Source organism: Equus przewalskii, chromosome 6, assembly GCF_037783145.1.
Source record: "Equus przewalskii isolate Varuska chromosome 6, EquPr2, whole genome shotgun sequence".
Classification (NCBI taxonomy): Eukaryota; Metazoa; Chordata; class Mammalia; order Perissodactyla; family Equidae; genus Equus; species Equus przewalskii.
Window position 1 is genome coordinate 43,260,880 of NC_091836.1, and position 68,796 is coordinate 43,329,675.

Consider the following 68,796-nt stretch of genomic DNA (forward strand, 5'->3'; position numbering starts at 1 on the left):
GGAAATTTTAGAGTTTTCCTTTTATCCTTGGTATTCTGGTATTTGACAATGATGTACTTTGGTGTCCCTTTCTTGGCACTTTTTTGGATCACTTGAACTGAAACAGGGTCATCAGTGGTGGGACACTCATCATGCATTTCTTTGATATGCTTTCCCTCTTCTCTCTGATCTTCTGGTCATTCCTGTTTCTCATGGATTGGACTCTGATACTGATTCTCTAAGTCGCTTATCTTTTTGATTTTTTCTCTTTATGCCCTTGAGTTCTACTTTCTGAGCAACTTCTTCAGCTTTTGTCTTCCGATCCTTCTGTTACCTCTTGGGTCATGTTTTCCTTGAATAATTTCTTTTCTCATAGGATGCTTTTTTAATGGATAATATGGTTCTTATCTCTCTCTGAGGATATTTTACTATTTTTTTTTAACTTTTACCTGTTCTGCTCATCCTTCCACCTGAGGGGCCTTTCTCAGTTGGTGGCTCTTGCATGGGCAGTTAAGGAAGAGGCACTCTGTGGCCCCTTGGGGACCCCGGGTGGAGGAGAGGCTGTTGGCAGGTGTGCTCCTTTGCAGGGTGGGTGGGCCCTATTGGGCTCTTTCAGTGAGGGAAGCCCGACTGTCAGTGCTGGAGTCCAGAGACGGCTCCTTTGGTCTATGGCTGCAGATGTTTGGGGCGCAGGCTGGGGGTGGGCAGGAGCCCCCTTGGTCAGATTGCCCTCTTTCCCCGCTTCACGTCTCAGCCACACTCTGCTGTGCCCCGTCCCTCCAAGCCTGGAGCCGCTGGGGCTCAGCTTTCCTGGAGAGTGTGGTCCCCTGAGGGGACAGCACCGCTGGGGAAGTGGCTTGAGGGGTGCACGAGGCAGGGGACAGGCGTTCCCCCTGCACGGTGCCTCGGACATGAGGGAGGCCTTGGGTTGCAGGTGGGCAGCCAGTCATAACTTCTTCCTTTCTCTCAGGCTGTTCCCTGCCCTTTTTCAGTCGCTTAAGGCTTTCTTGAAATCTCTTCACTGTTATGCCTCCTCTCTAGTTCTTGTTCCTTATGGCCTTCCACTTTTTCACGCCTTGTTTTTATTTGAGTGGAGTGTCAGGAAGCTAGGAGTAGATGCTGTTCAGTTAGCCATGCTAATCCTGTTGACCTCTGAGATTTCTGCCTGGTCAGTTTCTGACAGGCCTCCTGTCTTCAAGGGATTTCTGCTTTAGTTGAGGGGGGTCTGGATGTAGGGTTCCCCAGTGGGTTGCTGGAGGACAATGACATCACAGAACAAGGGTGGGTATGAGATGGGCCAGGGGCTGCAGTCCTGCTCTGCTGCTCACCAGCAATGTGGTGACCGTGAGGCTTGTTATTTAACCTCCTGGAGCCTCAGCTCTTGTCTGTTTTTAATCACTGGTGATCAGGGGCTTATGTCTGACAGGAGAGCATCAGGGTGGTCAGCTTGCCAGGCCGGCTCAGTCTCTGTCAGGCCTTCCCAGTCTGCTGGAACCCAGGCAGAGGCCGCTGAGTGTGAGCCCACTGCCCAGGCAGACAGGAGGCAGGCAAGGAGCTCCAGAACCAACTGCTGCAGTGGGCTGGCCAGGGGATCCACAGCCATAGGCAAATGTAGCACATCTTTCTCGGCATCCTTTCACTAATGGAAAGCCACTTAAAATATAATTTTAAATTAAAAAATGAACACCATGGGGTAGAAGAGAAAATTAGCCTCGTCAAAGAAATGAAAGTGGAGTCTTCATTTAGGTTGTTACCCCGTACTAGGTGCTTGAGGTGCAAGGAGAGCTCCGACTCTGGGCTCCTGCAGAAGAACAAGTGACAGAACCCACACTCTGGCTGTAAACCCATGTGAATCCAGAACAGATGCCTCGTGAGGGCCTCCCTGTGCACTCTGTGCCGAGGGTGGGATTTCCAAGATGAGCAAGATAAATCTCCTGACATCAGAGAAACCAAACTCTAATTGGAGGTGGGAAACAATGTCAAGCTTAGTTAATTTATTATGCTGGTGAACTGCGAAAGGTCTGGGGTAGTTCAGGAAATCTTCCTGGCTTTATGAGAATGTTCTGTTTCTTTTTTCTTCTTTCCATCCACAGTGCTGGCCACCATCAACTTACAGTCACAACACGACCTGCAGTTATTAAGCACCTTTCTCTTCACTGTCCAGGTGAGTCTGGCCCGGGCCCTGCTCCGTGTGAGTGTAGGAATCCTAGAGGGGAGTGGAGCCTCTGTGTCAGAAGCCTCTGGCGCTCTGGACACCTGCACTGTGCTCGGGGTGCCCCAGATGGGAGAGAAGCGCTGCAGAACCCAGCTCCTGCTGCCCCATTTTGCTGCGCCCGTGGCTGGGGAAGCCGTGTGGACATGCTCTGAGTTGTTGCTGTGTGAGGTGATGCATGAATATGGTTTCCTGCCTCTTGAGAAAGGGCCCTTTTCAAAGCTCTAGGCATGATGCCATCACAGAGGCCTCTTGACTAGAATTCTGTGACTCACGTAGCCCCAGACATGCTCATTTGGGCCCTAGGGATCAAGGGGAGAAACACTGCTGTGCCCTGTGCAGTATATGTCTAACCTCAACCTGTGAGGCCCCTGTGGGCCTAGAAAGATGATTGTCGTCAGTAGGACAGGCAGGCTGACCCATTCCAGGTCAGAGGGCGAGAGGAGTTTCTGGCTGTACCTCAACATCTATCAGGGTGATGGGAATTTACAGTTAAATCCTGTTCTGATCGATTTCTTGTCTCTCAAGTTCATGTGTCTCCCCTAAGGAGAGAGATATGGTCTGACCAAGGCAGCTGCAGCCCATTTGCAGAACTGAGAGACCCGTCTCTCACCCTGTCTTACTGAAGGGTGGGAATGCCCCAATCTGCCAGCATGGGCTGATGGTCATGTTGATCCCTGGTCTAGAGCGAGCTGTTGGAGCGTTCGTGTCACAGGTGGACAGATGCCTGTGGAGGTGCTGGGGTTGTTCTCCATCCCAGCTGTTCATTTGTTAGAGCAGAGGCAGTGTCCTAAGGCACATCCATATGAAGCCATCACAGCAGTGTGGAGCCACGAAGGATGAGGGCCACCTGTGTGTATGGCGTGGCTACTACTGAAGTTTAGAGGCACAAGCAGAACGGGCAGGGAGGTGCGCAGGAGGAGGTGGGACCAGGCGGACCTCACCCCACGCAGACTTTGTGGGGCAGATCTGGAGAGAGACAGCAGGTACAGGTGGGCCCAGATCCAGTCCCTTTCTCCTTTCCTTGCCTCCTCCCGTATTTACTGAGTGCCTGCTCTATGCGTGGGGTGGGGCTGGGCCCTGTTCCTCTGCAGTGACTAAGATGACAGGGTCTCTGCCCTCCCGTGGTTTGTTGCCTCCTTGGGGAGAGACGTGTTAACCAAACAGTTGCCCAGTAACTGATGGGATTGTACAGAGTGCTGCCTAGGAGAAGCACAGGATGCAGTGGCTGCCCTCCGCCCACTGGGGCTGGCCGCCCTGTGCTTCTCTCTCCTCTTCTGTGAGTGGGGGTGCCGATCGTAGCTAGTCAGAGGTTGTTTGAGGATTGAATGAGGTGATACTTGGAAGGCACCCAGCACAACAGTGCTTCACGTTGGCTCCTTCAGGGTCCTCCTTGGAGAAATGGCCACACCCGTGTGCACCAGGCCAGGTCATCCTTTGATCAAGTGGCACTGCTAAAGGCCTTTCTGTTCACAGCTCAGCGATGTTTGCTTTCCCCAAGGAAGGGGAGTTGAGTGCTTCTTTGTTTTGATCAAAGTTGCCTTTGAATGGGGACAACACAGGCCCAGCTCTCCTCCACTTTGGTGTGGCCAACAGCACCTCGCTGGTCCTCCCATCCATGTCAGTGATGGAGAGAACCCACGCGAATGTTTCCTGAGCACTTCCTAAGGACCAGGCCCTGGGTGCCAAGGGCTTTACGTGCATCGTGTCCTTTAGTTCTCCCAGTGACCATGTGTGCTCACTGCTGTTACTACCGTTTTACAGTCAAAGAGACATTTGTAGAAGGGATAAACACCCAGTAAGAGCATGTTAGGGAGGACAGCGGAGCCCCAGCTCCTCACTGTGTGGTGCAGTGACCTGGGCCAGTGGTGGACAACTCCCTGCGTTGGCCCTGGCACCCTCCAGTCATGACAGAGAGCCCCTCATGGCACTGCAGAATACTGACATGTGGCACTTAAGATTGATTCCTCCCTTTTTAGTGACTTAGATGTGGTCCTATATCCCCTTCTTTGGAGGTGGACAGCTGTAAAGAAAACCAAGCCACATATCTTGCTAAGAATTATTGTGACTCCTTTGGCCTTCCTCTGCTGTGGCTGGTCCCTTCCACTCAGTGGACTGTGAATCTTCACCCTGGGTCGGACTTTATTGCCCTGTGGGCACTTGCCTTCGAAATGTGAAGCCGTCACTGACAGAGACGGCCTGTGCGGAATGAAGAAGGCTCTCTGTGCGGAGCTTGAAATGCAGCCTCTCAGTCCTTCCACCTCCCCCAGGTGCTACGGTGCTTCCACACACAGGGCAGAGTAGAGCCTGGTCCCTGGAGTGATTTCTGCATCCTTGGGACAATCCTGTGCAAAGTCAGTGTTCTGAGGCAATAGTAAAGTCTTACTGAATGTCCCAGCCAAAGTATGAAGCCAGACATTGTGGCTGCAGAGCCTGCACTGTGAAGGGCTGGGCTGTGATGCCCTCACTTCTTGGCTCTTAAAGAGAGGCCCACTCAGCAGCTCTCTGACTCTTCCTTCTAAAGGAAGCAGCACCTGAGGGGCCTGTGTCCACGGTGTACCTCTCAGAAGTGGAGTTATCCTGACAGAACATTCTCCTTCCCTGGAAATTGATAGGGTTGGCTTGATTCAGAACAAACCCCATGTAGGAAGAGACTCTGAAAGCAGGTGCTGAGTTCTCACGAAGACTGACTTTGAACACAGCCCTGTGTTTTCGTGCTAGCGCTGTATGCAATGTTGAGCCACGTCAAGGCAGCAGGGCCACTGCAGCCACCTTGGTGGCCTGTTCCACCCCGTCCTGCAGGGTGGAGGCCGTACATGGAGGAGAAGCCGGTGCAGGTGTACTTGGTGCATGTCTGTGCTCTGCTTCCCATGGCCTCTAAGGCAAGGGGCTTGCAGCCGGGGAGGAGTTGGGGGACAGAGGTGCTGGCATCCCCTCCAGGAAGAGCTTTCCTCTGTCTCTCTTGACCAGCTAACTTCTCATTTTGTGGTGCCCAGGGGGCTCGGCCCAAGATGGTGATGGAGTACTGGACGGGGTGGTTTGACTCGTGGGGAGGCACACACAACATCCTGGATTCCTCTGGTGAGTGTTTTACAGTACCTGCCTCCAGCATGTGTGTTGACTGAAGAGGTAGGAAGAAGTTCCAAATACCCTGCTAACTGATGTAGACTAGCTGGTGGGTGCAAGCCTCCTGGGATTGTTTGCATGTAATAGCTCATATTTTCCAGAGCCATTTGTCTTGACATTTGAAGTGAACAGTAGGACTTTTGACATTGCTTTATTATGTTTTCGTAATTAGATAAGTAATGTGTGCCTATTGCAAACATCCAGCAAATACAGAAAATATATAAAGAAGAGATAAAAACCCCAGAGCCCAGGGAAGACCTGGGGTGTGCAGTGTAGGCCGCTCTCTGTCTGCAGCCCCACGTGCACATGGAGAGATGTGGACAAATGCAGGCACATCTGCTCCTCGTCACCTGCTTGTGCCAGTGAATGACATAAAAGACAGCTTTCTATACTGTTAGATATAGATTCCATCACTGTTTTTAAGAATGGAAAGAACTCCATGTATTGGTGACGAAAGCGCAATTCATTTACCCACTCTCTTACTGATGAACACTTAGGTTGTTTTCAGTGGTTCTTTTTAACTGAACGCCATGTCAGTGAGCATTCTTGAACATCCAGTTTTGCATACCTGGCATATTATTCCCGTATAAGTTCCTAGCAATAGAAGTACACATTAATGCAATTTTGATATATATTTACTAAACTGCCCTCCAGAATGATTGTAGCAATTTTTACTCACCATTATTCAATGAGAATACATTATTCAATGAGATTCATCAACAATGAGTATTAAGATAATTCTTAATATTTGCTAATCTGATAGGTCATTGTTTAGTTCACATTTCTTTGACCAATACTGAGGTTTTTAAGAAAACATATACATGGATATATTAATTAACCATTTATAGTTCTCCTTTGATACTATCTTCTTGTGTCATTGGTTCTGATAAAGCAGGGTTGAGGAGGTGGTCAGAACTGCATCTGTAATTCTGAGCGCTGTCTTTCTGTGTCTTACAAAGCGAGAGTAAAGTGGAGAGGTGTGCCAGATGGAGGCAAAGGCTGCTCTGCACAGCGGGTTGTCCGCGTTGTAGTTGATGGAGACCTTACTGACTGAGAAACAGCTGGCAGGCCGAAGCTCAGGGCCGCGGTTCTGGCCCGTCTCTGTTGCTCCTCCTCTGCTCTTCTGTGATGGGGGTTTAGTGGAAGCTGAAGGGCAGAGCGATGCAGTTGGATCTGAGGAGGGGCTGGGAAAGAGGAGACTTACAACTTGTCTCAAACTCGAGGTCACTCTGCATGTTCCCCCTTCTCCCCTTCTCCTGTAGAGGTTTTAAAAACCGTGTCTGCCATCATTGACGCTGGCTCCTCCATCAACCTCTACATGTTCCACGGAGGCACCAACTTTGGCTTCATAAATGGAGCCATGCATTATTATGACTATAAGTCTCATGTCACCAGCTATGGCAAGTATTCCCCATACCTCCCCTCCCCAGAACACCCCAGCATTTGTGTGTCTGGGACGATTTATGGAGAGTCCTTTAGGGACACCTTCTGAGCCTTTAATGCATTTGGCTGTAGAGTGCCTGGGGAAGGGGGAGGTTTGTGTGGATCATCAGTTTTCAACTTCCAGAGCAGGGGGGATGGCAGCCCATGGATGTGCCCGTGAGCCTTTTGGAATTGAGCTGGAGGGAGTGGGAGAGGTGCGGCGGGCAGGTCCTCACATGAGGGCAGCTGCTTCTGCCCACTCAGGCCCTTCCCGTGGCGTGACCCCCGCCCTCCCCTTGACAGTCCTGGAAGGCAGGAAAGATGCCTGGAAATTTAGGGTCATGCTGTGGTCACAGGCAGTTTGGGTGGCACTTTGTACTGGTTGGTATTTGTAGTATTTTGACTGCTGGCTCATACCGAAAGTGTTTGCCTCCCAAATCGCTGGGATAAAGATCCTGCTGCCCGCCCCCAGCTTCTCCCTTTTTGCTGCCACAGACACTGTCCTGGGACATGGGTGACCAGTGACAGCACCCTGGTGTCTTGCAGACTATGACGCGGTGCTGACAGAGGCGGGAGATTACACAGCCAAGTACCTCCAGCTCCGGGATTTCTTCGGCTCCATCTCAGGTACCTGGCCAGCAACAGGCTCCAGCACCACCATGGGCCCTTGCTTTTGCTCTGAAACTCCTGAAGAGTTCTTTCCTGACCACCCCACCTCAACCCCAATTGATCTGTGTGCAAGAATGTCCTGGACAAGGACAGGCGAGTTGAGAGATTAACTGTTTTCATCCTAGTTTGTGTCTTGCTAGCTTTGCCTTTTCATGGGTGCTAAGATTCCTGAGGATATGACAACGCCCTCATCCCCCATGGCATTGCCTTGCTAGCAGGGTCTGGGCCTGTCTGGGAATGGGCCTGTTTTCCTCTTGGCTCTAGGATAGAGGAGGATGTTGGGCCCTGGCTGGGAGCCATGGGTTGCAGAGGCTGGAGGGGCAGTGACTGGGGTCCTTTGGGATGGCCCTGTTGTCTGTCTATGTTGCAGGTACCCCTCTGCCTCCCCCACCTGACCCTCTTCCCAAGACTGCATACGAGTCCGTGACGCCAGCTTTCTACCTGTCACTGTGGGATGCCCTGAAGTACATGGAGGCGGTGAGTGCTGTGGGTAGGGTGGCGGGGCCAGGAACCCCTCCAGACAGCTGTCATGGAGGAAGAGAAAACCAACTCTTGATAGCTTTGAGGTCCACGCTCCAGCTTTAGAACTTGGAGTAAAGAGAATGAACCCAAGGTAGACTATGAAGTGGGAAGGAACTCTTTAGACCTTGAAGAAAAACTGGATCACACAGTAGGGATTCCCTTTCTCCAGCCTCAGTGGGCAGAGAGGATGATGAGGGGGCAGGAGAGTGGGCTTCACCCTCCTCTGAGAAGAGGGTGTACCTCCTGTAGCTGACTCAGAGGGGTGCTGTGATGCAAAAATGAGGGTGGCTTAAAAAGCTGAAAGTCCACGAGATGGCAGGTCTTCATTCTGTTGTTATTGCATATCCCTCTTCTCATCCCCCTAATCCTGTGACCTGGAGAGCCAGAGTTAGTGTGAGAAAGAGTCAAAATCAGGATTTTGGAGCTGAGAGCGCCAATCAGCTGGACTGGCTCCACATGTTTGTGAAATGAGACATCAAAATAGAAAAAATCTTAGAGGCCCCTGCCCCACCCCTGCCCCACAGTGTGCTAATTCCCAGGTGGGGATCTGTCTGCTGCCCCACACTCCCCAAGAAGGCTCAAGATGAGGTTGCTGCCTTTGTTCTCCTCTGCCTAGCCCCTGTGCCTCCCCTGTCTTTTTTCTGTACAGCCAATCAATTCTGAACAGCCAGTCAATATGGAGAACCTGCCAGTGAACAATGGCAACGGACAGTCCTTTGGGTACACACTGTATGAGACCACCATTGCCTCATCTGGTGTCCTTAGTGCTTTTGTGCGTGACCGGGGACAGGTAGGAGCATCTCCTCTTGATTCCTGTGGGCTTGTAGTCCTCAAGCCCGACAACAGATGTTTGACTCTCTTTCCTCTCACAAATCTGGCTGTTCCCAGTGTATGGAGATGGCCCACCACCGTCAGCTCTGTAGTCCTTTTCAGCTGTAATCATGGGCATTCATTTTTCCTCTGTGCCTGGCTAAATGCCCTCCTCAGCACACACAGTGTTATCTCTTTCTCTGCTAAGCAGAGATCCCTCTTACACCTCCCTCCTGTTGACCCATGGGTGCTTTCTGTCTGTTCATTTGGCAGGTATTTGTGAACACGGTATCTATAGGATTCTTGGACTATAAAAGGAAGGAGATCAATATCCCCTTGATCCAGGTTTGTTACCCTTGTGGAGCTGGGCAGTGGCTCACGCCAGCTGCTTCCTGAGTAGATTTGGCAGGAGTCAAAGAGGAAGATTGGCAGACTGGAGGCTTCTTAACCACAGAGCTGCACATGGAAAGAGGGGCAGAACATTGCATTCTGATCACCCTCAGAGCTTAGGGGAGAACTAGGGTTCCACAGAGAAACCCCCAGGTGCAGTTGTGATCTTATAGCTGAGTAATCAAGCATTCATCATCGACCACTATATTCCTGGCAGGGTTACACCACGCTGAGGATCTTGGTGGAGAATTGTGGGCGAGTCAACTATGGGGAGATTGATAATCAGCGCAAAGGTGGGTCACAGCACATGCCGAGGGAAGAACTGCCAATGCTCAGCATGTGCCCGGCTATGCCTCCTCTGTACTAGCACACCAGCAGGCCATGGAGGCAGATTGCAATGAGGTGGGGTTATGGTGGCCCACTGGAGGATGTGGAGTCATAGAGGCCCATTGGAGGGAGGTTGGCCATGGAGAACCCTAACAGTGAGGTAGCTCATAGAAGCCAATTGTAGTGAGGTGGGTCACTCACAGACAACCATTGCAGTGAGGTAGGGTCATGGAGGCCCATTGAAGGGAGGTGGGCTCATGAAGGCCCGTTAGAAGGAAGAGGGTCATGGAGGCCCACTGTAGTGAGGAAGGGTCATGGAGGCCCACTGGAAGAAGGTAGGATCATGGAGGCCCACTAGAGGAAAGTGGGTCATGGAGGCCCAATGGAGGGAAATATGGTCATGGAGGCCCACTGGAGGGAGGTGGGGTCATGGAGGCCCAATGGAGGGAAATATGGTCATGGAGGCCCACTGGAGGGAGGTGGGGTCATGGAGGCCCACTGGAGGGAGGTGGGGTCATGGAGGCCCACTGGAGAGAGGTGAAAGTCGGCCTGAGAGGACCAGCTGGGTTCTGACCTCTTCCTGGTTAACGCTCCCTGTGCATGTTGTCCTCATGGTGAGCACACAGCAAACACTGAGCCAGCCTCTCCACATCTCACTAGGCTGCAGTTGCTTTAGCAGGGGGCTGTCTGCTGGGGTGGTGAGCAGGGGTGGGTGAGGGGCAAGGAAAGGGATTCCCAGAAATCCAGATAAGGTATGTCCACAAATCCAAATCCAAGAACTCCTGTCTTCTGGGGTCTCCACACTGGATTTCTTTTCTTGATCCGCCTTGGAAATGCATTGATGCTCTCCTTTGTGGTGGGGAGGAGGCAGAAGACAAACAGTGAACAAAATGCTCTTGATGCAAGCCGCTCTTGGAAAAGTCTACCAACTCAATTCAGGTTTCTTGGCCTTCTAAATCTTCTTTGCTTAAATTTGTGTCTTCCTTCTTATCCATTTATCAGGATGTGGTTGGTTTCACGTAAGTTGTGAAATAAGAACTTAGAGTAAATGCTACTGTGGTGAGGAGGGCTGATGACCTCCCAGCTCTCCCATGGGTTTGCCTTTGTAATGAAGAAAGCTGCGCAGCCTGTCCTCGTCCTCACCTGCCAGGGAAGCACTGTGGCCCACGGGGGACTCCTGGATCCGGGGGTCAGCCCTCTCCAGTGGGCCTCAGGGTAGCTTCTGGCACTGTCCTGCTCACCGTCTCTTTTCCCTAAACAATCCCCTGCGCTCCTCTCTGGGTTTCAGCTTCTTCCCCCAGGGGCTCCCTCTCCAGGCCCATCCTCACTTCCTGTCTTCTCCTGGCATGGGAAGGGACTGCCTGCTTGAGCCTGTTCCCTGTCCTTGCCTCCCCAGGCCCCTGGCCAAGGTGTGCCCTGGACTCGCACTGTGGAGTTCCTGTCCTCTGGAAGCGTTCAGTGTTTATAAGGCACAGACTTTGTTTCCAGAAATGTGTGTCCCCTAACACACCTGTACCTGCAATTTAAGAGGGTCTGCAGGCCCCATGAAGCCTGTTCACATTCCCCAGCCTGTCCAAATTCCCCCTCTAGCCACTCCGCAGTTCCATGACCTAGAGGACCACGGGAGCTGCTCTGAGACCAACACAGCTGACCCCTCCCCAAGGCACCAATTAATCTCTACTCACGTGTGCACAGCTCCTCAGACTTGGATGCCCAAGTCATACTGCCATTGATTCACAATTTAAATATTTTAGAAAGAAATCTTTAATCCTAGGTCATGTAGAAGATTCCTGGCTGAGTTATTAAGTCTCTTTAGTCTGGGACCCACTGAAACTGACCTTGAAGCCAGTCTAGAACCACTGTGACCTCTTGGTCATCTGTCCTTTTGGCCTCATTTTATTGTGTTGGAATTCTCAGCCCCCAAAAGGGAGCCTCCCCCTCAGAGAGAGGCCAGAGACTGTTCTTGCCCTCTGACTCTCAGCTCTGTCCTCGCCCTCGCTTGGGTTCTTCCTGGCCACATCTAGGACTGGGCACACACTGGTATTACTCGTTCTCATCCTCTTTGGGATTTCTAGGGAAATGCCATGTGATGAGCCCCTTAGGGAGTGTATCCTTCACATCAACTTCCCACATGTGTCAGCCGCAGCCAGGTCTGCTGCCCCGCTGTGGCCATGCCCGTGTTTCCTTGCCTCCTTCTCACAGGTTTAATTGGAAATATCTATCTAAATGATTCTCCCCTGAGCAAATTCAGAATCTACAGCCTGGATATGAAAAAAAGCTTCTTTCAGAGGTAGGTCCCTGCCCCGTGCAGTGTGTGAACTCACAGACAAGGAGCAGGAGAGCCAGGAAGGCCCAGGGCTGCTCTCGCCTTGCCCCTCCTGCCACCCATGTGTAAACAGACCCAGAGCCCAGATGGTGGCAGTACCAGCGCTAGAGAGTAGGGGATCCCCCTGATGCCACCCCGCTGCCCTCCCTGTGCTCCAGTTAACAGGCGGGGACCGGGGCCGGGGGGGGGGGGTGGTCCTCTGGAATTCGATGCAGGACAGGACGCAGATGTGAGAAGGTGCCCCTCCCTCTCTTGTCTTCCTTTCTGGCTGTAGGTTCAGCTTTGACGAATGGAACAAGGTCCCTGAAGCACCTACATTCCCTGCTTTCTTCCTGGGGGCCTTGTCAGTTGCCCTTTCCCCCTCCGACACCTTTATGAAGCTGGAGGTTCGTAGTCCCTCCCTGCCCAGGCTCCCGTCTCCCCTCAGAAGGAGCCCTCTGGACCACCTGTGCCCAGAGCGTCTCTGTCCTTGCGTCCCCTCCTCCGAAGGGGTCACCAGGGCCTCCCTAGGCCAGGCAGAGTGGGCTCAGAGCAGGAGAACCACCTGGTGGTACTTCTCAAGGTCTAGGTTCCTACGTCCAGTCTGAGCCTGGTGCCCTGCCGGGGAAACACGGCGCTAGTGGGGATGGGAGCTGAACTCCCCACTTGTTAACCTCGTGGCTGTCAGCATCGGTTCATCCGGGCCTCCTGGGAGCCGAGAACACACAGCCCGTGTTTAACTGTGTCTCTGCCTTCCCATGTGACTTTATATTCCGTGGCTTTCATGGTCAACTAACCTCTTCCCTACTCTGCTTAAAGGGCTGGGAGAAGGGGGTTGTGTTCATCAATGGCCAAAACCTTGGACGCTACTGGAACATCGGACCCCAAGAGACCCTCTACCTCCCCGGTACCTGGTTGGACCAAGGCATCAACCAGGTGCGCGCACTTGCTGCCCTTCCTTTTCCCCAGGACCCCCTTCTCCTCCCTGCCCTGACTGGCATCACAGGGTTTCCCTGGTCCCAGTCTGTTAAGGCTGGGAGGGCAGGAGGGGGGCAGAGGTGGTGTCCGGCTCCTCTGTGCTCTTCCTTGTGCTGATGAGTGTGGGTCCCTATTCCTTCCAGCCTGGTTCCCAGCTCCCTCCTGAAGGCCCCCTCTTCTGACTCTCAGACAGACCTCCGCTGTTGTCATACCCTAACCCTTCTCTCCCCCAGGTCATTGTTTTCGAGGAGAAGATGGCAGGCTCTGTGATACAGTTCACTGAAACACCCCACCTAGGCAGGAGCCGGTACATCAACTGAGCAGCACCGCCCAGCACCTCCTGTGGTGGGAAGCAGGCGAGCGCCACCCTCCTCCTAGCTGACAGGAGGCCTGGTGGGCCCCTCACACCCTGCCATCAGGAGAGTGCCCTTAAGTAGCAACCTCAGGGAGCCAGGGGGCCCCAGCTCTGCCCATTGCTTCAGTTCAAGACCCTAGCCCTGGGGACCCAAAGAGGAGAGGTAGGATGGCCAGGGAAGGATCCCTTCTTGCCTGAAGTGGCTCTTGACCCGGCTCTGCCGCCCCACTTCCTGCTCTCCTGGGAGAGGACAGGGATGTCTCTCAGGGTGCCTGGGGCCCTCAGGAAAGGCCTGACTGGTTGGCCCGGACTCCTGGACGCTGGCTTGCTCCTTCGAGGTTCTCACCTGGCTCAGCTACCTCCCTTGTGGCCCCTTTTCATTTCTGAAGTAGCGACCTGTCACCACTTGTAGGGGATAGGAAGGGGGTGTATATCCTGATTGGCGTTGTTCTCTTCACACCCTCCTGAGCCTGCTCTGGGACTCTGGGAGGGGCTCCTGCTGAGGAGACTTTTCATTCTCCTTTTCATTCTCACTGATTGCGTCAGATAGGATGACAGCCTGAGCTTAAGAGAAGCAGAAACCCTCGGTTGCTTGTTTCCTGATTAGAGAGTCTGTCCAGGTTTACTGGGTGGGAAGCTCCAGCTGAGGAGCAGATGGAGACCCTCGCAGAAGCCGCACCCTCCCCGGGCCACAGGGGGGTGGTGGCAGGAGGCCTGCTCCAGTGCGCGCCGCCCCCCGGAAGGTTGGGGCCACTGGGCACCCAGCCTGGCGCAGGTGTGCTCCCCTCCCTCTGCTCCCCGTGGCCACGCGAGGGGGGAGGGGCAGCCTGGCCCCACAGTTGTCTGTCCGCTTTGAGGCGCTTGTTCTGGGGATCGAGTCCAGTGGTTTGGCTCAGGTTCACTGTTCTGAATTGCAATAAAGCAGTAGAATTGAATCAAATCTCTTTGGTGGTATTTCTCCAATTCTCTTTGTGCTATTAGCCAGAGATGCCCGCCATGTGGGGTCAGCCTCATATTTAGCCTGGCTGGCGCCTGTGTCCAGACGCTAACTTTACCTATGAGTGGATGACCTGGCCTCTGGCTCCTTCTCATGTCCTCCTGACCTGCGTTCCCCCTGAAGTGTCACCTGGATTGCAGGTGCCCCTGGAGAGGAGAAGTGCAATACAAATCCGTTCTGCTGCTGGTGGGCAGGCGGTAGACCTGCTGGACAGCCACGAGCTCTGCATGTGAGTGAGCTGCAGTGGTGTTTCCTTTAAAAATAGCATCTGGATTCTACTGCCACAAATGATTTATCTTCCATAATAATCAAAGTCAAATAGCAGACTCCTCCCCAGGGCGGTGCCTGCACCAGGAGCCCACAAAGACAGGGCAGGGAGAGGAGCAGGCCACGGGGCCCCCTGCGGCCCGCCGGCTTGCAGCCTGTGCTCGGCTGAGAAAGGGTTCTGCACAGGTGCAGCTATGATGTGCAGCTGCTGGGCCCCAGAGCTGAGCCGAGTCAGGACAGACAGTCACAGGGGGCTGGGCCCAGGGGTCCCACTGGGGGAAGAGAAATGGAGCTTATTAAAGTGAACGTCATGGACCATGACCAGGGGGCAAGAGGAGGGCAAAGTCCCCAGTTTTGCCGAGACTCAGCAGCTGTTCCTGAACTGCCTTGGAATGGAAAGCCCAGATCTCAGATGTGGGTGGGGCCGGGGCTGCTGGGCATGGCCAGCGCTGGGTCTCGCTGCACCCCAGAGTGTAAGTGGGCTTCTGTTGGAAAATGTGACAGGGAACTGATATTTAAGGGAATCTTACTGTGAATCCTTTGTGAAGCGAAGAATCCCCTCAGATTACTCTCACGTGAATCTGCGAAGATGCCCTGGCCCTTTCTTAGGGCAAGGTCCTCCTGCACCAACTTAATATTCTTGACCTTCTTATCTGCGAAATGACCCTGCAGCAACTCTCCAGAGCACCTGGAAGAGATCGTCCTCAGCTCATTCAAGGCTTGTCCAGACATTCCCACTGGACAGCCTCAGCTCAGTCTCTCTTGAAGACTACCCGTGGTAACCCCAACTTCTAAATGCTGCAGGTCTCCAGACCCATTCTTGGGCCTCTTCTTCCCTCTGTCCACACTGGCTGCAGAGGGCCTCATTGACCCGGGCTTGTCAATAGCCTTGACACTAGTCCTCTGCAGTGTTCGTGTTCATCTCCGTCCGAGCTCTGGGTATACTGGCCACTGTCCACTCACTTCCCTCCTGCACGTGTCTAATGGTCACGTCACACCAAACTCCCCTACTCCCATGTGTCCCTCCTGCACTACGCCATATCTGGAAAGGGCAGTTCTCTTCCGTGTCTCAGATGATTTTGGCTCCTCTCTTTCATATCCCATCCATCAGCAGATTGTGCCTCTTAAACACTTGGAGAACCCGATCACTTTTCTCTGCCCCAAAGCTTGCACCCTCATCTTGCTCGCTGTCATCTTGTGCTGGCATCATTGAGGGAGCTGCCTCCTTGTCCCCTGGCCTGCCCTTGTTCTCTCTGTGCATTGTCAGCACAGGAAGCGGAGTGATTCTTCCAGAAGGCCAGTTAGATCCTGTTGGTCCTCTGCTCCAATCCCTGGAGTGGTTTCCCTTTTCACTCACAGTAGAAGCCAGAAGCTTTCCTCTGGCTCCCAGGATCAATGCATTCTGTGCCTCCCTGCTCCCATGTCTATCCCATCTCCCACCACCAGCCCCCCCCCAACTCCCCAATCTGCTGCAGTCACACTGGCCTTTTTGCTGATCTTTAAACATGCTAAGCACTCTCCTGCTTGGGGGTGAGTTCCCTGTTCTGGAATGCTCTGACCCAGATAATGCATGTCTGTGTGCTGCTCTGACCAGATGTCACCTTTTCAGGGCGGCCTTTCTGACCACCCTACACAGTCAATCAGCTCCTCTCCACAGCTGCTCTGTCTCCCCCACTCAGCCTCATGCTTCTCCTGGCACAGACTGCATCTGGACCACTGGAGATGTCTGTTGTCCAGGCGTGCCTCTCCCTGGAAGGCAAGCTCTGTGCAGACAAGTGCTTTGGTTCCTCACTGCTCTGGGTCAGCTCCTAGAATAATGCCTGTTCTTAGACGGCACCCAACAAATAAATATTGGTTGGATAGTTAAAGCAATAAATGAGAATAAAATAAGGCAGGGCTAAGGAGAATTAGGACTGTTAAAAACCATATTTGACTTTTAATTTTGAAAATAATTAAATACAGTTAAATTAAAACAGACCAGATGGTGCAGCTCACCCCAGACTCTGTTCTCTGGACTCCTAGGCCCCAACCTCACTCTTTTGCAGTGGGGAGCAGGGAATGGACTGGGTTTGGAGAACAAATTGTGGCCATGGACCCAATTCTGATTTATCACAAACTCATTCCCAACAAGGATGAAAGCTGCAGTCCACCAAGGTTATAATTATAAATAAATACACATGCAGCTGAGAGGGGATATTAGGTGAAAACAACTGAACTAGCATCTGCCAGAAAAAAAAAAAAAGAATACCCCATTTTGTTGTTCATTATCAATTTCCTGAAAATGAGCCCTGGGTTTTGGCTGAGAAGGTGGCCTAAGACCAGCCGGGCTGACCTGAGCGTTCAAGGCTGGTTTCAGTGGGTGAGGCAGTGGAGTGCCTGGGCATACACTCACCCATTTGATGGGTGCCCTGGGCCCACCTCCTCCCTCCTGTCCCGTGCCACCCCACCTGATTCCGAGGGGTTGATTTCCAAAGTAACCATCCAAAGACTGAGGTTGGGAAACGTCCTGCAAGGCAGCTCAGGTCCTCAGGGATACCATCCCATCTGATGGTTTCATGACTACTGTGGGAAGTTAAATCCATCTCAAAATAGGCAGCCAATGCTATTTTCTGAATGTTAGGTCTCCCGACTGAGTCCCACCCGCTACACACCAGGAGAGGGTTCTCAGTGGTCCTCAGACAGGTACGGTGAGTTTAAACGGAGTGGGGGCTGTTAGCGGTTAAAATATAAACACCTCTTCAGTAGGCGCGGGCCTTTTCCTCCACTCGGGAGGAAAATTGTGCTTCCAACTTTCAGAGCATGAGTGGGATAACCACCAGGGGGCCACTGCAGTGGCCTGGAACCAGGGAAATGCCTTCTGTCCTGGCGGAGGGGCAGCACGTGCACACCGCTCTCTCCAGGGGAGAGGGGGCGGCGCGCGCACAGGGCTCTCTCTGGGGGAGAGGGGGCGGCTGGACAGGAGGCGGGCGTGCTCTGCATGCTCCCAACTGAGGGACAAGAGAGCTTTTCTTTCCCGTTTTGTGTTTAAAATAGAGTGATTTCCAAAGCAGTGTGTGCTCAGGTCTCCTTTCCCCTCAACGTCCAAATTATCTCTGCCCACTTTCCATCAATCCCTCTGCTAATCCAGAGTCCCCTCCCCCGCTCCCTCCAGCTCCCCTGACCTGGGGCAGGAAGGTGTCCTGGAATTGCCTGGCCTCCCTGCTCATCCGTTCTGGCCCACCCCTGGTCCCTCAAGCCCTGAGGTCTGTGGTCTCCAGGAAGAGGGCTCCTGCCCTCCCCAGTCCCAGCCGAGGCAAGGGGCCCTAGTGCCCGGTGGGCAGTGGGGATGCAGTGCATGGACAGGGCCCACTTGCTTCTAGTCCAGGTTAGTCCATGACCTGTGCTGGCTGGAGGGCCCACCTCCTTCCCTGTGCTGGAAGGAGCAGGCTTGAGGGACGTGGGGCCAGAGGAAGGGCCTCTGCTCCCACCACAGCCTGAGGTATAGGGGGAGCCTGTTGGCAGGCCCAGGCGCCCTTCATGCAGGGTTGGTTGCCTCTTAGGATCAAAGACAGCCTTATGCTCTGGAAACAGGAGCCAGAGGAAAGCCGGAAAGGTATGTCTACTTGGGAGGGAGGGGACGGGGGCGTTCCCGATGCCTGGTGGGGGCTGCTCTCTGGCTTTCAGAATTCCCTGGCCAGGTGTCCCATGTAGTCGTGCTGGGCCGCAGGACCAGGAAGCTCGGGAGGCCACACTCCACTACCAGGGTCCTTTCACCTGCCTCCCAGCCTGGAGTCACTCCAGGGCTTGGGTGCCCTCAGTGTCTGCTCCCACGACCCTGCCAGTGCAGAAGGCTCTGGGGAGGCGTACTGGGGCACCGGCTCACTGGCTGGTGTGGCTTGGCTAGCAGCTGTGCCCCTGGTCATGCTGCATGGAAGAGAACAGCAGGTCTGGGATTCCTGTGCTTGAAGTTCTCTGTCCTTTGTCCTGGCATCAGGCTGGGCTCTCTCTGAAGCCCCCAGAATAGAAAGGAGGGTGATGGTGATTCCTTAGGAGTTTGCCTTGGGGGGACCATCAGCTGTCGGGATAGGATGGAAGGCCAAGAACAGGGTCTGGGAAGGAGGCTCCTGTGAAGGGGAGAGGAGGAACAGGTGAGGCCCGGGAGGGAGTGACCAGTCTGTCCATGCCGCCCAATCCTGAGCCCCCAACAGGGGTCACCCCAAGCTCTGCAGAGCCCATGCCCGAGTGCTCTGTGGACCCTTCTTGAGAGGCGGCAGGGAGCAGCTTCTTCCAGCGACCAGTGAGGGTAGAGGCAGGGGGCAAGGCTTGTATTGCATTCTCAGTGGCACTGGCCAACTTGATTTTTTAAGTTCTGGGAACAAAACAGGCAGACTGACAATGTATGGTCCCCTGTAGGCAGGGTGGTTGCAAATGCGATATAGAAGCTGAAGCTTAACTCCTGAGCCAGAGGGCAGATGTGTGTCCCACTGCCTGAGCTGCCACCACTGTGACCAGATCATAGGAAAGCCCATAGAAAACTCCTGGCTTTGCCAATCACCAGGCACAATTGACTTCATTTAGCTCTTCTGAACATCCTTTCTTTACCTCTAAAACATAGATAGATCCTGTGGCCTACATCAATAGGGGGTTTTGAAGACTCAAATAAAAATAGTAACACTTATATAGGACATAGTATGTGCCAGAGACTGTCCCTGGGGCCCCAACAACCCATTTTACAGATGCAGACACTGCAGCCCAGAGAAAGAAAGCAAGGTCAAACGGAGAAGAGTGGCAGACCTGGGAGGGGAACTAGGCTCTGGAGTCCGTGCTTTCACCACTGTGCTACGCAGTCACTGCCGAGAGACATGTGGACCTGTTCAGTGAGGTGGAGGCAGTGAGCGAGGGGGTCACTGTCACAGTGGCATGACTGAAGAGGAATCCACGGGGGAGACAGAGCCTGCAAGAGAGTCTACATAGCAGAGCCTTGCAATGGGACAGTGTCATGGCCAGAAGGACAGTAATAATGACAGGGAGTCAGGAGGAGGTGTCTGGAAAGTGAGGCCTTCCAAGGAGCTGTGGTGGAAGGACCCAGTGTGGGGGCAGTGGGCTCCTGGTGACCTGCAAAGGCACGAGGGGAGGGGATGTCAGCTCTACCTCTCCCACTCCTGCCTGCATTGGCCCCGTCCTCCCACAAGTGAAGACCTAGAAGATAAGCCTCACTCGGCAGGCAGATGTGTTCCGCGTGCAGACCTGGTGCCCTCACCCCGTGCACTGTCCGCCCTTGTCCCCGCCGCACCTGTATCAGGGCTCAGATCTCCACAGTGGGGTCCGTGAAGCCTTTTTTCCCCTCGTTCACCAGCACCGGCTTCTCTGTCCGTGTGTGCCAGACCAGGATCTGTGTCCAGGACAGGAAACAACATGGGGCAGGCCCCTGACTTCCCACCCCCTGCCACAGTTTCTCCTGCCCCTCTCATTCTGCCCTTCTTCCGTCCAAATTTCCTCCATTGTTCTTTATTTATACCTACCATCTCATTCTTGCTGTTAGTACATGTATGCATTCAAAATATCTGTTGGAAACAGAAAGTCTAGAGCTACAGAAAATAGACAAATCTCAAGATTTCCTCTTGCTTCTCATCCTCCCCCGGGTCTCGTGATGGGTCTCTCTAGAGAGGGAGAAAGTTCTTCAGGAGCCTTCAGCTCAGCTAAGTGATAGCCCTGGTCCTAGCCAGAGAAGTCCAAACTAGAAGCAGTGCGTGCGTATGTGCGTATGTGTTGTGCATGTGTGTGCACACGTGTCCGTGTGTTTGGCAGGGAGGTCGTGGAGCACTGCTGTTTGTGTGGGGAGGCCATCCTTGGCTCTGCCTCACGGGGCGCCACCCCCATCTTCCCCCCGACCTTCCTGGGCTGCCCAGCAGGTGGTAAGCTGCCTTCCGGGGTGTGCTCTGGGAAGGCGTGGCTCTAGGCTGGTTCTTCTTTGCAAGCCTGTTTTGAGGCCTTGATGTCCTGCTCCCTGAGCTGTCGGGCAGGTTTGGATGGGCTTGGACACACCTGCGTTGCAGCTGTCAGCTCTGCTGAGGTCTTACCTTGGTGCAGTTGGCTGCCTTGGGCTCCAGGTCGCTGAGGGAGACGAGCTCTCGGAGGAGACTGCTTTCCTGGTAGCCCCCCTTCACGCCACGCAGCTTGAAGTAGGCCTGGCTTCGCTGCAGAATGAGCCGCAGGTTGACTGCAAACCCAGCCATGTCTATTGCAAACGGTCGGTGTGGGTCGAACACTGTCTTCCAGCCAACCACCTTCCCTGCCCCATTGACCCGTGGGGCCTCGTACCGCAGGCCGCCGACGAAGGCAACAGGCCACACGGATACCCTCCTGGTGCTGCGCATCTATAGGTGGGGGATCCAGAGTCAGGACACCTAGGACTGCTGATGGGGAGTGATGCCCATCCCCATGGAAGGTGAAATCACTGCTTGACTCTACGCAGACAGGCCATCTGAGGCCCCACTGGGGACCCAGGCCAGCCCTGCCTCGGGACGCATCTCTGGAGATAGGCAGCTGTGGAGGAACCTGCCCTGGGCTGTGGGCAAGGCCTGGCCTCTCAAATCCACTCATCTTCCCCTCTTCACATGACCTCCTGCCCTGCTTTCTTCCTTGCTGCAAAACCTCCCAGTCGTCCCAATCAGAGTTCGAAATTCCCAATTCAGAGTCCCCCTCCCCCAGACTACCATGATGCACAAACCCCAGGGACACTCAAACCACAGAGTCTTCCGGCAGCCACACTGAATGACCCCACTCTAAGCCCTCATTCAGGCCATGCTTCTGAGGCCAGGACTATGGTCATGGGCTCCAACTCCAACTTTCTTCCATGTACCCAGTGGGGGCTGCTGAAACCTGCAGCGAGTTTCTCTCATCCCATCTGCACTGACCTCAGCCTGGCATCCCTCCTCTGGTTTCCCTGTGTGTATACCCAAAGGGCCCCTCCACGGGAGCCCCGGGCCAAGAGTGCGCGTCTCCATCCCTCACGCCGCACGCCACAGGCCCGGCATCCGCGCCTCCTGTCCCATCCCTACCTCCTCGAAGAGCTCCAGACTGTAGGTGTTGTCGTCGTCCGCGAAGTACACCACGCCGGGCTGGCTGGAGTTGCGGGGGAAGGTTTCGCGCAGCCAGCGCAGGGCCAGGTTACGCTGCATGGTGCCGCGCGGGATGCGCGGGTCCCGGGCGTCGCCGCGCAGCTTGTAGTTGCGGGGCGTCTCCACGTGCAGGTGCGTGTAGTTGAGGCCGGTGTCGCGCAGGAGGCGCGCGGTCAGCGGCGTGCGGCGCGGCGCGTCCTCCACCACCAACCAGTGCAGGTTGGGCACGTGCAGCAGAGTGTTGGCCATGCGCGTCAGCTCAGCCTTCTGCACGGGGCGGCTGTAGGTGGGCGTCACCACGTGGATGGTGGGCAGCGTGTCCGACCACGGCGGGGGCCGCGTGTACACGTACTCCGTGCGCACCACCTCCACGATGTCGCGGTCAGACATGCAGTACTCCCTGGGGTCGGTGCCTGGCGGTGCATCGCGCCGGGGGTCACTGCCGTCATCTGCAGGGTTGGGAGACAGGCAGTGTGGGGACAAGAGCGATGGCTTGGCTCTGGCCTCGGGTACTGGGCGGGATGCCACCCACCCTGCCACGACAAACCTCTCTTCTGCTCCTTCTGCAGGCGTGTCATCGGCCCCTGCCTGGGGCTCTCCCTGTTAGAGCTGCAGGTGAAGTCTGCACCCCTGGAATTCTCCCGGGGATTTTCCTAGCTCTGACCCCCGGATGACATAGAGATAACCTCTTCCTCCTCCTCACATTTGGCAGCGCTGTAGCTATTTGAGGGCAGCTGGCCATATTCCAAGACTGCATCCTCAGTTCCTAAGAGAGTTGGGTTTTATATGACAAAGCGTCCCAACCCTCACCACCTAGTGCCCTCCTCATCTGGCTTGAGCTGACCGCACTGCCCCACACAGGGTTGGGCCAGCAGAGCACAGGGACATTGGCGGCCTCTGTGGCGTGGCTGCTGCAAAGCCCAGGAGCAGGGCTAGTGTTGTGGCTGCAGCACAGTGTGGACCCTGAGGAGTCTGGGGTTAGGTCACCCGACTTTTCACAAACCCTCTAGTCAAGTGGGACCTCTCCCCTCCTGGCCTTATGTAGTCAATCCTTTGAATCTTGGTGCAGAACTTAATACATAACTACTGCATTGTATTCCAGGTTTTTGCCCATGGTTATCAAGATAATTTTGCATCCTGAATCTATCATTTCTGATTTGAGATAGTCCCACATTTTGGCATACGCAAAAGGATAGGGTGGAGGTCTGTTCCAGCTCTTCTGCTGGTTTGATGTCAATCTCCGAATCTGCACTTTCTGGACACATTGACTCAACTATCTGGAGGCTGCCTGTCCTGACCCTCAAGGTCCCAGCATTCCCCCAGTATCTACCCATCTCCACGAGGAGACCATGAGGGACCTGTGTGAAACTTTGCAGAAGCTGGCCTCTGGTGAAACACTGACAGGCAAGGGGAAGCCATTCCTTCCAGAAGGCAACCTGCTCCAACTGGGGAGCTCTAATGAGCACGCTTTTCCTTATATCCTGGACATCTTCCTCCCTAGTGAAGCTAGAAGTCCCATCAGGAGGAGAATTCAGGGCAGTTGGTTGTTTTGTTTTCTTTTTTCTGTGAGTAAGATTGGCCCTGAGCTAACACCTGTACCAATCTTCCTCTATTTTATGTGGGACACCACCACAGCATGGCTTGACAAGTGGTGCTAGGTCCACACCCATGATCTGAACCTGTGAGCCCCGGGCCACTGAAGCAGAGTGCGTGAACTTAACCATTACACTACCAGGCCAGCTCCATCCCCCTTGGTATTCTTGTTGTTAATGAGTCCCTTCTCTCCAAGTTACGTGTTTCTGTTTGAACAACTATGAGGCCCTCCTGCTCTCACTCCATTGCAGCAGGAGGTGGTGACAGACGACAGACCTAGGAATCCAAATGCCTGGGCTCAGATGCTGCCCAGTTCTGTCACTTATTAACTATATGCCATTGAGCAGGTCATTTAGTTTCTGGTGCTTCGATTTTAGCAACTGTTAAATAGGGCTAATAATAGCATCTATTTTATTGAGTTACCATGTGGATTAATGAGTCAATACATGTAAAGGGCTCACAACACTGCCTGGCAGATTCCGTCATTTCCTCATGTAGAAAAGCAGGACAGTGTCCAGCCCTACCTCCTCATGGCTTCATGCAGCTACGGAAAGGATGACACAAGCAATCGCATGAAAGGGTTGAAGTGCAGTCCGGGGAGGACGCTGTGAATCAGCCATTCTGTGCCCTCCCCTCCGTCCCACCACTGTCATTAGCACATGGGGTGTGTGCAGTGCTTATGTGAGGGCTGACGCTGGGCTCGGGAGGAGATGCTGAGGAACCCAGAAGAAGGGAGTATGCACAAGCTAATGGTGCAAAAAGACACATAGCAACAGCGGGGAGCCTGTGATCTGGGCTGTGGACATGATGCCCATGGGCATGTGGCTGCAGGGGTGGGAAGACCAGCACAGACACAGTTGATCAAAGGCGACTTTGGGAAGGAGTTTTGGGTCAAACTGTGGAAAGAGAACAAGGTTGAGGAGCGAGAGACGGGCGATCGGAATTCTGCCAGGATATATATAAGGGTTACGTTATCCTGCAGTCAGTAAAGGTTTGGAAACCAAGGCCCAGGAAGGAGACTTGGAGAAGCTTTCCTCACCTTTTTGCCACTCAAATAATCCCTGACAGGTGGCCCTGCACCCTGAGAAAGTCCCCCACGCATTAGGCCTTGGCCTTCTCGCTGGCTGCAGGGACCTGGCGACCCTGACTCCATCTCCCCACAGCTTTCATTCAGTTCCTCTTGGTCTGCTCTGGGGAGACAGAATGCTAATTCCGCATCCTCAGGCAGTGTCATCAGCGCTTAGAAAACAGCCTGACGCCCCTGACCCCAGAGCTCTGCCGAGAATGATGTCCACACGATGTTACGTCCCTTATGGTTGTCTTAACCCCTCTAGATGTAGTTGTAGGATAACAACTCTAAAATGATAAGTGCCAAAGAAGAGATGCTGGAGTTGGGAAGAGAGGATAAATGTCAGGAAGAGAGGCTCCAGGTGCCCAGCACTGGGCAGTGGGAATTTAGCCATCTTCAGCTCAGTCCTTCCTCCCAGAAGCTTCAGGAACAGCTGGGCTGAGCAGGACCCGATGTGTAACTGTGGAGCAACCGGCTTCAGACTGTGATTTTTGGCTCCTGCCTGCATCCAAATCACTTGGGGTTACAGGCTCCATGTGCATTCCCAGACCCTACCTGGGACCCATCATCTCTCTCTGGGAGGGGCCGGAGGCCTTCATGTGTTGCCATGCTCCCATCAGATCTTATGCATGCTTCAGTGGGAGAATCCCTGCCCTAGAGAACTGAGTCTATGCGTGCACTGAGTGGGGAGGGGAGAAGAGCGTGAGACTAAGGACTAAGGAATGAGGGGGCAGGCCAGATGCGGGCCATGCAGAAGGATTTGGAGTGTAGGGAGCCCCAGCGTGGGAGGGAAAGGTAACCTGGTGGAGGGAAAACTCTGGACTCGGAGCCAGGAGGAGCCAGTTCTAACTCCAGCTCTTCCCCTGGGACTTTCCCTCTGAGAAGGAGCTCATTAAGTCCTGGGACTTTTCCTCTGCACAGGCCTGATCTCACAGAGTAGGACTAGATCCAGGCTGCCCAATTAGGAAGAGGAGCGTGTAATAATACTCTCCCTGAAAGGTTTTAAAACACAATACAGGCCAAGAATCTTATCCATTCATCCTTCCTGCTCAGCGCAGAATGCTCCAGTCCTTGCACATCCTGGAACTGGATGCAGAGTTGTGCATGTGTGTGTGTGGCAGCATTCATCATTCCCAAAGGGGCCAAGACCCCCAAAATGATAAGCTCATTGGCCTGGATCATTCACTCCTCCCAGCTGCCTGGTAAATGAAAATAAGAACTCCATCAGAATGGCCGTGGTCATTCTTATTACTGAAGCTGGGCTGGGAGACGGGACCGGGGCTGGCCAGGGGCAGGGGCTCACCCTTATGCGTGGCCAGCAGAGGTGCGATGGTGCTCTGGTGCCACACTGTGACGAGCAGCGTCCAGGGCAGTACGATGAGAACGATCGCAAGGATGTCCCGTCTTTTCGGCATCTCCAAGGCTGGCTGGACCCACAGCTCCTCGTTACCTGAGCGGTGGCAAGGTCAGGAGAGGGGCGGCCCCAAGGGCGGCAGCAGCAGACAGTGGCGAGCACAGGGGAGAAAAGAACAGGAATGGGCTGGGCAGCCCGGGCACGGGGACGGCAGAGAAGCCGAATGTTGGCTAGCAGGCCTTACCAGCACTCACAACCCACCCATTGCGGAAGCAGGTTTGCGGAGTCCAGCTCAACCAGAGTCTGAGAGGGGTGGCTGTCCGGGGCACGGTCAGGAGCCCTGCGAGGTGGACACCTGCAAGAGAGAGCAGAAGAGGATGGCCAGAGACCTGGGCCGGGGACGGACGCCCAGAAGGGCCAGACCCGGCTCCAGGACACAAGCAGCAGGGTTTTCACAGTAGGGCCCAGACCACCATCTCCCTGCAGACGGCCTCTGCCTGCCGCCTGGGCGAAGTGAGGCTCTATCTCCCCAGGCCTGGGGCACGGTGCTGCCTGCTCACGAGAATCAGCAGGGTGCACAGGTTAAGGACACAGACTTCAGACACACCTGCCCTGGTTTCAGTCCCAACTCTGCCACCTTTGCCAAGTTATGGCAGCTCTCTGTACCTCAGTTTTCTCCTCTATGCAATGGGGTAACATCAGTACCTACTTCACAAGGTCGTTCTGAGAATTAAATGAGTTAATGCCCACAAGCCCATAGGATGGCACCAGATATATAGACAGCGGGGGCTCAAGACAGCTCAAGAGAGTACTCTGTGCTCCTGTGATGTCCACATGTTTGTGCCCTGATACTTTTTTCACAGCCTGGATAAAGGGGTCAGCATTGGGGTGAATGCTCTGAAAACCAAGAAGAGATGTTTTGGGGACAGGCCCTGGGAGGTGCCCTCCCTTTGTCGGCATCAGTAGGAAACTCTCGTGAAGCACCTACTGTGCATAGGGCAGAGCATTGGGCACTGGAGCTGAGTATCAGCAGGAAGGAGAGGTGGTCCTGGTGGGGCTGCCACACCCTGGGGAGACAGTACTCAAAGTGGCAGCAGCAGGTGCCCTAGGAGAGGTACCCCCTGTGTGAGGAGGGGAGCCTGCTCAAATTTCCTGTCAGTTCTGCAGAGGGTCTGCCGGTGGCATTGTCCTCTGGGCCTTGTTCTCTCATGTGACAAAGGAGAGCAGGCATAGAGACCACATGAACACCACGGAAATGGTCACATCCTGCTCTCTGCCTTCCTCTTCACTCCTGTGCTGAGCACTGTGCAAGACGCAGGTGGGGTCTGTGAGGGAGGACGGCAGGGAGCAGAGCCTTGGGCAGCCCCTGCTGGGTCCTGGTGTGCCTACCACCCATGCCCAGCACCGTGCAGTGATGTGCCTCAGGGCCAGCTGCCTGCCCAGCCCAGGTGGCGTGTGCCCTGCAGCTCTGCAGATTTGAAAGCCGTGGCTTAGGGGGAGCTTTGGAGACTGTGTTCTGCTCTTCTTGTCTGGCCCTATGTCCAAACAGCTCTGATGCCCTGGGGAGGAATCAAGCATTGTTCTCCAGTAAAGAGCACTGTTTTCCTGCGGGGGCGGCCAGCAAGCCCCTGCCTGCCTCCTACTACCAAAGGCCCACTCTGCCTCCACAGTCTCCTCGTAGGCAGATGGTAGACAGGCTGCCCCTCATTCCTCAGGGAAGTGGAAAGCCCACCAGGGTTACAGGTTACAGGCAGAGACAAACAGTGGGGCACAGAACAGGGAGAATAATCCTGGGGCACATGCTGTGTCTCCTACAAACTCCTCTTCCACAGCCCCAGCAGGTGACAGAGCCCAGTGTCCCACCCCAGGATGCCTGTCCGGGTCTCATGTGCTGAGTATGATGAAGCAGAGTAAGCTCCTGCCACACCCCAGCCCCAGCCCCAGCCCCAGCCCACGCTGTGGGGCCACCGACAGGGCCACAGAGGGCTGAGCTGGGGCCTTGGTTTGGCTGGGCAACCTCAGGCCACACCTGATGCAGGACTGGGGAGCTTCTCAAAGGCCTGGCTGGGAGATTGCCTCTGGTTCTCAGTGACTCCCAAAGAGCTTTGCCAAATGTCCTTCACATTGGGGAGGGTTCTAAGCTCAGGATGGAGAGGGCAGTGGCAAGGTCAGCTGCATGCCACATGGTGCGCACACACCCAGACTCTCCTGGGCACCTTCTTGCCTTTACAACTGTCACTTCTGGGCAGGCTCCTCACCTGAGCCCACACCTCTGGCCCCACTCAGCCTCTCACTTGTCTGCTTGGGCTGCCATTAGTAATAACACTGTTAGGCGGCACTGGTGGTGTTAAAAGACAGCAGCCCACACTTCCGTTCAGCATCACAGCACCCCGGCGGGAGGTGGGAGTCAGCGGGGCCAGCCCCTGAATCACTTGGGACGTGGTGGGGCCAGACACCAATCCAGACCCTTTGGCTCGGGCTGCCATCAGGAGCAGGGAAGGGGCATGCCCCAGAGCCCCCAGACCTGGTCAGGCACAGGACGAGCATAGGGACACACACAGGCCCTGACCCAGAGCCGCTTCAGAGCCACCCTCCTCCATGAAAGCCACCTCCACAGCGGGGTCCCAGCACCTCCCTGGACGCAGGAGCAGGAAGGGGGCAGGAGAGGAAAGTGGGGAGATGGAGACAAGGGTGCAAGGGGGCCATGGAGAGACAACTCTGATCCCATACGGTCTGTTTGGTCAAAACATCTATGAAAGCAAGGGGAAGGGAGGATGAGGGAGGAGAGCTCTAAAAATAAACTTCGCAATAAACCCAGTTGTGCATTAATTACTCTGGAAGCCATTACAGCTTGAAAACCCCATAACTTTAATGGAAGCTATTATAAGCATAGTAGCAAAATCGTGAGGCTAATTACCAGGCGGTTATTAAGCAGAACAGGGAGAGCCCCCAGACTTGGAGGAAGCCAGCTGGCCCGCAGGTGGCAGACTTGTGGGAAGTGGGGCTTGGGCTGTGTTGGGGCTGAGGCTGTGCCCAGCCCACCTCCAGAAGATCTGAGGCCAAGTCTGAGATGGGGCTGCAAGTATGAGCACCTCGCCACCGCCTGCCACTTCTGCCTGGGAGGAGCAGCAGCTTGCCTGTGGTCCAAGGCTTGGCCCTGCAGGCTGCATCTGCCTTAGACCCCAGAATTGCTTTGGGCCCAAAACGTGGAGGCTTGGCCACACCCAGATGCCAGGAGATAGCAGGGGGCAAGGGCAAGGAGAATGGGATGTTTGAGGAAGGGTCACATGGAGGCACAAGAGGTGGCTGACAGGAGACTGTGCAGGCATGAATAAGTGTGGGGGCCCAGGGTCCGCTGTGGTCATGACTCCTCATCAGACACTTGTAACTCATGTCTGTGACCAGCCTCAACTGTCATTTATCCCTCGGCAAGTGCAGACATGAGGACACCTTTATGCCCCCCTGGGTGCTGTCAGGAGCCTCCACTGGACATAGACAAAGGCTACAGTGTGGGTAGAGTGTGTGAGGCTGCCTGGGGGATGGCCATTTGGTGACCGGAGCAGAGCGCTGAGAGGCAGCGGCAGGGAGGCAGTGGCCTGGACAGTGCTCTGGCCGGCTCTCCATTGGGTGATGGGATCCCACTGCTTGTCCTCCTTGATCTCTGTCCTCCTCTTCAAAATATGAAGGCTGGATTGGGAGAGTTCTAAAGAATTTTCAGTTCTGCCGTTTTAGCAACTTGAGGTTAAGACAAGTAGGGCTCTGTGAGGATGAAGCAATGTCTTACGTGAGAAAAGCAGGGGTCTGGTGGGCATTCAAGGCCAAACCTAACAGCTTTCCATGAAATTGGTCATGATTTAAAGTCCAATAAGCCATGGACATTGGCCATGTATGGGAAGATCTATTTATAAGAATTTGTCTATGGATTTTAGGGTGTCATGAACTATGCATGAGAACTAGGGAGTGTTTGGGACCTAGATGGGAGGGATCCGATGTGCCCAAGGCTGGGGCCAGGCCAGCCAGGCGGGACAGCCCAGGAGAGGCTGGGCATGAGGAGGCAGGGCTGGGTGTGAGGTCGGCTTCAAGGATGGCTGATTCCAAACCTACAGAGAGGCTTTCTTCTGAGCCTGCAGGTGTTCACACAGAAACCTCATCAGTGCCCCTAGTCCCTGAAGAGGAGGCTTATGAATTCCATTTGATAAATATTAATTCAGCATCTGTAGTGGACAGGTGCTGTGTTGGATTCCGTGGGCAGCACAGCCAGGAGAGAGGGAGCAGGGGCTTCCTTCCAGCATCTCCCAGCCCGGAGATCTCAGCTCACTCTGAGGCCTCCATCACATCACTCATCAGTGAAGTGTGATCAGTACTGATGTTGCAGAGATGGTGTCTGTGTGTGTGTGTGTCTGTGTGTGCGTATGTGTGATGGGAGTCGGTTGCAAACAAGCTCAGAAACCATCCAAGCCACTCATCTCTAGAGGAGATAAAAGCCATGTTGCCCGGTAAGGCTGGGAACAGTAGTTAGTTGATTAGTCAAAGAAGTACGTTAACATGAAGAATCTCTCAAAACGATGCCTACATGCCCCACACATTTCAATTTGGGAAAGTAACTTTCAAAGAGCCAGGAGTTCAATCGACGATGTTTCCCCACTACTGTGCAATATGTAGTCACCGTCCCCGAGTCCCAACCATGCAGCACTGGCCAGCTGGCAGCACTTCCACCTTTTTGATGCAGGCTGAGGCCTCTTCTTGGGGGACATCATCCATGTCCAGACATCATCTATGCCGCGATGCACCGCCTGTGACCTCCAGTGTTGAGTTATTTAAGATGACCTGAGACCTGAAGGACACTGGTGACTAGTCCGAATGTAATGTCCTGCAGAATTTTTATGGCTTTTCCCACCAATCTTCACCTAATTTGGAGAACTTTTTTCAGACTCACCTTATGGAGTCTTTTGAAAACATTCAACTTAATTTTCATAGAAACAAGACATTTACTTCTTTCTAGATTGTATTTCATGGTTTATATGATACTCTGGGATGATGATAATAAGCATGACGGTTGTAAACAGGCTGGGAACAAACATTACAGACTCAACAGGATGCAGCTCAGCTGGTGTGAGGGCATGGCCACCAGAGGGGACCCCGGCCTTGGGCTTGCTCAGCATCTGACAGCACGCTTTCCAGAGGCAATGAAGAACATCGGTCAATGTGCTGAGTCTATCGAGGAGAGGCTGGTTAAGAAAGCTTCTGGTGTAACTGTGGAGGAAAGAAGCCATCCGTCCTCTGTCCCTGGGAGCCTGAGTGGCCCTGGGGCTGACTGAGGCAGACTCTGAAGCCTTCTCTTGCAAGAGCACAGCCAGCTCCAGCAGCTGGACCAGGAGGAGGTGGGGTGGGTGGGGCGGCCTGGGGGCCAGGGCAGCTGGAGGAGGCACCTGCCCTCTGGGCTCGGGAGCAGGGATGTGGCAGCAGAAGGCAGGAGGAGGGAAAATGTTAAAAGAAGTTAGCAGGAAGGATGCTGGTCAAGCCTCCAGCTTTACCCTCCGGCTCCAGACAGTCCCCAGGGGAAGGGAGGCACAGACTTGTCCCAGAGATCCCCCCAGGAGCTCCTAATGGGATCAAGGGATTAGTACTGATGCTGCTGCTGCTGCTCCGGAGAAGCCCAGTGCCAGAGCTAATCAGCCCCTGGTCCAGTCGATCCATACTTCATTAACCTGCCCCAGGCCTCCTGCCAGCCCTGGACCCCCACCTGGTTTCGCTCCAGCCACCAACTCCTGCTGAAGGACACAGGCATCAGCCTCTCTCCACTCATGGCCCCTGGAATACTCCGGGGGCTCCAGGGAGCCCTCTGCCCAGGTCTCCTGCCCCTCTTCCTCCAGCTCTGCCCCATCATCTGGAGTGCAGGGGAGGGGGGGCATCCCATGCTCACTCCACTCAGAAGTGAGTGAGGCATTTGAGGGTCGTTGGCCAGCAGCATTCGTTTTCTCATACAGCTCAGCCTTCTGTCTGCACAGCAGCCCTGTGAGGCAGGCAGGGAGATTTCACCCCCGTTTTACACATGAGGAACCCAAGGCTTTGCAGGCTGCATGATCGGCCCAGGGTACTGGCGTTAACCGCCACCAGGGCCGCTGGCTCTCAGGCCTTGGACTCTGCGTGGTGCGCCCCCACGCCCATGCTGCCTCCCACCCTGCTTCGGCTCTCCCAGCCCACCCCTCAGGCCCAGCCCAGGGCACTTCTGCCCCAGGGACAGAGCTCCCTGAGCTTGCCAGGGCCACCCCTGCCCTGCCCGCCCTGTGGTCAGCTGAGTGTCCCAGGAAGGGGCTCCCCACCCTGCTTTCCTGGTGCTCGCTGAGGAGAGAGGGGTCCAGGCAGCGGGGGAGGTCTGCGTTCTGCCTCCGGGCCCACCACTGCTGGCTCTCACTCCTGGGTACTTCTGATAGGACAGGCGGTGCAGACGGTGCGTGGATTCGCACCATCTTGCTCCCTTCTGACCAGGAAAACCAAGCCAAGTGTTGGGCAGCAGGAAGCGCTGTTCAGTTCAGATGGCCCAAAGCACATCCTCACACTCTGGTTTCCTTCCAGCCCAAGAGTGTCAGAAAATACAGCGCACTGTTGTTTGTTTTAGGTAGTTCCTTTGTTTTTCTTTCTGGTTTTTCAGAAATAGCTTTTGGATTAGATTTGGGTTCTGATTCAGTAAAAAATGAAAATTGGGGTTTGGCTCCGTGTGGTGCTCTGCAAGTGAAAATCCATGCTGGTCCACCGCAGGAACGTGAACACAGGCGTTGGCCCAGCCAGTTTTCCTGAAGTCCCCTCAATGCTGCCGCTCCTGGTCTTCAGGCAGAAGGGTGTCCACTCACCCATAGCCTCCACGAGGGAGGCCCTCAGAGCAAAAGCCCAGTGCTCCCTTTGTGGGGAGCTTGCATTGCTGCTCTCGGTTGGGGTCTGCGCAGGCTGGGGCCGGAGCACACAGATGACCCACGGCTTGGCTCCTCAAGAGTGGGGACACCGGGAGGGTGCAGCAGCCAGGGAGACAGCTGGTTGGAGGATACAGACCTGACGGAGAAGTGTGGACAGATGAACAATGGTCAGCCAGGCCCGTGGAGCACCCCCATGAAGAGCCACCAGGTGGCAGTCATGAAGGGTGACCCCGCAGGACTGCGTGGGGGCAATGCTGGGTTGCTGGGTGGGGGAAGGCATTCAGCAGAAAGGTGCTGATTGCTGACAGGACAGTGGAGAGTCCCAGTGAGCCAGACGGAGAGCAGCACGCAGCCCCTAGGTCCTTGCCTGCGTGACGGGGGAAGGCAGGGAGGGTCATGTCTGGCTTTGGAACTTTCGGGACTAGGGAGCAGCCCTGCAAAGACGCCTGCAGCCCAGCTCCCAACTTTGGCTCAGGCTGGGGGCGAGGAAGGGCGTGGCCTTCCCCACCTCCACTGCCCTCCTTCCTGGCTGTCTTTCCATCCTTGCCCGGGCCCATCCTGGCAGCCATGCCAGCCTTTTGAAAAGAATGTCATTGCTCCCAAGACAAGTGTGTTAGTTTTCTACTCCCAACAATCACACACTTAGCAGCTTAAAATGACAAACATCTTCAGTTCCTCAGTTCCTGTGGGTCAGGAGCCCAGGCACGGCTGAGCAGCATCATGCTCAGGCTCGCAGGCTGCACAGCACTGGCTGGGCTGCGCTCTCCTCTGGAGGGCTGACTGGGAAGGACCTGCCTCCAAGCTCAGGGTGTTGGCAGAGTCCACTGCCTCTCTGTCGTAGGACTGAGCGCTGTGCCTCCTGCTGGCTCCTGGCTGGGGGCTGCCCTCAGCTCCTAGAGGCTGCTTACAGTTCCTCAACACATGGGTTTCTCCAACACAACCACTTACTCCCTCAAGCCAGCAAGGAGGGAGTCTAGAGCCAGGCTGCTAACAAGATGGAGGCCGGGACAACAGAATGTAACCGTGGGAGGGAACATTGTCTGCCACCTTCTGCTGATTAGAGGGTAGTCACAGGTGCCACCCACACCAAAGAGGAGGAGGTCACACAAAGGCATGAACAGCAGGAGTCACAGACACCTTGGAGTCTGTCCACCACAGCAAGGAGGCCAGGTCACATCATGCCCCTCAGCTCCCATGTGATCCCATAGCCCCTGAGGGTGGGGCAGCATCTAACCACAGTCACAGCTTTCCGTTACCTCCCTCCCATCTTCCTTTGCTCTCCTCTGCCCGGAGGAGTGGCACATGGAAGGACAGTGCAGTAGTGGAGAGAGGCTGGGCCCTGGAGTCAGGCAGCCTGCACATCATACCACAGGCTCTCCTCTGCTCTGTGACTCGGGCAAGGTAATGTCTCTGGGTTTCGGTTTCCCATCTGTAAAATGGGAATAAAAATGGTGCTTTCCCTGCTAAGGTTGTTAGGGTGATTAGAAAAAAATCAACATAAACTCTCTGGCACATGGTTGGTACCAATAAACAGAAGCTGCTGTAATTGTCAACATTGCAGCCCTGGAGAGGGCCTGGAAGGGGCCTGCTCGGCCTTGCTTCCCTCCAAGTCCCTCCAGCGGAACTTCTGGCTGCTGGAAGGCAGGATGGAAGCCCCAGACCCTGAAAGCCCCATATTGCCGCCGAAAGAAGAGGTAATGAGGAGCAGCAGCTGAGACGGTCAGAAGGGACACCTCTCCATCTCAAAGGCTAATGGCAGCCTTACACAGAGCGAGCCCTTTGATTTCTCTTTGCTCAGTGTCTCCATCTCCAGGGTGGAGCTGTCAGGCCTCTTTTATTGTCTGGCATATTCCACTGTGGTCGTAAATTCAACATGACTAAGACCCAACCATCGTCTTTCTTCCTAGAGCGGCTCCCCATCCAGGCTCCTTCTTTATGTTGTCCGTCTTGGCAGCTGACGTGGAATCCCAGGGCTGTCCTCAATCCTTCCTCCTCTCTGCATCGGTGCCTTTGGCCTGGCCGGCGCCCAGGCCTTGGGCTGCATCCCTCCAATACTGGTCCAGGTCCCATCTGTGCCTCCATGGCCTCCCATTGTGATCTCTCTTCAGAGTCCACCCCACTGCCTGACCCAACTTACTGACTTGCTCATGCTCAAAATTTCATGTATCTCCCCAACTGCAGCTTACTGAGCCTGGCATTCAAGGCTCTTTGCCATATGGCCCCCACCATACAGCTCTAACCACATCCTCTCCTGTTTCATACCCACCTCTGCCCAAGACAGGCTCTGACCTCTGCAGCCCAGCCCAGAGCCTTCTCCTCTCACTGCAGTGCCTATGAGAGCCCTGGAAGCAGGCAGACCTGTGTGGTCCCTTCAGATGGTAATTCTCTATTCCCACTCAGAGCCAGGGTCTGGGCCAGCCCCAGGGGAAGAGGGCTCAATGTCGAGTAAGATGCCTAAAGAACACGCCAGGCCTGGCCCTTGCAAGCTGGCTTCTCTTCATTCCCTTCCAGCTGCAACCTTGCTTCCTCCCCTTGGCCTCTGAGCCCTGCTCTCCTCTTTGCCAGACCTCTGCCATCACCCAGTGTGAGAATGTGTGTGTGTACCTGGGCCTGCTGGCAGAGGCTCAGTTTGGGCATTGTGCCCTTTGCTCCTCTTGCTCATCACTCTCTTGATGCTGTCTGATTTGGCAAGATGTCAGCCTGGCTAAAGCGACTGAGGCACCCTGCTCCCCATCCTCCTGGACGTGGAGTTTGTAATTTCACTCAAAAGAATGGCTGGGACTGAGGCTTCCATTCTGACAACTCACCGAGGCTGTCTCAGCAACTACAGAGCCCCCTCCTGAGTGATTTCACAGGGCCACGCATGCACGTGTGTTCATGACCAGAACCCCGTCTGAACGAGTGCATGTGTGTTCATGGGCATATGTATGGCATGCCCTTGGCTGGGCCCTGGCAGAGAATCCCGTGACTGGGTCTCTGTTCAAATGACGATTATCTCATGTGCTCTTGGCATCCAACAGCCTTGGATCCTAAAACACAGATGGGGTGAAGTGAAGAGGCCAATTCCTTTCTCTGGGTGCTGGGGGTGGGGAGCAGCCACCCCTACAAACTACTGATGACACAGTGGCTCACACTCAGTAGTGATTTGTGGCTTCCCAAATGATTTCACATTAGTTATCTCACTACACTCTTGTAATTCCAAAGCCTATTCTTGTTTTACAGGTGAAGAAACTGAGGCACAAGGGGGTTGAGTGTGCCCACTGTCCAATCATACAGTGGCCTGGCCACACCCCTGCCTGAGGCCTGCTCCCTACTTCCCTGGGGAGCGGTGGACCCAGCAGGGGCCCAGGCAGTGCAGCCAGTACAGCTCTCCTGGCCTGCACTCACTGCTGGCTCCCTCCCAGGGGAACTCTCCTGCCTCCATGCTGGTCCTCCTCCTGGCCTGTGCCTGGTGTGGGCGTCTGTGCTGAAGTGGCCCTGTTCATCACAGTGGGTATGACCACAGACTTTATCCAAACTAGGGCGGCTGAGAGTGCGCTGGGGTGATAAAGCCAGACCTGGGAGTCAGGGCATCAGCAATGGGCACGATCTGAGATGACCCTGGGTGCAGTCGGTGGCCCCAACAGACCCTTAGAGCCCACGGCCACCCGGTGGGCCAAGTGCAGACCGGGAGCTTCTCCCCTCTGCCCATTCCCAGGTTTGGTCTTCACTCCTGCATGAAAGCTGTGCTGCCAACCTCTGTGAGCAAACTAAGGATGGCTCCTGGGCCCTGCCCCACAGCTCTGGGAGCAAGGGGTCCTCGCTCACTGCCCCACCTCGCCTCCCCCTTCGAGACAGGCTGAGCAGAACCAGGGGTGCATTTCATCCTAGCGCAGGGCCTGCCCGATTCCACATATATTACAGCCAATCACTCTTTCCCAACCTCTCCCACTCTGCGCCTGCCTGCTGCAAATACTCAGTGCCATGTGAGATGCCGGCAGCTCAAGACAGCGTGGGTGGAGCTGCCCCTCACATGGTGCACATCCATGGGGTCGGGCCACCACAAGCACCTGCCTGAGCTGAGGGAGTGGGCAGGAGTGGATGGCTTGGAAGATTCTGATACAAAATGAACAGCAAGGGCTGGGGGCCACACAACCGCATCAACAGCCACTAGAGAAACAGGAGGTCGAGAGCCATGCGATAGGTGGGCAGCCCTCCTCTTCTGCCAGGCTGCCCAGACGAGCAGTGGGGGTGGCACATTCCCTGACAAGGCTGAGGTTAGAGAACAGTCCAGAACCCAGAAAGACTGGTACCCTAGCATCCTGGGCTCTGGGAGCTGAGCTGAGAGGAGTGCATTCCTGTCTCCTCGACTCTCATCTACAGAGGAGGTCCAGAGAGGCTGAGACAGGCCTAAGGCTGCACAGCCCAGGGTAGGTGCCCAGTGTTGGTTGCAACGAGGGTCTGCAGTGTGGAGCCAGACACAACTCATGGAGATTGCTTTGGTACCCATGGGACCCTGGCGGGCCAGCAAGCAGGGCATTTGGTCTTGGCAAGGCCTGGGGACAGGGACCAAGCAGGCCAGGTAACCTGGCGGGCCTGGCCCTGGGACCAGGGGTCCATGGGCAAGGCTTGGGTTTGGAAGCCCTGGAGGGAGGGCATGAGCAGCCAGTACCAGTCTATCCCTACACTGCTGTCCTCCCACCCTTGTGTTGTCCAGGCTGCTCTCTGCCTCGGTTTCCTTTGGTGCTGATGTCCATGTGGTTGTGGATGAGGGGGCTGACTAGGGGAGACTGTCCTGAGCTCTGCATGGTCTCCTCTTGAAGCCTTCTGCAGCGTGCCCCTCCCCAGGCCTGAGCATTCACTGTGACCATGCAGCAAATGTCCAGCCCTGTGACCTGCTGGGCACTTGCTGGTTTCCAGGTTTGCCCTCAGACCCCAGGCCATGGGCTCCTCTAGGGCACCAGGCCCTACTCACCTCGATCCCACCACAGGGCCCAGGCCCTACACAAAGCAGAAGCTGCACCAATATCTCAGACTCAGTTTCCCCATCTGCAACACTTACCAGGCTATTTTTGGGATCAAATGAGGGAATCCATGGAAAACATCTAGCTTGGGGCCTGGCACACAGTGAACACTAAAAATGCCCGAAAATATAAAATATAATAGTAACTGTAACAGCAGCAACCACCTTGTTTTAAAATTCAGGTGAATCCAAGTGGCAGCAAGAGAAGGGAACAAGCAAGAGGGCGCCTGGCTGCTTCCTGGGGGCCAGCTCTGAACAGCCTCTGGGGCAGTTCTTCTGGCAGACTCCTCCCTCCCAAGGATGCGGCTGTGCTGAGCTGGGCTCTGTGGAAAGCAGGCATGCTGGCATGTGGCAGTGTGATAAACGGGGGTGTGTGCACGTTCCTGGAGTGCCAGCAGCTTGCCACACGCAGGGCAGCCATCCCCCTAAACCCTGGAACTCTGGCCCAGCTCTCCCTGCCCTGCTCTGCTCTCCAGGCTGAGCTGGCTCCCTTCCTCCAATCACCTCCACAGCTTCCCCAGCGCAGCCTCACACAGCCAGGCGGCACTGCTTCTGTTGTCCCTCTTTTACAGATTTGGACACCAAGCTGGGAACAGAAAGGCCTTGCGACAGGCAGACAGCTGGGCCTGTCCTGATGCTGGACGCCTCCCTGGGCTGCCTCCCCTTGGCCCTATTAGTCCTGTGTCCCTGCCCAGGCCCCAGACACGCACTCAGGGCAGGACTGGGGACTGTGGAAGGTCAGGCGTGCCCTCTCCTTCTCTTCTTCAGCCTCCAGACCTGTCAGAGAACAGAGACTCTCCTCTCCAGCAGTCTTGGGGCTGAGCCCTGGCCATCGGCAGAGGTCTAGGCCATGTGCCCCTGGGCCCCATCATTTCCGGCCCTTTCTCTCTGGAAGCAGGCCGGGTTCTTGGAAAGTTCCACTCTCACCACCTCCCACCTCGGAGGCTCCCCCACCTCCTCTGTTCCTCCTGCCCTATCCCTTAGCCCCTCCCCTGTGGTGTCCTTGAACCCTATTGCCTGGGTGAGAAATGATTAACAAAGGTGTTGCAGGGGGTGGGTGGGGACCTCAGTCTAAGAAGGCCCCTGAGCCTGGGGTGGGCAGCCTGTGCTCCCCACAAGAGCAACCAGGCAGGGATATGATGAATTGAGGGTCCCTAAGTCTTGGTCCCCCAGATGGTGGATCACGCTGACAAGATCTGTACGGCTTACGGGCCGTGTGTACAGTTAGCGACAGGGCGCCTGCCCCGAGGAGGAGCCTGCACAAGCGAAGGTACATGCCGGGGCACGCTTGCCACATACACAGGGGCTCCAGGCCATCCAGGGCTCCTGCCCCAGGGAAGGGCTCTGGATAAGGGGCAGCGTCCTCTCCAGGGACCAGGAGGCGGCAGGGCAGGGAGGGGACAGGGTGCAGGCAGCCCTCACTGGCCTGTCCCTCTGCCTGCAGTGCTTGTCCCTCACCGTCCCTCCACCTGCTGAGCTGCTGCTCAGCCTTTGAGGCCGAGGCCGGGCCCACTCATCCTCGACTGGCACACGGGGCTGGTCCCTGAGGACACGTGCTCGGTGCTGGACGGTGACGGAGCAATCAGAGGCCCAAACCAGACACTCTCCTCAAATTCGATGGGCTCCTTCCCTCTGTTCTCCTGTGACACCTGGTACGGAGGTCGACTTGGAGCAGGGATGTACCTGCTGGGCCCTCCACTAAGGCAGCCCCTGCAAGGGAGGGACGAGCGGGGAGAAGCACCATTACTGAGCACTTTTTTCTCCATGGCCTGGCATCAAAGAACCTGCCAACTAGGTGACTGGAAAAGCAAAATGTGGCACATGCCTGCAACAGGACACTATTCAGCCAGAGAAAGGAAGGACATCCTGACACAGGCTACAGCACGATGAGCCTCGAGGACACGATGGTAGTGAACTGAGCCAGTCACAAAAGGACAACCACTGTGTGACTCCCCCTCAATAAGGAGGCACCTGAGGTGACCCAACTCAAAGACACAGGAAATAGAATGATGGTTACCTGGGGCTGGGGGGATGGGCTGGGGAGTTGTTTAATGAATACAGTTTCCAATTTGCAACACGAAAAAGTTCTGGAGATGGATGGTGGCACGATATGAATGTACTTAATACCACTGAAAACTTAAAAATGGTTAAGATGGTAAATTTTGTGTTGTGTTTTTTTACTACAGTGAAAAAAGAACCCATCATCCACAACGTCTGGCTGGATCGATCTGTAAACAATGACACAACCCTTAGGGCTGGACCTGGGGCTGGGGGGTCAGAGGGCTTCCCTTGCAACAGGGCTGGGTGGGCCCCTGTGTGTGGCCTCAGGTGGGGCTGCTGGGTGCACCTTTCTGCTCGTTGTCATGTGAGCGTGTCACCATGAGAAAACAGACACAGGGCACATCTTGGGGAAGCACCCCGCCTCCCCGAGGTTCCAGACATGCCTCTTGGAGTGAGCAGGATGTGGCCGGATGAGTATGGACACACACACGACAACACATATGCTTGCACACACACAGGCATGCACACACAGGGCAGCCTGCTGTGTCTCCCAGTCCTGGGACCTGGGGAGGGGTGGGCAGTGAGAGCAGGTGGGACACTTGTTCCGAGAGAGAGAGAGAGAGAGAGAGAGAGAGAGAGAGAGAGAGAGAGCAAGAAAGAGAGAGAGAGAGAGAGAGAGGGAGGCTGATTTGTAGGGGAGAAGAACGTAACATCAACAAGTGATGAGCTAGGCGAGAACACTTCAGCTTAAGTTCAGAAACTCTTGGATGGAGAAAGAAAATAGCACACGGAGAGGCTGTCCATCAACCTGAGCAGGGTGGTAGGGGGATCGACCTGGCACCCGGAGCCGGGGTTCTGGGGCCATGAAGGTCAATCTCCCTTGGAGCGCCAGCCAGTCCCTACCATGGAACAGCTTGTCCCTCCTCCTCTGTGCTCTGTGCCTGAAGCGGGAAGGGGAGAAGACAGCATGGGGCTGAGCTGGGAACTAAGGACGTGCCCAGGAAGCCGTGGGAAGGAGGTGTCCCCTCATGGTCCCTGGTGTGGGCTGCTGGCACTGGCTGCATCATTCCAGGCACTTTGTCTCCAGGGGACACAGTGCTCACACCTCTGGGAGTCGGCACTTACCTCAAGGGTGTCAGGATTCTGGTGATGGGTGAGGGGTGCTAAGGACGAGACCAGGATTTCCTCAGGCTTAGAGGACACCCCCAGGGAGTCCCCAGGCAGCAAATGGGGACCCTGAGGGCTTCAGGTCTGGGCTGAGCGGGAGCTGGGCAGTCCCAGAGCCCAAGTCTCAAGCCATCTGGGGTCCCAACAGTTCCCCCAGCCTGAGGAGCTCCAGGCTGACCTGTTCTCCCAGTCAGAGTGTGCACGGACACAGCATAGCAGGCCAACGAGTCACTGATTTAATTAAAGTTTTGTATGTATTTTTAATTCATTGCCTGGGGCCTGAAGGATCTGACCTTCCCCAGGGCGATGTCAGAGGTAGTGCAGGCTGGTCCTCCTGGGCCAGCTGTCAGGAGAGAGAAGGCATGTTCCAGCCTGGGCAAAAGGGGCCCTGGGGTCTCAGCGCCGGCTGCTTCCCCTGACCTGGGAGGCTGCTCCTGCCGCCCCGCTACACTGCTCTGTCCTGCCAAGAGGGAAGGCAGCTGGACAGACAGCCAGGACAGGGAGTCGGGAGACTTAGATCACAGTCAGGACACGGCACTAAAGGGCTGTGTGACCTGAGACAAGAGTGGAACCTCTCTGGGCACCGGTTCCCTTATCTATGAAAAGTAAGAAGCCACCTAGAGTCACAGAACCCTAATTCTGGGAGAAGCCTTGCAGGCCAGACAGCCTCCTGTGTCCAACTCTAGTTTGTGGCTAGGGACGGCCAATTCTTGATCTCGGTTCATTTCCTCTCCCCGTCTGCCTTCCAGCAACTTGGCTGGCAGGCTCCCTTCTCTCTCTTGCCTCCCTCTCCTGGGGTGTTCTGTGGATTGCATACCGAGGTAAGTGGTATAATTTGGGAGGGAAATGTTCACGTGGTTCATGCTCCTCAGAGTTTAGACAAGACTGAGGTTCAGGGAGACTCCCTCACACAGTGAGATGCTGACGCTGCTGTGCCTGTACCTGATCGGCCAGCTGATCTCTGAACCCTGGCAGGCCCAGGGCCCTTCTCCCTCCTGGCCACTTCCCTCTGCTGAGCTCAGGGCATCGGACTCCTGGCTTTCTTTCCCTCAGGACCAGGGAGGGGGTGAGCCAGCAGAGGGCCCCTCCAAGCCCCTGCTCCATCCCTACTCAGCAAGATGCTGGTCGCAGCTGGGACCTCATATGCTCCTTTTATTTTGAACTTCCAAGGACTTAGGAAATGCTTTCTGGTGAGAGTGATTCCAAAAAAACACAATTTCAGTTGCATCCACTTCCGAATATGTTAGCCCCTGTTTACATGGCAGTGTTGACTTACAAAGGAGGACACACTCGTCCTGTCCATTTCTCTCCCCAGGGCTGAGTGGTGCAAGTTATCATCTGGCCACGTTGCCATCACAGGTGAGAAAACTGAAGCTCAGGAAGGGTCAGAGATGTAAGCAAGGTCACATGCCCATTACTGACAGCCTGGCACCTGGCTTCGTGCCTGGCACAAAGCAGGCTGTTCAATGAGTGTTTGTGAAGTGAACTGTTAAACGAGTAATAAATGCTGCTGAGCAAAGCACTCACCGTCGCATGTTCCAGTGATTCACACAGTCACCTGTCATGGCCTAGGCCCGCCTCACAAACATCCTATTATCAGCCCCCTTTTAGAGACGAGAAATCTGAGGCACACAGAGGTTAAGGAATGTGCTATGGACACACAGCTAGTAAGTGACAGAGCTGGGAGCCCCGTCAGGCTCCAGAGTCCATGCTCTTTGTCCCCTTGCTAAATCTAGAGTCCAGAGCAGCACTTTCCAGTAGAACTTTCTGTGATGCTGGGAATGTCTGTATCTGTGCTGGCCGATACGGTAGCCGCTGGCCACGTGAGCTCTTGAAATGTGGCTGGTGTGACTGAGGGACTGCCACTTATGGGAAGAAAAGCAGCCCGTCCCACATCTAGTGTTGGGCTCTATGGTTTCTTAATGATGGTCAAAGCAACAGCCCAGAGTCTTGAACCCAAAGACACTCACAGCCTCAGAGGCCAGATTGCTCAACTGCCTCGTAAAGAGGCAGGAAGATGGAGAGAAGCGAAGGGGAGAGGTGAAGGAAGGCACCCAGCCACACATAGTCACCCAGCAAGGACCCACAGAACCAGGTCCCCAACCTCAGGTCCTGTCCACTCCTAATACCAAGGCCATGCCCTCTTGTCTCTGCTCCCTCTGCTTCCTCCATCCCTCTCTCCTTCGTGGAGCAGTAATGATGGTTCACGTTTCCCACTTTAACAAGAAGAGAGAAACCCTGCCCACGGTTCTCAGACTGAGCCGTGAGATCCACGGCCCTGCGGGCTAGGTTCACCCCCAAATCCATTCAACTCTTGGTGATCCAGACCAACACTCTCCACTCTGGGCTTATCAGTGGCAAAGCTGCAATCCCTGCCAGGCATGTGGCCGGGAGGCGCTGCCCTGCTGTCAGCTGGAGTGTACAGGGAGCACAGGCTTGCGGGCTTGGTTTAACATTGGCTGTAGCTAAACCTCATTAGAAAAGTAAATTTGCTGTAGCTGCAAAAAAAAAAAAAATGCAGCAACCCACATAACCCTTCCAAAGCTAAACAGAAAACTCTGTTTCTGGATATTTGATGCTTTATGTTCCCAGCACTGGCCCAGAGCCTGAAACACGGTAGGCGCTCAGTCAGCATGTGCAGAAGCAAACGGAATTCTGAGCGATCTCTGTCCACCTTGCCGCCTTTCAGCAGGAATAAGAGGCCACAGAACTGGAGTTCTGGTAAATTGCATGCATTTTTAGACAGCCGTTGCCTGATAAACTGGGACGATTACATCGACCACTAATTAGACGTGGAAAGTTGTTGCTGTCGCTCGGCAAGGAGACACTAGAGTGTCCTTGCAAAAGAGTGCACCCCAGGAGGGCCTGGACGAGGCCCAGAGTCTGGAGGTGGGGGAACCAGATGGGGGGCCCCACGGGAGACAGGAGAGACTGCAACGATTCCCACGTGATGACTCCAGGGTTGGCCAGAGAATTGCTACTCCAAATTCTACAGCCATCCAGATCCTGGAAGAATGTGGGGGAGGGTATACAAAATAAACACATTAACATTCAACTAGCACTTCATGGGAAAGTGGCCTGGTGAGAGGAGGGCTCCTCGGTTTACAGCCTGGGAAACCAAGGCTCAGAGGCTCCGTCTCCCCAAGTCCACTCAGCTGGTCACAAAGGGAGCAGAGACGGATGCCCTGGCCCGGCTGCCAGCCTGTGCTCCACGCTGCAGTGCTTCCAAGCTGGATGCACTTCAGCAGGGTCCCCAGAGGTCTTCTTGCCTGCAGGCTTGGGGTGTATGAAGGGGGTTTTTCTTTTTCCTTCTCCCCAGGTGTCAAGTCTCCTCGGAGCCCACACCCTTCCCCACCCCACTGCATCCCAGAACCAGGAGGGTGGTGGGTCAGGGGCCAGGACATGTGGAGGAGCCCTCAGCACTGGGGAATGGGCCTGGGCAAAGGGTCTCCATGAATATCCTGCTCTCACAGCCCGTCCCCTTCTGCCTTTGGGCCTCCCTCCCACCCACCTGCATTCCTCAGAGCCACAGAAAGACCCTTCCTCAGGAGACCATGCCACTGCTCCACTGCGGGGCCCCTGCGGGCGGATGACTGCCAGTACTGGGGATCTTGGGAAGCAGGGTTCCTGGGCTGGCTCCCACAGCACCACTGGGCGAGCCAGACTTCTGCCTTGGGGCCTCCCTCCTTCGTTCTGTGAACGTGCTTGTGTCTTTGTCTCTGGTCTCATGCTGGCTTCTTTGCCTGCCTCAGACACTCTCAGATTCTTTCTCTTCCTGAGCCCTGCCTCTCTCTCCAGTTCTCAGTGGAAGAGTGCTCTCAGGCACCTCTGTGCCAGCTCACTCCTCTCTTCCAGCCAAACTGAACCCACATGCCCCCTGTCCTAGAGCCCGACTCCCGCTCAGCTCGCCTGCATCTCTTACCCGTGCAAAACTCCCGCCCTGCCTCATCACCCTGTGCTCTGCAGCACGGAAGGACAGTGACTTGGTCCCCCCGCCTCTCAAAAACTACTGTGGGACAGTCCACGCCTGTCCAGGGGCCTGGGGCAGGGACTAGGCTAGTCCTACCAGCATCTTCCTCTGAAGCCCCTGGTCTCTGCTGCAGGATCCAATCCTGTTGCTGGAGCTGTCCCACCTCAGTGATTTATCTCGCCACGCTTCAGGAGGACCAGTCAGTGCCTGCTCCTCTAGAAATCTATATGCACTCATCCAACCCAGCACATATGAGCTTCTGATACGCCTGCACATGGATGATTCCCAAGCGTCTCCAGATCAGGCACAGAAATGGCTCCTGTGCTGAACGGGCACAGACCCACCGCCCCTCCCTGTTCCACTAACTCTAGCAAGCCTTCTTGCTCCCACCAAAAGGGGTAGAGGAAAATGGCACACAGCTCCAAAACCTTTGGGGGTGTTGGCATGGACGGGGCAGAGTGGACAGTCTGTTTGAGGGTCTCATGGGGAAGAGTCTTCATTCCGTATTAAGGAAGGACTTGATGTTTGGTCCAGCAAGGCCAATACTGGTCACTAGCTAAGCAGGTTCTGGGAGGAAATGTCTCAATCCCTGTGGTGGCTATTGGCAGAGGCAGCAAGACATGAGGCACAGAAGACAAATTTTAGAAACTCTAGAGCAATGGTCCTGCAAGGCCACCTCGCTCATAACCCCAGTAACTTAGGAAGCTGTGTGCCTCTCATCTCCACACAAACATACACGACAACTTCACAGTGCTATGCACTAGAACATCCCTACCCCATCCTTTTACACAGCGCATGCCACACAACCCAAGCTCAGGGTCCCAATGGATACTCCATCCAGATTGGTACCCTTGCAGGTGGAGCTGCACCCACCAGCATGGGGCTAGCAACTGTCAAGGCCCCCTTCAGAGTCTGTGAATTAGAAATCCCCAGAGTTCCTCAGCTCCAGCTTCTACAAGAATCCATGTACATGGTGCATGGCTGAGACTAGGCCCTCCTGGGAGAGAGAAAGGGGAAGGGGAGGCTGGTCAAGATCTTGTTTATGTGTGTGTGAGGGGAGGGGGGCTCTTGACTCTAGCTGCTTGGTACCAGGCTGTCACCTCCTCTCCCTGGCACTGTTGGATCCTGTGGTTTCCTCCTTTCTTCTTTCCTGCCTCATCTCTCAGCTTCCTTTTCGGAAGCTGTACCCTCTAACTCTGGGGGATCAGGATGTCAGGTCTGAGCTCGAGTGCGGGAGGAGGGTGGGGAACTTGACCATGCCTCCTTTCTTCTCCTCGGTACACTAAAGGTCCCAAGGACCCTTTGTCCCCTTCTTGCCACCTCTCAGCCCCTTAGCCTCCCCAGCAGAGCTGCAGAGCCTGGGTCCCCTGAAGAGAGTTAACTTGCCAGTGCCTGCAGCTCAGAGCCGTTGGGGATGACTACTGGGAGGCAGGGGTGCGGTGGGGGTGCTGGCCCCTGACTCCTCTGGACCCCCAGGAACTACCTGCTGAGATGGAAACGGACCAGCGAGCTAAAAGCCTGGCCAGTTGTTGGAAGCTGCTGAGAACCAGCTCTCCCCTAATGCAGCCTGAGGAGGGCAGGCGGAGCCCAGGTTTTGTTTCTCAGCCCCTTGGTGGCAGCGCCTCCCAGCCCGGGCCTCCTTCCTGGCCCCCTTTCCAGCTGCTTCCACTGTGCGCACAACCCAACCCAATACACAGACACACACACACACACACACACAAACACACACACGCACCCGGGAGGACACGGCGTGGTTACTGATGGGGACGCATAAAGGGGCTCTGTGCGCGGCCGCGGCGCCCGCGGGGGCGAAGGCGGCGTTGGGGGCACTGACCTGCGGCGGCGAGTCCAGATCGTTCCCGGCGCGGTCCATCGCGGGCGGCGGCCGCTACGCCCCGGCCCCGGCGTCCCCCGGCTGCTGCCCTGGGCCGCGCGCACCTCCCTCTCCGGGGTCTCTCGGGCTCCGGGCCCCGGGGGTCCACTTCATAGCCGGGGTCCGCGGCCCGCCCGCCTGCAGCCCCCGCCCAGCCCCGCAGCCCCCGCCCGGCTCCTGGTGGACTCCGCGAGGCGACGGCCGGAGCCTTGGAGCGCGCGGGAGGGCGCGGGCAGGGCGGCGTGGGGGGCGGGGGAGACAGAGAGGGGAGGCGCGGGGGGCGGGAGGAAGCAGGGGGCCGGCACCAGGGGCGCGGAGAGGGAAGCGCGGGCGGCCTGGGCGCGGGGCCGGAGCCTAGCCGAGCGGGCCGGCGCGGAGTCCCCTCGGCGGCGGCAGATGCGCCGGGGCCGCCGCGGCTGTGACAGCGCCTCCCGCCCCGCCCCCACGCGCGCCCGCCCCGCCCCGAGCGAGCGCGAGCTGCCGGCGGGACCCGCGCCGCTAATGGTCGGTACCAATCTCGGCCGCAGAGGCGGGGGGCGCGGGGAGGGAGGCCGGCGAGGACCCCCTGGGATTGGTATCATCACCTCCGCAACACAGCCTCCGAGCGGAGGAGGCTCTTGCTGTAGACTCTGGAGCAGGGGCTGCGCGCGGGGTCCCGACGCCCCCGGGCCCCGGCTCGCTGGAGTTAAAGCTCGTCGCTCCGCGGCCTGCACCCCCATCCCACCCCGCCTCCACCCTGGCTGTTCCTGGCGCCCGGCTTGGCAGCCTTTCTCAAAGGGTGATTGTTTCCGGGCTGGGCAGTTGGGGGGCGGTTCTCTGGGACCAAGAGCCAAGCTGGGGAGCAGGGAGGATGCAGATCCGTCCTTGGCTTCAGGCGTCCCGGGATGGGCGATGGCTGGTGGGGGCGGATGGTATCTGCCCGATACAGGGGTGCCTGTGTTGGGTGGAGATGGGGGTCCTCAGGCGCCGGCCTACAGGGCGGCCCCACCTGTCAGGTACTGCTGCCTGGTCGAAGGGCGTGGCAAGTGTCGGCCTCAGCCCACCTCCCACAGTGCCCTCGTTGTTCCAAGGAGCAGGCAGGGAGCAAGGCTGGGGTGGAGAGGGAGGTGGAAAGGGATAACGGAGAGGCAGGGATGGAGCAAAGCGGGCCAGCGGGCTATCCAGGAATTTACCAGGGATCTTGGGCAAAGAAGCCTCTGCATGTTCCTTGCCTATGTGAGCCGAGTGGGCTGGGGGATGTGTGACCAGTGAGTCCGTGTGTATGCACATGTGTGTGCATGTATGTGTGGGGGCAGGTGTAGCCATGGCATGTAACCATCTATGGAGATACTCCCAAATGCTCTTTTGTCAAGTTGCCAGAGACTTAGAAGCTATCCTTGTATGTTTTAAGGATTTGTACCCCTGACTGGTCCTCCTCCTGCACACCTGTAGGCAGAGACACCCTTTGTCTTCTTCCGAGCCACAGGAGAAGGCCAGCTCCTGTAGCTGAGGTTCTGTTCCCAGCAGGGCCCAAGGATGTCAGTGTTTTTTCCTAGCTCAAAACCTCCCACCAGGTCTGATGCCTCCTTCCCTTCTCAGGTGCCCAACTGTCAACCTGCCATCACACGTTGCTAAGTCAAAATTGTGCCACCAGGCAAGGTGCTTATGTCCTGTAAGCTGATGCTGAGGAGCACAGGACCCCTCCTATCACGTTCTCTGCTCTCGTCACTACCTAGCCAGGCCCTGCTCCTTCTGCTGAGTATGTGTGGTGGGTGTGGGATGGGGGGAGGGTAGGGGCAGGGCTTTAGAATTAGCCAATTTGGTCAAGACCTTGAGATGAGGAAGGGGTGCCACCATCCATACCATCTCACAGACATTTGAAACTATAATTAATTGCTGCCTTTAGGGACAGCTGTCCCTCCCTCTCACTCTCTATTCCTTTCCTGTGTTTAATAGCCCTCTTTGCCAGAGAGGAAGTTCTTCCAAATCTAACCTGAGTACCTCCTGCCCAGTGCAGGATCATTTCATTATTCTCTTAATGCAGGATGAATTACAGCAAGCCCTACTCTGCTTTTTCCTTCCCTTATTGGAATAACCCTTGCTCTTTTAAACTCTGCTAAGAGAAACTTTCCTGAGACCATGTTTTCCTTGCCTCCACACTCTGCTTCTCCCTAGCACTCTACACCATCTGGAGAGAGCGGAAGAGCAGTGCAGGAACAGGAAAGGACAGCTCAAGAGAGTGCAGAGGAGGGACCTGCCCATCAGTGTGCATGGAGTACCAACTGCCTCTCTCCCCACTTGCGCAGCCAGTCCCAGTCACAGAGTCACCAAATGTCAGGGCAGATATGACCTTGGAGAGTTTCTAGTTCTAGTCCCCCATTTTACAAACAAGAAAACTGAGAACCACAGAGGGGATCATCAACAGCATGTGGTGTGTGTGTGTGAGGGTGTGACAAGTTTACACCCATTTCTCCATCAGTTTCCCAGGACAAGGTTCAGCCCCAGGTGCTGAGCTTGGGGAGGGAGGCAATGAGAAAGCCTGGGTTTCAGGCCAGTTCTGAAGGCACCACCTGAATGGCCACCTCCCTTCAGAGCCAGTCTCTTCAATAGTAAAACCAGGGTTGGACTAAATCACCTAGAGTCCTGCCTGGTCCCCAACAGGCTGTGGCCACTTGGACCCTCTCTGCAGGCATCTCAGGTTCTCTCCCTTTAGCTAATGGGAGGCTAACCAGAGGGAGCACAAAGGGCAACAAGCTTTACCCTCACCATACTCTAAGAACAATAGTGGTAGTAAATCCCTTTCTAGGGACCCATCTTATTACTTAGCCCCAGGCTCTATTTACAGAATTTTTTAATATTAATTTTTTGAGCCAACTTAAAACAATAATGTGGGATTAAAATTAGTGTGATAAGCCTCAGTGAACACAGAACAGCCTGCCATTACTTTTGGTGGGAAGTTTTGGCAACACCCCAATTGCATGGACACACACAAATATACAGACAGCTATGTAGACACAAAACACACACACAAAGGCAGATATGCATGCAAACACACACAGCTATACCCTCCTATACCTCGTGTGTATGTATGTGTGCATGTACGTGTGTGTACTTGCAGAGACCCGCACATCTACAGACACATGTGCACACACCCCCCAGTCCCCACAAGGTGGTTGGACCCTAAGGGGTGTCTTTCTACCCCTTTTCTCTGTCTTCCTGCTTGGCCTCTGCAGGTCTGTAGACACCCTTCGCTTCCTTCCACATCTGGATTTAGTGGATCCCCAAAACTTAGCCCTTGCTCCAAACGCAAGGAGCCCCTGGGTCTCCCTGAATGACTGATCTTTCCCTCTTCCCTCTTCCCCTGCCAAGAGTGAGCCCCTCTTCTCAGAGGCCCCCAAAGCCTAGCACCAAAGTGTTTAGTATGCAAAGCCCAGATCTGTCCTCTGGGACAAGCTGCTATGTGTTTATTGTGTAGTTAAGCAGAACAGCAGCCCTTCCCCCACTCTAGTCCTGGCCCAGCTCCTGCCATCTGATGCCCAGCAGGGTCCCATAAAACTGTTGTGTGCAATGCAAATCCAGCAAGACATCTGGGAGGGTCTGTAGGTTTTCTCCAAATCACCTGTGCCCTAATTTAATATGAATGACAATTAGTTGACTCTTATTGGCTAATTATTCCCCTTGTGAGTTCCCTCTGCCTTGGCCTGTCTTTTACCAAGGAGCCTTGGTCTGCTCCTGATTTGTAATGGTGCTTCCTTTTCCAAGGAGCCCTTCCTTCTCAGCTAACCACCCCAGAGAGGAATCGGAGCACAACTGAGCTGCCACCTGCCTGTCTGGGATTCGGCGCCTGTCTTAGCTGTCCAATTGTTGGGGCCCCACTTCTAGGGAGCATCGGATGCCCCCCTGGAATCTACAGCAGTGATTTTGCTGTGAGCGGGTAGGTCCAAGGAGAACGCCCTCATTACATGCTGCGGGTGCACACCTGTCGTTGCACAGCCCCTCCCACACCAGAGAGTGGGGAGCAAGAGGAAGGAGAGAGCCACTCTGCTAGGCAGGCAGGGTGAGCTCCTCAGGGCTCAGTCATGCCTCCAGCATCCGCAGGCACACGTGAAATGCTCCCGTGGTGGCTCTCGCTGGATGTGTGTGCATGTGTGGTTTTGGGTGGTTGAGCTCAGGGCCCAGGGACTGGAAGGGGAAGAGACCTTTTAGCTCTTGCCTTTCATCAGGAGGCTTCTGGTCAGAGCTCTAGATCTTGAACATGCTTGTTTCCCCATAACAAATTGAAATGGTCTTTGGTCACCAGGACTCTCAGCCCTGGTCTTTTCCCCCTCCCTCCCACCCCAGCAGGGCCAGCATTCCTCCTGAGCTGCAGCAAGCAGGCTGACTCCTGCCTTCTGTCTCTGCCCTCTCTAGCCTCTGTGTCCACAGGAAGGACACAGTTGCATGGCTCTAGACGGCTGAAGTGATGTAATTTTTGTTTTGTTTCTCCTGTGGCTGAAGGAGGCATGAGACGCGATGGGAGAAGAGCCCTGCGGTGTGGGGGAGCATCTCCCTGAGGCGAACTGGGACCATTCTCTGTCGCCTTGGGTAAGTGTAAACAACTCAGGTTGCCCCTTGACCTCCCCAGCCACTCCCTCATGTCTCTCCAGAGCCCATTCCTCCCAAGTCCCTCTAGAGCCCCTTCCAGCCTGGGCCTGAGTCAACTGTAGAGCAAGCCCTAGGGGCTCCCTAAGTTCCTCCAAGGCTGCCCTGGCCCTGTTGCCCTCTTCCTGCAGCCTCTCCTTATTCCCAGGCACGTCAGGAAGCAAGCTGCCTTCGCTCAGTCCCATGGCGCTTTCTCTGGATGCTCCTACTCACGTGTGCGTCTTTCACTTGTTCAGCTAATAGTATCTGCGGGTGACCAGCTCCTGTTATGTGGGCTCCTGCTGTAGACCAGGCTGTGCTGGACACCAGGCTATATGGTAATAACAGACAGAGCAGTAAAGAACAGCAATTAGAAACGTTAACTTTCTATCTACCAGGTGATGCTCTAAGTCTTCCTGTGCGTTAACTAATTTCACAATGTTTATTTATGAGGGACTGTGTAAGATAAGGTTCTATTATCAATTCCATTTTATAGGTCAGGAATCTGAGGCGTGGTATTCAGGTAATTCAGTCAAAGTCACATGTATACTAGGTGACAAAGTTGGCTTTGATGCCGGCAGTCTCGTTCCGGGACTCGTGCTGCTCATTGTCTGAGTGTACCTCAGAAGCCCGTGCGCTAGCAGCTGTAATAGGCAAGCAGACAAACAGGATAAACACAGGTGTTGAGTGAAATGTTGGACGGGGAATCAACAGGGTGAAGAGCTAGGGAAACTCTTGGGAGGGGCTCTTTAGAGGGGAGGATTGGGAAAGCCTCTGTCAGGAGGTCACGTTTGAGCTACAACCTGCAGGATGAGAAGGGCCTGGTTCATGAGGAGCTGGAGGACAGGGGCCGGGCCCAGGGAACGGCAACAGGCACAGCTGGGAGGCAGGAAAATGCTCGGTGTGTTTGAGAAACAAAAACAAGGCAAGTGAGGCTAGAGCATGGAGAGAAGGACAGTGACAGGTGAAGTGAGAACGTTCTCTCTTGGAGTTTAAGGATTCGTGTGCATGACTGACCTCCACTCTAGTGTCTTCTAGAGAGGAGCTGTTCAATAAATATGATGGATGTAGTTGCTTAATTTCCTGTCTAGGCTCCCCTCCACAGCCAGGGTGATGGGCAGACATCTTGGACCTTTGGGTGTTAGCAGAGCTTCTGCAGAAGTAGCTTCCTACCCCTGAGCCTCTCTCACCCTTTCTTTTTGAGATTTGGAAGATGTAAAGGAGGAGCCAGGAGTCTTCCCTTGTGGGTACTTTGATTTCATTTATTTGTTCATTCATTCATTCAACCCAATTTCTGGGAGACTCCTCTGTGCTAGGAGCTCTGCTGGGTGCTGAAAATAGAGAAATGCAAAATCCAGCTCCTGCTCTCAGTCCAGTGGTCCTCTCACCCAGAGGTTTCTGTGTTTCAGTTCCACCATCTGCTTTTCTTCATGTACCGTACCACTGGATCCTTCTGAAGGAAGGAAGAGATGGGCAGGGCATTGGTTGTCTATGGGCAGACCGAGACCTGGTCAAGGGCTGCTGCAGATGCTGAGGAGGAGGGGAAAGCAGTGGGCAGTGGCCGCTGAATTCTCTTTGTTATCACCCAGGATGCTGGTTATAATGACATTTTTTGAGTGGGAAAGGAGGAAGAGGAGGAGAATATAATGGTTGCAGGTAAATTTCAGACTTAGAGTAGTGATTTTTGATCAGGCACATTCTGAAAGAAAGATTTTATGTTAAAAGATTTGAGAAATCTTTTTTTGTGCTGCATGTATCAGAAGCAGGCCTCTCTCCTTCCTCTCTAGATTCCTCAGTCCTGTGATTTTCTTTCTTTTTTTTCCCCTAGAGCCAAGATGATGGCAGAAGGTGGGGAGGGATGATACTTACAATTAGCAGACCCTGATGATCTTTGCCTAACCTGCATGTGGCCTGATTAAGTGTTATGGCAGATGGGAAAAGAGAGAACCCACACTAAACACTACCTGACAGCCTCCTTGATCATAGGAAGCTGAAGGGGCCGAGGAGCATTTACTTGCTGGCTTTATGGAATGAGTAAGGGTCTGTTAGGATCTCTGGGCAGTGAGAAGGAGGAGGTATGGACATATGAATGGAAAGGATGCTGAATGTTGGAGACAGCTTTTCCTCAGACTTCAAGAAGAAATGAGGGGGACAAGGCCACTTGAATGCCTTGACACAGGTCAGCAGCAGGCCCTCTGGTGATATTCCAAAGCTGGCAGTCCTGAGCCTCCTGCCCAGACAATTAGCCCCCCGGCCAGTGTGGCTGCTCACAAGGTGCCATGCCCTAGAGATAGTTGCATACAGACGTGCAACTGAAAAAGCTGCCCTTCATCTGACAGCCACTTCCTGGCTGCCTGCATTCAGGGTCTCTGCAGGGGAACTGGTGATCTGTCCTCTCATAGCCTAGTGATGGAGAAAGGGTGTCAGGAGTTAGGGAGAGCTCTAATAGGACCCTCTGGGTTAGAGCACGCATCTGACAGTTGTAATTCTCCAACTCCATTTTCTGCAAATGGATGGTCATTTTGGGTTTTCTGGTCTCTAATCCCTCATTCAGCAAAGCAAACACCCTAAATCCTCTATAATGTAGGTTTTACAGTCTCACATCTACAGATCTATGTTTCAGCACCGAGGCCAGCGCCACTCATGAGAGGCATATGTTCTCGCATCTGGACACAGGCAATATCAGGACACTGGAAGCCCAACTTGGGCTTGGCAGGAGGGCATCACATTGTGGAAGCTAGGCTGACATCCACATAGAGCCTTGTTTCCAGGCCCTGTAGCTGTGTTTCTTTGAAAAAGACAGGATCTTCTTTAAAGTGGCAGCTAGATAAGGCGTACTAGTAGAAACAAGATTTTTGGGGGAGGATCAGAAAAGGTAAGACAGCCCATGGTCCAAATGAGGGGACTGAGCTAGATCAGGGATGTCAAATGAATTTTATTTGCATTCCAATTTCAGGAAATTGGTTATGGATGTGTGAAGCGCTGTGTGAAGTGTTCTGAGGCTATGTGTGTGGTAAGCAGGACACAGTGTAATGACCCATTAGTGATGTTTGCCTTGAGTGGGTGGTGCTGGCCATTTCTGCTAAGTAGTTGATATCTAAGATCCTTTTAATTTCTAGGATTATATGTCTTTAAAAATCAGTGGTTCTCAGTATTCTCTTCTTTAAGTTCTTTTTTTAAAAAAGAATCCATTCATTTGTTCACTCATTCAGTTAACGTTATTGAGTGCCTGCTAGGTGCTTGTTACTGGTCAGTACGTTTTCCTTATGCTCATGAGCTTACAGTCTAAAGAGATTCAATATGGTGAGATAAAGATAGTGTTCTATGGAAGTGATGATATGTTCTGGGTGTAGTGAAGGTGTGATGAAGTCCTGGTGCAATGGGTCCCCTAAATCAAATTGTAATCCTCCCTACACATTGGTGGCCCAATTGGCATAACTTTATAGTGAGCTTTCCACAACTTAGCTCTGAGATCCAGAAAAGAGGTCCCAAAGGCTGGGTCATCAGTTTTTTGGTAAACCTACCTTGTTACTTGACACTTGCCTATTTACGTAGCCAGGGCAATCACAAAGCCCTCTCCTAGGCCTGGCCTGGCTGTCGTCACCTGTAGACTACCTGGTAGAACTCCACGGTTGATGCACAGGAGGGCCCAGCATTTCCCCCATTTGAGAACACCTTTAAAGCTCTTAACATTTTTTTGAGGGGGGATCTGGAACGTCCACATTCTCAATTAAGGATTGAGGAGAATGATGGGAGTGTTCTGACAATGCGAGGACTGAGGATACCCCTGGAGATGTAGGTCAGACCATTTCCAATGACCTTTTCCCTTGTTCTCTAGTAAACTAATGTCATCTTAGTGAGTCTCAGAAGATTTGTTTGTGATAAATCAGGCTCAAGGAACCTTAAGCAATGGGAAAGTGGATGTTTTAGCTTTATACCTGGGCACACTGGGACTCAGGGAGGAAAGAAAGCTGCCCAGGCCACATTACATGGCCACGAGCCCACCTGCATGCTCTGACCCCCAGCAGACCTGGAGAGCCAGGACATTACAGTGGTCAGGGGACCTCCTGAGGCTGAAGGCTGAAACTTGATCCATTTATCTCAGTGGTGAACAGTGAATCTCTCTGCCTTTCTTGAAGATCCCACAATTAAACAGGCAGAGAAATGTATTTCATAAAATATGTATATTGTTTGCCTCATACAAAAGCATTTTAATTTCTCTTAGCTCATAGCCAAGATGAGCGATGGGAGGAACAATCTTTCACTGCACATTAAAATCAAGTACTGGCCAGCAGAATCTTCTGAGGTCGTCCTCGTCATCATCATTACCATCACCACCACCAGCATCTCTGCTATCTATTAGTCAGCATAATTCCTCCTGAGTTCCATGGGAGTTCAGACTGTGTCTTGTTCATTAAATCAGCTCTTCCACCCAGCCCAGTGTTTGGTACCTGCTCGATACCTAATGAATATTAGATGTTATAATAGTTTATTAAAAATGAATAAATAAATAAATGAGGTTTCAAACAAACTGTGTTGTTTGATTTTTCCTAAGTATAACCTCATGAGATGGGCAGGGGAGGTCTCATCACTCTTCAATTATGTATAAGGAAACTGAGGCACAGATGGGTGCCTTGTCTTGACCAAACCCTATCTTGGGGTCTGCTCTCACAGAGGAGATTGTCCTGCTCTGCTCAGGTTTTCCTCCTTGGGCAGAATCTAATCCTTGGCCCCCTTGCCCCTGCCTCCCTCCTGGCTTGGCTGGGTGCCTCTGCTTTTGCCTGAAGCCAGTCCTCCAGCCATTTGCCTCCTCTGTTCCAACAGACTAGCCTTGCTTCCTTGAGTAATGGCTTCCCACCAGCACTAGAGCCTGAGGAGCAAACTCTTCACTAGTGGATGGAGCTGACATGCCAGAACAATTGGACTGAAGTGATTGTAGTTCTCAAATAGTTGCCCAGCTTCTAATTCTATCTGTGAGATGGACTAATTTGAACAAGAATTAGTTTCTAACTTGAGAATCCAAGCCCTGGCCCAGGAAGGGAGAGAAGGGCTTTGTGTAGTCCAGGCAGGAAAGAGGTTTGTGGCCTGCAGGAGGCCCAGGGGCTTTCCCAGAAAAGGTCTCTGGTGAGGAGGGATGGGCCTGGTCCCTTTCCTCTGCCCCACTGCTCTCTTCCACCAGTATGTCTGTGTCGGTGATGGTATCTCAGAACCGGCTGAGTGGAGTGGTGTGCTGATGTTCTGGCTCCCCTGGCCCCTGGGTAGAGCCGAGGCAATGAGCAGAAGTAGAATCTAAAAACCATACAACTCAGAGTTGGAAGGAACCACAGCTTATCCATCCAAACCCCTGCAGGATACTCCATCCCCCTGTGCAACATCCCTGGGAGGGACCTATCCTATTTCTGTTTTGCCAGAGACCCTTGTGCCTTTTTACGCATCCCATTCCATTTTTGTTCTGCTCCCTAAATTAGAAAGTTCTTTTTACTGAAACTGAAAACTGCTTCCCTTGACATCTTTGGGCTGTGTCCTTTAGGGTGGTGACTCAAACTGTAACGTACTTAGAAATCTCCTGAGTCTGATTGGCATCTGACTCAAATGTAGGTTCTGACTCAGTGGGCCCCAGACCCATATTTCTAAAAGTTCCTAAGGTGATGCTGATGCCGTGGGCCCACAAGATCACTTTGAGTGGTAAAGGCTCATGGGCACAAGACAGGGTAAAGTTTTAAAGGCAGTGATAATGTCCATCTTTTGATTCCTCTTCACCAAGATAAACATCCTACATTCCATTAAATTCATAGTAAACAAGTTTTATAAATTCATAGAATGTCAAGTTTAGAAGAAAACTTCTCCTTTGAAAGAGATCTTGTCTAATTTATTTTCATTTTACAAATGAGAAAACTGAGGCCCAACAAGGTCTGGAAATATGCCTGAAATCATAAGGCTGGCAGAGCAAAGAATAGCTAGAATTAAGGTTTGTCGAGCCAGGAACTTTTTCTCTTAAACTGTGCTGCCTTCAGATATGGGAAGTAAGAGGAGCAGGTAAGAGAGGATGACAAGATGTGGTTCCCCAGCTGCTGAAGGAGGCAGAAGCACAGAAGAGGTAGTCCTGTCAGTGATGCTCCATAGGGTTCAGAATAGTAGGGTGTAGTGGCTCCTGCCATGGAAAAGGGGAGGGAACAAGAGGGAAGTGTGATAAGAAGAAGGCAACAATCAAGAGAGGGATAAATACCCATGGAGAGCAGAGACAGGAATAATGCAAGGCTATTAGACACTCTTGTTGAATAGGAAGAGATACTGAAGGTGGAGGGAAGAAAGAAAGGATTGGGCCCCTTAACAGGTGTCAGAGAAAATGGGCACCCATCCTCCCCATTCCCACAGGACTCGTCCCTGTTCCCACACAGCACAGAGCCCTCTGCACAGTATTTCCTGTTTACGTATATAGAATAAGTATCTTGAGGGTGAGGACCACGATTTGTTCACCATTTGTTCACTTAGTGGTCTAGTGGTTAAGATGCTCTTACTACCATGGTGAGGTTCATGTCCTGGTCAGGGAACCACACCATCTGTCTGTCGGTTGTCATACTGTGGCAGCTATGTGTTGCTGTGATGCTAAAAGCTATGCCACAGAGATTTCAAATAACAGCAGGGTCACCCGTGGTGGACAGTTTTCAGCAGAGCTTCCAGCCTGAGACAGGCTAGGAAGAGGGACCTGGCCACTCGCTTCCGAAAAATCGGCCATGAAAACCCTGTAAGTAACAGCGGGGCATTGTGTGATACAGCACTGGAAGGTGAGAGGATGGCGCAAAAGACTGGGCAGAGATGTATTTGCTAGGCACAGGGTTGCTAGGAGTCAGAATCCACTTGTCAGCACCGACAAACTTTCCGAACCTAACTCAGGGCCTGGCATACAGCAGGTACTTAATATATATTTTTCAAAAGCATGAATGCCTGAATAAATAATTAGGAGTAGGAAGCAAAAATCTAGGACTGTACAACCTAATAGAGGAAATCTGGTTACTGTGGACATAAGAAAAGTGTCTTGTCAGAAAGATGTGGAAATTAGCCCTGGGATAACCAAGAAAACTTGGCGAGTTTGGATGTATGTGATGAGGATCAAGGGTAACTCCTAGGTCTGTGGATCAAAGAGGTAGGGAATAGTGGGCGGAGAATCAGATTTCTTAGGAAAAACAAGAGTTGTATTTTGGACGTTAAGCTTGAGATGAATGTTGGGTACTTCAGGGAACATTCTGAGTAGGCAGTAGTATGCGGCTGGCGTCGCTGAATCCAGAGAAGCTGCTGGAGACTGTAGGGCTGCGCTGAGTCCCTCCGCACTCCTGGAGCTGGAGAATGTTACTCTAGCAGCCATGAGGGTGGAAGCAGAGAGTCTCCCCTCTGCAGCCTCAGTGGAGGACGGACAGCTGACCCCCAGGACTCACAGGCGTCCCGGTGTGCCACTGCTCAGGGAACTCCAACAGCTTGAAAGGGCGCATGAAGTAAACATGGGGCAGCAATGGAAAACTGAAACACAGTGAAGGGGACCCTTCAACACGAGAGAGAACAATTGGAACGCCCAGCGGAGGCAGCTCCGCTGCAGGACGCAGATGCAAACCAACAACAGGAGTGACCAAACCAAGCCCCCAGGGGATTAAAGCACAGCATACATGGAACTTTCCGGAGCTAAAAGGCACACATTCCAAGTGGAAACATTAAGTAGCTGAATTAAAGAAGGTGGCAACTCCTGAAAAGTAAATTGTTGACTTAGAAGATCAAATGGAAGAAATATCTCAAATATGGAGCCAAAAATATAGAGCTGGAAATTATGAGGAGAAAAGAAATAAGATATTTGGAGGATACATTCTGGTGAATTCACATGTAAATAGTAGGCGTTCCAGAAGGAGAAAAAGGAACAGATGGAGAAGCAATAAATAAAAAATAATACAGGGAATTTTTCTTGGTTTGTCAAAAACTTGAATTAGGAGCTTAAAAAATCTCACTGAGTTCTAGGTGAGACTGACGAAAATCTCCCCACCAGGCACGTATTAGGGACCATGAAAGACGCACGTCTTCATCTTCCCTGCGTCCGCCTCAGAGAGATGACTGCCTTTGTCTAAGCGTGTTGACGCCTTAACACTGGCCCTGAGAGGAGCTCTGGAAGACTCCTTTCCGCGGGTCCCGTCTTTAGGGCACAGAGATGATGGGGAAAGCGAGTGGCTCTGGACCGCTCTCCTGCTGTGAAGGGCAGGACTCAGGCCTGATCACCGTCTCCACAGAGACATACAAGGAAGCAGACCTCAGAAGCACACTGAAGAGCGGGGTGGGCCTAGGCTCGGTGGACCGAGGGAAATGGGCATTTCCCAGACCTGAGGTTCTCTTCATCCAGACCGCACCCTCACGTTCAGGTGTGCGGGTGCCAGTGTCCCCAGGTGGCCTAGTAGCAGAGCACAGTGCTGTGGGCAAGACTTGGTTAAGAGTGGGCCATGCTTCCATGCTGCTGGCCTAGCATGGTTAATGTACTAGGGTGGAGACACCACAGGATCAGTGTAGACACCACAACAAATTCACCAAACAGAAGAGGGCTTTACCAAAAGTGCAGGAGCTTTGGGCATGCTGAGAGTGATACAGCTGCTGACCAGCCAGGATCTGTACGTTCCTGCAGTGTAAACAAATTAAGAGTCTTCAGGAGCAGAGGTGTAGGGTTGACTGGTGATGGAATGTTGGAGTTGTGTGCATAAAGGAAAGGTTCTGGAGCCGCAGGGCTGTGTGGCTCTGGCATTTAGAAATTTTGATGTAATCTCTTCAGCAGGAGGACTTGGGCCTACCAAGGGGAGGCCTCCTGTTGTGGTCTTTACTGTGCTGGGAGCAGGTCGAGTGAAGAAGTGAATAAGCACATGCAGGCCATGCAATCCAGCCTCGTGAGGCAGATGTGGAGGACCTGTCAGGACGGAGAGGTGCCTGGTCTGCCCCTGTCCTCCACCTCTCCGAGCTGATGTTTAGGAATGATGGTCATGGTGGCTAATGTGCGCATCATCTCACGCGGCTCAGAAATCACTGTGAAAGTCGTGGTCTCCTTACTGCGATGATGACAACGGCTGTGGGCATATCCTTGCCACACTTCCATGGGGTATGGAGGGGCAGGGATTGTTATGCACCTGTTCTACAGAGAGGAGAGTTTTGTAGATAAAGAAAATAAGCAACTATGAGGACGAGTGGGCCTCACTTCTTCACCCCTCCCTGAGTCCACGCCCCTGTCACAGTTTCATTGTAGGCTGTGTGCAGTTCCTTATTCTGTGACTCTGGGCCTATCCATGTAATTTACTTCGGACATTGTGATGGGGTGGAAGTGACAGCAAGCCATTCTGAGACCAAGCCTGAAGAGGCCTTGTAGGTCTCTGCCTTTTTCTACCTTTACTGTACTAGGAGATGCGTTGCTGCCCCCTCAGCCTTGACCCTGGAATAAGTGGATGTGGAGCAGCCCCCATACTCGCAGACCTGCAGCTGGAATTTGAGCTGCCTCTGTTGGCCTGCTAATCTGTGAGGGCAAAGAAGGTGGTTTTAAGCCACTGAGGTTTTGTGGGTTTGTTTCATTATGCCGAATTATTATAGCAATAGCTAACAGATGCTCTTATAGACAATATGTCACTGAGTGCTTCCTCAAACTTTGTGTGCAAAAGAATCACTGAGGTTCCTGCGAAGACACCTTCACAGGACAGTGGGAGATTCTGATTTACCAGCTCAGGAGAGGGCCCCAGGAATCTTCATTTTAAATTGGTGCTTCCTGATTCTGTGGTGGGTTGTTTGCCTACAGCCCAGGGAATGGGCAGAGCGATGCTCTGTGTCTCTGCTCCCTGGGGGCTGCTGGGTGGGAGGGTCGGGGTACATCTTCAAGCCTAGGATGTTTGACTCTCAGAGTCCAAACACTTCCGCGTGAGCCCAGCTCTGACGCGGGAGTGTGCGTGTGCGTGTGTGTGGTGGGAGCATGTATGTGGGTGCAGCCTATTCATATTGCAACTTGGGACCGTACTGTGTGTGCTGTGAATGGTGTGGCTCTAATCTAGCAGATTGTTTCAGGAACGTGGTTAATGCTGTGCTCTGAACTGCTCGCAGCTGCAGCTTCTTGAAGAGTGCTGCCTCTCTCTGCACACACACACATGCACTCGCAAGAAGGCATTTTTCTTTCTGCAAAGATCAAATTGGCCTCCTTGTTGCCAGCTCAAAGCAGCTGTTTATTTGTTGTTTTCGTGTTTTCAACTGTTGTGATGAGGTTTGCTTCCTTCTCCTTTAACTGAATTACGTGTCATTTAGCTCTTCAGAGCAAGCTGCAGAGTGAGCTAGATCCTTCTGTCATGTGGGGCTTCAAATTCCTTCTGTCCTACACCCCGATTAGACCAGCACAGCCATCAGCACTCGGGCCCTGAGGCACTCACAAGGAAGAGTCCAGAAGCTCATGGTGTGCCCTCAGCCCAGCTGGAAGCTCCTCCTCATCCTGCCTCCCTGGGAGCTCAGCTCTGGGCCAAGGACCAGGGTGGAAGCTGGGTTGCTGGGAGGAGGGCGTTGTCCCTCCCAAACTTCTCCTCATGCCCACACTCTGTGAGGGTTCAGGAACGCAGGAACCCAGCTCTGGCTTGCCTTGGGTCCCTTGGCCCCGTTGCAGTGGCCCACGTTAGCTGAGTCGAGTAGAAGCAGAAGAGGAGAATGGAAACAAGTTTGCAAGAGAGCTTGTGAGCACAGAGATGGCTGGAGGCAGTGGCATGGATGGAATGTTTTCAGAACCTTCCTTTTATCTCTTGGTAGCCAAGTTCTGTCAACACTGACCTTGAAGGGCCAGAGAAGCTCACCATTAGCCAAATATCCTTCCATTTTCCTGCTGCTGAGCTGTGGCCTCCACTCCTGCATTTAGTCCTGCTCCTCTCTCCAAGCAGGACCACACTTAGACCACCTCCATCACCCCACTGGGTCCACTGTTACCTTTATATGTGATTGGATTGCTGGGTGGCCACTAGCAATCACTTCCCCTCTCTGAGCTTGAGTCTTTTAACCCTAAAATGGGGTGGTTGGGCTAAATGAGCCAGGTCTAAGATTTTTGTTAATTCTGTCTTTGATTTGCATGCATGCCTATGAGTAAACTTAGTTCCTTCTTAGTAATTCTGCAGTGAATTAGTGTAGCATTGTCAGTTTAGCATCATGGCGATAAAGAACCTTGATCCTCAGGTAAATTGGTATGGTGATGGGCTTGATAACATCCACAGGGAAGTGGAACTGACCTCTCAGACCTCAGGTGTACTTGGCTGCAACTACAGCAGCTTGGCAGGTGGGGGAGCTGGGCACAGAGGAGACCTGGAGAAGGTCAGGCTGGTGGGTGGCTGATGCAGAAAGTCTGGCAGCTGTAGAGGGGGACCTACTGTGTGGACCAGTCCGTGGAAGCAGCGGGGGTCCCAGCCCTAGAGGAAAGTAAGCGCTGGGCAGAGAACAGACAGGGACTACTCCAGGAGGGTGAGGCATGAGCTGCTGCTGAGTATACAGTGTACAGGGCCTGCGGTTACTAGTACACGCCTACCTGGGGTTGCTCATGGGACATAAGCATCCTTAGCTGTGGGGACCTCACACACTCCAAGTGAAGGAAAGACCAAGCTCACTTTCCCTTTCCTGGCTGCTTGTCAGGCTGCAGTCCTATTGGGTGAGGCAGGGGTGGTGCGTACCCAGGACACTGGGTGGGGGTTTGTGGGGGCAGTGGACATGCTCCTCCTGGCCCTCCCCTGCACCCAGCATAGCAGCAGGGACTGTGGCATGCTGGCTAGGAGCCAGGAGCCTGGAGGACTTATGGACCAATGATGACTCTGATCTGGAGGTCCAATTTGCTGTTCCTGAGCCCCTCCCAAATAAATTGCAGCTCTTCACAGCAAGATTAACTGATGCTTTTAATAATAATGCAAGAAGGCTATATATATTTTCTTCCCAATTAAGCTTTTATGAAGACATCAACCAAACACAGAATTCTGAACTAAGGCGTGCTGTTTCTTAGAAGCAGCCAGCCAATGTCCTCTCTTTCCTGTAGAAGAGGGAGGGGCCCTCCCCCAGAGGCTCTTGCACGTGTCAGCACGGCAATGGCAATTCAGGGAGGCGTTTGCTTCTTAGTCAACAACAGAGGAGGAAGCTGAGACTCAGAGTAGCTGACTTGCTCAAGGGCACACTGCTGTGGTGGGAGGAAGGGCAACAGGTCCTGTGTCCTTCTGGTCGGAGCCAGGTGGCTCCGTGGGGAAAATGTTCTCTCACATCCTGGCCCTCTCCTTCCACCAGGGGAAGTCCACCTCCCCCTGCAAGGATGGCTCCTCGTGGGGCTGCCCCGAAACCCACTTCAGCTAGGCTCCACTGTGCTCTCCAGTTCCACTGAGGAGACCAGACGCGGGAATGAGAGCCAGCAAGATTCTTAGAGATCCTCCAGGCCAGCGGTTTACACACTTGATTTTTCCAAGCAAAGCTCTTGGGTTTAGAAGATCCCAGAGTTGCTGTTCTTGCGTGGGGAGAGGCGAGGCCACGGGGCCGGGGGAGTAAGGCCGGGTGGGCTGGGGCAGGCTTGGAGAACCTCCACATGGCTTCCCAGGTACTTCGGGGGAGCTCTGCGCTCCTTGGAACACGAGGAAAAGCCATCAAGAGGCCCGATGCCCCCATTTTACAGACAGGAACCTGAGCCTCGTGCTGGTTTGCCCAAGATGGCACAGTGTCTGAGAGCTCCGAATAGAACCCTGGTCTCCTGGTTCTCAGTTCTCTGTCCTTCGGTGCGTCCCACTGAGATGGTATCGGAGGATTTCTTCTCTCTGCAGAGCCCCTGGGGCTTTGGGAAGGTGAGTCCGCAGCCCTTCATGGCCCCTGAGGCAGGGTTGCCCCAGACCCAGAACCAGCTGCCAGCACATTAACCTGCGAAGTGCTTCATCAGCTTTGCTTAGGATTGCTTCTCAGGCCCCCTGAGCGCGTGACACTGATTGACCCCTCCCCCAAGACTCTTGTCCTGGTGTAGTTACAGGTGCTGGGTCTTGCAACTTGGTTTCTCGTGATTGTATTTACTTCAATAAGAGGGAGTCCTTCAATGGGCCACCATTTGCTATTTAATTTTTATCTTCATTTTCTAGATTTCTAGAAAACATGGTTGCTGTAGATAGAAGAATTCAAAATTTAGGAGTCCTCTGGCAGGAGCAGGGCCTCTGTCCCCACGTAGGGTGGCATTCCAGGGTTGGGGGGTGCCTCACCGCTGAAGCCCTCACTCTCCTGGCAGTTCTATTTCCTTTTCCTTCGTGGTGCCTCCGGGGTGTCGCGGCACAGGGCCCTTCGGCAGAGCTCAGGTCTGTTTCAATGTGGTTTTCACTGAAGGCCTGGCACTGAGTCACAGACACAAGGAAGATGCAGTCGGCCTCGAGGCTTCAACCTCCTGTGGGGAAGAAGACATAGGAACAGTACAGCATGGTAAGCATGGGAAGTGCTGGCGAGAGGGTTCTGGGCACTTCGGAGTGCGTCTTGAAGGAGGAGAAGAGCTCCATGGAGGAGGGCCTGGGAGGAGGCGTCCCATGCACAGGGACAGCAGAGGCCCAGAGGCCCGAGGGGCTTGTCATCCACAGGTAATTCTTCTCAGAGAGTCAGCAAGTGTATCTGAATCCTCTGATCCTATTTTCTTGGAAAATAACATTGCAGTGCAGGAAAACCACTGTAGGAGAGTCCAGTGGTTCCAGCCTCAAGGCTGCTGTCCAGCTGTGAGAGGCAAAGCGAAGCCAGAAAGTAGCTTGTCTTCTGGCTGCCCAGTGATGGAGAACAGCCCCGGGGAAGGGTGACATGGCAGCAGAGTCACTACCTTCAGCAGGCAGCAGGCTCGTCTGTGAGACCCAGGCTTCCTGCCTGGTCTGCTCTAATGATGGGCACTGGGTGCTAATAACGATGAAGTGACCCCATGTGCAGCCACACAGCGCCCTTGGGCTCACGCGGTTGTTAGAGAGGTCCTCTCCTCCTGCATTCTTAAGCGTTAGAGTCTTGGCTTACCTTTTCATGCACTTTTCAGTGGATAAAGAACGTCCACGGCTGTGTGCTGAGCTCTCACGTGCTGCGGACATTAGCACTCCCATTTCACTGGTGAGGAAGGGAGCATTCAAGAGAGGGCCAAATTGATTTTGTTAATAGGTGGGGAGCTGGGACTTGAAATTGTTTTTTTGACCATATCTCTTTCTAGTTTATCTCTGCTTATGAGTTGGGGAAAAGGAAAGGAAGAAAATAGCATTATTGATTACTTCCTATGTGTGAGGCACTTTATCTATGCTAACTCATTTGACCAATAATACCCATTTTAAGGTGGAGAAACTGAGGCTCAGAGAAGTTAAACAATGTGCCCAGTGTTGCACAGCTGGTGAGTGTGAGCTGGGCTGTAGCTTCAGATCAACTTCACTACCTCTTTCCTTCTCCTGTGGCGCTCCAGTTATATCTGGACCTGAGACAGGGCTGGGTTCCTCATCACTCGGCCCTCTGTGGGTTCAAACACTGTGTAGCCACCTCAGGTCTGCACAGTCGAACCTTGTGGGGCAGTCAGCTATTTTGTTTACTTGTTTATTTCAGCCTAGCCGTGCCTGGTGCCCCTCTGCAAAGCCTTGTCTCTTTGGTTGGTGGGTGTCTCAGAGTTAGAGGTCATCTCTGCAGCAGTGAGGACTGGGGAACAGGACCTTCCCCTAGAAGTCACTAGACGTCACTGCACATCTCACCAGTCTTTGTAGGAGTTTGGAGGCTTACCCCTGAGGCTGAGAGCCTGCCTGCAGTGTCCACAGCACTTAGCACCCTCAGCCTACTGCTGTCCTTCAGTGATAAGCTGTCCCCGCTGCCTGCTCCCCTCAGAACCTCCTGAGCCCTGTGGCTTTGACTGTGGCCCCCATTCTGGTCCCATTCAACTGGTCATGGAGGAAAGGACACTGGCCAGACCACTGTATCCAGCTCTGACCCCACAGACCAGTGGCCAGTGGGGGAATCCTCAGACTCTTGTCCCCATACCCAGCTTCAACATGCGGGCAGAATCCCTAGGAATCTGACCCAATGCCCTGTAGGTGTCTTAGGTTTGACACTAAATGTCATAGATAGGAATGCCGAAGTTAGATCATGTTTTGCGGAATTGGAGTTAGGGGGCCAGTGAATAGGATCTTCCAAATTTTGCTAGTAAGTCAGCAAATGTAGGCACAATAGTTTACAAATTGGCTAGTAGAAACTCAGAGAACAAAAGAAATTTCAGCATTATCCAGTCCAACTTATTCACTTCACAGGAGCAAAAACTGAGGCCCAGAGAGGGGAAACCATGTCTCTGTTATGCACCTGGCAGCAGAGCTGAGATTAGGGTTCATGTTTATGGGTGCTTTTTTTTGGAATTATGCCATAATATTGCTACTTTCAACATCCTATTTCTCATCTTCATTTTGGCCCAATTTAGCAAATTATTTTAGATCAAAATGTTCATTTTGGGCTGTAAATTAGCTGAACAGTCGCTGCATGGATCTCATACCAACAGCTACAGCGAGCCCTCAAAGCCAGCACAGGCCTGGCTCTGCCCTGCACCCTCTGCCTCCAGGGGAGAGAGCCCTGCCAGGGAGGCCTGGTGCTCCTAGAGACTGGGGCGCCCACCACCTGCCCTCAGGCCCTGCTCAGCAAAACACGGCACACACAGGAAGGGCCTCAGAAAGAGCTACGAGAGGGCTAGGTGTCACAGAGATGTCAGTTCTTCTATATCAACGTGTAGGCTTGATTCTCCTTAGTCAAACTCTGATGTTTTTCAGGAGGACTTGACAAAATAATCTTTAAATTCATTTGAAACAATGTTCAGGTGAAAATAGCTAAGAGTTATGACAGAGAAGTTGAATGAGGGGGCTTGTTTTATCATATATTACAACATATCATAAAGCGTTGCTAAGACGGTACAGTAGTTAAGGGAGAGGAGAGAGATTTACAGCCCAGGGTGGCCCAGAGCAAGGCCTCTGCCACAACACAGGCAGTGGCGCATCTCAGTGTGGGGGGCATTGAATAAATACTGTTGGGAAAAATGGCTTGTGCTTTAGGAAAGATAAGCAGTTTAGAACCTCACTTTATACCATATATCAAAAGGGATATATGTTAATGGGAAAAAATCAAACCATATTGCAATTAGAAGAAAATTTAAGTCAGTGCTTACCTCTAAGTGAAAAAAGGTAATCTAGGCATAAAAGTGGTGGAATAAATAACAATGGATTTGATTATATCAAAAATTCTGGGGGCAGTGGTTAAGTTTGCCCACTCAGCTTCCGTGGCCCGGGGTTTGCAGGTTCAGATCCTGGGCACAGACCTAGCACTGCTCGTCAGGCCATGCTGTGGTGGCATCCCACATAAAATAGAGGAAGGTTGGCACAGATGTTTGCTCAGTGACAATCTTCCTCAAGCAGAAAGAGGAAGACTGGCAACAGGCATTAGTTGCGGGCCAATCTTCCTCACACACACACACAAATTCCGTACAGCAAAAGTGTTCTACAATAAAAAGCCAAATGTACTGGAAAAAGTTACAGCTATCAAAGACAAAGAATAAATTTTATTTGAAGAGCTCATAGCTATGAGATAAATGCTAAAGAAAAATACTAAGAAAAATACAAAGACCCAAAGAGGAAAATGGACAAAGATCCTACAAGAACAGGTTGAAATACTGATGACTAAGAAACATGTTAAAAATGTTAATTCTGCTTAGAAATAAATAAATGAAAATTGAAAAAAATGAGATACTATTTTCACCTACCAAATTAACAAAGGTTTGACAGATATGCGTTTGATGCGCTTCAGCGAGTTGAGGACGGGCCAGTAGCCTTCTCATACACCGATTGCTGGTGGGAGGCTGTCTGGTGTTACCTTTACCTAAAAAGGTCTGAGTACAGGTACTAGAAGCCTTTGTGTACATTCAAACAATTTGATTAAGTAATTCTCCTTTGTGTTTGAGATTCATGCACAGGATGTTCATCATACTGTTGTTTGTTAGAATTGTAACCCAAATGTTCATTCATTCTTTAAATCATTTATTCAATGAATATCAAAATCTGTTATGTTCTAAATACTGTGTTAGATATTGGGGAGACACTGATGAATAGAAAGTTTGTGGCTTCTGCACTTTGTGGAACTTAGAATTTAATGGGAGAGACAAGAAACAAACAACTAAGAATAGTTAATCATCACAAGAAAAAATTGTAACTATATGAGGTGATGGATGTTGTCTAAACTTATTGTTGCAATCATTTCACAATATGCACATATATGAAATCACTATGTTGTATACCTACAAAAAATACAATGTTACATGTCAATTATACCTCAGTAAATCTGGAAAAAAAAGAATTATTCAACAATTACAATATAATTATGGTATATCCTTACAATAAAATATTCTGACTATTAAATGTGATGTCTATAAAGAAGGATATCCATCCAACAAAATATTTTTCGAATACCTAATATGCACCAGGAACTGTGCGAGGCATAGAGGATACAATTTTCAAACAGACACATTGCTGCCTTCGTGGTTCTCCCATAACCAGGAAATTGTAATGCTGTTGAGAAGGACTCTGGGAGAAGCAGTGCAGGACTGAGGTAGCTCAGGAGAGAGGCCATTTCCTGAGATTGAGTGAGTGGTCAGAGAAATCTTTCTGGGAGAAATGCCATCTAAGCTGGGACACCAAGAATGAGTAGGAGTTAGTCAGATCAAGAGATCTGAAGAGAATAGTGTTACAAGCAGACATGGGGAGGGGCCTTAGAAAAAGCAACAGTAAATATAACAT

The 68,796-nt window shown here is 53.4% G+C and overlaps 2 protein-coding genes and 2 long non-coding RNA genes across 22 annotated transcripts in view; 3 read left to right on the forward strand and 1 right to left on the reverse strand.

Annotated features, from left to right (window-relative positions):
* LOC103565181 (beta-galactosidase-1-like protein 2) overlaps positions 1-14,035 on the forward strand; it is a 46,669-nt gene extending 32,634 nt beyond the window's left edge. For 8 of the 10 annotated variants that reach the window (XM_008541157.2, XM_008541156.2, XM_070623534.1 and 5 more), the window contains 12 exons: positions 2,073-2,143; positions 5,188-5,272; positions 6,580-6,717; positions 7,286-7,366; positions 7,779-7,885; positions 8,580-8,720; positions 9,014-9,085; positions 9,348-9,423; positions 11,660-11,747; positions 12,058-12,169; positions 12,582-12,698; positions 12,974-14,035. In XM_008541157.2, coding sequence (XP_008539379.2) covers positions 2,073-2,143; positions 5,188-5,272; positions 6,580-6,717; positions 7,286-7,366; positions 7,779-7,885; positions 8,580-8,720; positions 9,014-9,085; positions 9,348-9,423; positions 11,660-11,747; positions 12,058-12,169; positions 12,582-12,698; positions 12,974-13,060 — 1,175 coding nt within the window. In that variant the 3' untranslated portion in view covers positions 13,061-14,035. The remainder of the gene's footprint in view (positions 1-2,072; positions 2,144-5,187; positions 5,273-6,579; positions 6,718-7,285; positions 7,367-7,778; positions 7,886-8,579; positions 8,721-9,013; positions 9,086-9,347; positions 9,424-11,659; positions 11,748-12,057; positions 12,170-12,581; positions 12,699-12,973) is intronic. The other 2 variants (XM_070623530.1, XM_008541158.2) reach the window with 1 other exon arrangement.
* A 2,231-nt stretch (positions 14,036-16,266) lies between these two features.
* B3GAT1 (beta-1,3-glucuronyltransferase 1) lies at positions 16,267-47,137 on the reverse strand. 9 transcript variants are annotated; one of them, XM_070623535.1, is made up of 8 exons: positions 46,361-46,499; positions 31,799-32,522; positions 25,737-25,830; positions 25,425-25,571; positions 21,400-21,908; positions 20,419-20,715; positions 19,632-19,730; positions 16,267-18,462 (listed from the first exon to the last, which is right to left on the reverse strand). In XM_070623535.1, exons 3-7 carry the CDS (start codon positions 25,738-25,740, stop codon positions 19,644-19,646), a joined length of 1,044 nt encoding a protein of 347 aa, XP_070479636.1. In that variant the 5' UTR covers positions 25,741-25,830; positions 31,799-32,522; positions 46,361-46,499; the 3' UTR covers positions 16,267-18,462; positions 19,632-19,643. The 9 variants fall into 9 exon arrangements, with proteins under 9 accessions (XP_070479636.1, XP_070479637.1, XP_070479638.1 ...); XM_070623536.1 differs by having other exon boundaries at positions 28,393-32,522; XM_070623537.1 differs by lacking the exons at positions 31,799-32,522; positions 46,361-46,499 and adding an exon at positions 46,984-47,137.
* Positions 46,749-55,529, forward strand: LOC103565178 (uncharacterized). 2 transcript variants are annotated; one of them, XR_011541005.1, is made up of 5 exons: positions 46,749-46,903; positions 47,978-48,137; positions 50,141-50,312; positions 50,876-50,962; positions 55,224-55,529. It is a non-coding gene; the product is annotated as an uncharacterized lncRNA (long non-coding RNA). The 2 variants fall into 2 exon arrangements; XR_011541006.1 differs by lacking the exon at positions 46,749-46,903 and adding an exon at positions 47,009-47,177.
* Positions 55,530-63,697: 8,168 nt separating this feature from the next.
* The window catches only part of LOC139083904 (uncharacterized), a 5,630-nt gene continuing 531 nt past the window's right edge, over positions 63,698-68,796 (forward strand). Inside the window, exons 1-2 of the long non-coding RNA XR_011541009.1 lie at positions 63,698-63,834; positions 64,358-64,450. This is a non-coding gene — a long non-coding RNA (uncharacterized lncRNA). The remainder of the gene's footprint in view (positions 63,835-64,357; positions 64,451-68,796) is intronic.

Bases quoted from the DNA above. Each gene is read 5' to 3' on its own strand.
- B3GAT1 (XM_070623537.1), bottom strand. The intron at 21,909-25,424 runs GTGAGCCCCTGC...CCAACCCTGCAG, and splicing joins TCTGCTGGCCACGCATAAGG to ATGACGGCAGTGACCCCCGG. The intron at 19,731-20,418 runs GTAAGACCTCAG...TCCTGGACACAG, and splicing joins AGGCAGCCAACTGCACCAAG to ATCCTGGTCTGGCACACACG.